This window comes from Equus quagga, chromosome 14, assembly GCF_021613505.1.
Source record: "Equus quagga isolate Etosha38 chromosome 14, UCLA_HA_Equagga_1.0, whole genome shotgun sequence".
Taxonomy (NCBI): domain Eukaryota; kingdom Metazoa; phylum Chordata; class Mammalia; order Perissodactyla; family Equidae; genus Equus; species Equus quagga.
The window spans coordinates 23,676,606-23,745,254 of record NC_060280.1 but is presented as its reverse complement, the minus strand read 5'-3'; the positions used below and the strand labels follow the sequence as shown (position 1 = coordinate 23,745,254).

The following is a 68,649-nucleotide window of genomic DNA, read 5'->3' as shown; positions in this document are numbered from 1 at the left end:
CCACATCTTTGTCATCTTCTCAGGTATTCCTCTACCTCATATTGGGTATAATTCCTTTATAGCACAAAATGTCTTGGTTCTCTTACTCTATCCAGGTCACCTCAGCATATCTATTTACTCTATCTTCAGACAAGAAAAATTTCTATTTTTAACCCGGAAATATTTCTAATGTCAGGCCTTTTTTATTAATCATCCTTGTTACTGTCTTTTAAAGACCATCTAGTTACATCACCTACAGGTTTGCTTTGTCCTTTGTATTTTTCAAACCAAATTGCCCGATAGCATAATTTTGAAGACATTGTAATACACTGCTCAAGAATATTCAATGCCTTTTCCTCAATTTGAGGGTAGGACTCAATTTTATTGGCATGGCTTTCAATAAGGTAAAACTTAGGTCTTATCTTCTCTTTTCTCTTTTCTTTTCTCCCATTCCCTAAGCCTCCAAAAGTATCTTGGTTTGGGCGATAAATTATATGACCACTGTATACTAGCATTTCATGATTAAACGTTGCTAGACTACTTGCCAAGCCTGAAATACTACATATACTTCAAGCCTATGTTGACTTTGCTTAATTTCTTTCCCATATTTGAAAATTTCTCTGTCATATATTTACCTTGAAAAGCCTTCTTTGAACCCTGAGATAGAATGCCACTTCTTTTACAGAGGATTGTGTATTCCAATGTCCAGGGTAAGCTATTGTCACTAAATTCCCTGAGCCAGGTACAGGATGTTTACTTTGCTTGCCCAAAACTATTAGTGATTAATTTCCAGTGAAATCAAGGTTTTTCTAGTTCAAACTTCATATCTGTTCCAGTAAATCAATTCCTTTATAAAGGCTTACTAACAGTGGATCAGTGATTTATTTCTCATTTATTCTTTTCTGTGTTTGCTTGTTTTCTCTGGAGGAATACAACGCTTCACGTTTTTAACTTGGGACCTCTGCACTTCCTGCTTCTTATAATTTCTGCTTGCTCAGCACTCTAGCCATCTTCCCAGTAAAGAGCAAGAGGATTGTGTGGGATGATTCTACTTTCTCTTTCAAAGGGGAGGGTAATTTGGTTACAAATCGCATTCAGACTTACCCTGAAACTCCCTCCACTTCCCTATTTTTGCCTGTATTTCTGGGAAAGTAAAAAGTAAACAGAATATCAGAGTGAATTAGAAGTACAATATAACAAAAGCACAAGAAGAAAAGTGCACCTCAAGATCTTGCTTCCATCTTGCATCAGCCTTTATCAGTGAAAGAGACAGAGCAACACAATGAACTACAAAAGGCGTACCACATCAAGATGTGCTGCACCATACCTCTTCATATCAATCATAACTTCTCTTCCCTTCTTGATGTCAGCAGGTCCCATTACCTGATCCAGGTGTCTAAGCCTCCAGGATCTGATGGAAAGTACTCTGATTGATGCTATCATTGCAGCTTCTGCTGTTTCCTCATCCCACGTTGGGGAGCCATTTGACACAAAGCGCCTGGAGCATCCATTTGCCTCTGACTCTTTAAAACAAAAAACAGTCTCCTTTAGATTATCACTTAACTTCAGCTCCAGAAAAGTCAGGATGAATTAGGTACTGCTCAGAGTTTAGGAAGGCAAAGGAGGCTTCCTTTTTCTCATCTTTCTCACTTCCATGCTATGCTTCTCTAGAGATGGCCTAGGGTAGCATTTGTTTAGAGGAATTTAGGATCTGGGACATAGAATAAAATTATATCAGCCACCTGAAGAAGCTTCTCCCTGATCCTCTAAAGAGGAATGTCAGGAAAAAACTGGATCAAGAAAAGAGAGTTGTAGATTCTCTGAGACTATTTCAGCTTTTTTTGCTAGCGTTATTCTTAAGTGTTTTTCCTGAAACGTCAAATCCAATTTCTTAGTGACACATAATGTCATAACTGAGACCGAATATTTCAAAAATGTAAATTACATTAAATGATTTCACTTGATAGATTTTTTAAAATTCCATTAAGTATCCACTATGTGCCAGGCAACAAACCTTTCTGCACTTAGCATAAGGCCTTTCTCTGCCTCTTGTCCGGTTATTTTAGGTTCATCTTGTGTACAAAAAGCCAATTTGCATACCAACACAAATATTTATCCATATCCCTTCAGAAAAAACAGCGGGAGTACTATTTGATTGTCTATATTTACTTATTTAAATATATTTACCTATTTGTTATTTAAATTAATGAATGAATTTCATTACATTCCTATAATGAGTCTACCAATTCAATATCATCATAGCCATTTTATCTAACCAAGATTCAATATGTTAAATAGCTTGCGGAAAGATACCTAATTATGTGCTCTCTATGCGAAATGCTGATGAAACACATCCTCTTCTCTCTTAAGTCAAACCAAGTCCTCTACTTGAAAGTTACCTTTCTCCCTTTCTGCTACTCTCATATTTTCTCCATTTTTCATGATGATGATAGCCTGGGGAACTGTGTGAGAACTATTTGTATATTTATCCTATTCCTTTACTCACCTGTGAGCTGGTTTAATATACAGACTGAATATTTCACCTATTTGACCCCTATTTGAATGAGGACAGCACCTAGATTAAAAAAGAAGTGAATTGGAGTTAGATTGGCAGACTGCAAGTTGTCAGACTGAACTGAAGAAAGGAAAGGGGGTGCAGAAGGGTAAGCTAGTGACTTCTGTGGAAAAGGATCTATCTGTTTATCTTTCCTTGATCTAAGGCATCATAGGGTTATTATTATCTAATTCTCTGTCTCTGTCATTATACCACATATTTATAAAAATGAATAAATATAAAGAGAAGAATTCTCTATACTCTAAAGGAGGTTTTGAGAGCATCCAGCTTCTCTCTTGCCCAAATAAGAGCACATATCCCTTCCTAGTACCATCTCTGCTTTGAATGTGGAATGACCATGTTCTTAGTTCTTCCCAGAATAACAAATCACCGACAACACCATCTGTACAGCAAGGCCCTTGATTTCTGTGATGATTTGTGTTGATTTCTGTGACACAGGCAGACTGGAACAAGACTAGGCTTTGTCATAAAATAAGCCCAGGACTGAAATAGTTGGAAGGCATTATCTTACCCAAAACGCAGCTCCAGACAAGAAGGGATGTGTAAGTTGCTCATGCCAGGGAGAGGATCCAGGAATGTATATGATGGCAGCACCCTGGTTTCATCTTATAGATCTTAGATCAGAAGTGCTTAGTTTAGCTGACTTCCCTCAGGAAACAGGCATAATCTCATATTCTCAGGACACCCAAGTCTCACTGTGAAACAGGGCTTAAGCACCCCGAGAGACCACAGAGCCCTAAGTGAAAACATAATGCAAAGCTTCATATATTCGGAAAAAAATAACACTCCCAACCATAGCTGGTCCACAAACTAGGGCAGTCCAGGAAGTAATTCTCATAGTACAGGTAGCCCACCATTAGGATTAGAAGTTGGAAATTCTTAACTAAGGCAATTAAAATTCAAACAAAATGTACACGTGTGTGTGATTTTATAATGTGGTTTTTTTGTTTAATCTGAATTCTAAAAGATTATTCTCATTAATTTAAAAAGAAAAATGTAGCAATAAAAACATTTTTTAAATAACACAAACTTCTGACACTAAAAAATGACTACTATTAAGATTTTGTATATCATTATTTGCAGTTATATGTAATGAAAAAAATCAGGACCATAGTTTGCAGGCTGCATATTTCCTTCACTGATGCTTCTTTTTACATTTACATACAATGGAATATTATTCGGCCATGAGAAAGAAGGAACTCTTGCCCTTTGTGACAATGAAGATGGACCCTGAGGGTATTATGTTATGTGAAATAGGTCAGATAGGGAAAGAGAAATACTGTGTGATATCTCTTATGTTGTAATATAAAAAAGCCAAACTAATAAAAAGTGAGATAAGAATGAAGGTTACCAGAGACCACAGGGTGGGGAAATTGGACATATGTTCTTTAGAGGTACAAACTTGAAACTATTAGATAAATAAATCCTTGAGATTTAACGCACAGCATAGTTATTATAGACAGACAGCAATACTATATTATAAACTTAAAAGCTGTAAAGAGACTAGATCTTAATTGATCCCACCATAAAAAGAAATGGTAATTATGTGACTTAATAGAGACGTTAGCTATGGTGGTAATCAAAATGCAGTATATGAATGCCTCAAATCAATACAGATAGTATTCCATAAACATATACATGTTATGTGTCATTTGTGTCTCATAAAAATAAGTTTTTAAAAAAGGACAAATAAATCTTCAGTGACTTACACAATAATTTAAATGAATTTATTTAAATCACTTTCATTAGTTATTTATACAAGACAATGCCTATTGAGAAAATGGAAATAAAGAAACAGTTATGAGTTAAAATAAAGGAGAGTTCTGTATTCCTTCTGGCATTAAAAAGTAACAAATTGCAAAAAGACACATAACCACAAAGTACAGTTAAGAAGAGTAGTAAAGGGAAGTGATTAGCAGTGAATGAAGGATGTCAACAAATTCTCAGAAGAAATAAGATAAGATGGTTTTAATGAGAGAAAGATGAAATCAACAGAGTGAAAAGTCAAGCTACAGAATGTGAGATGATATTTGCAAACCATAATCTTATAAAGGTTAATATCCAAAATATATAAGGAACTCCTACAAGTCAATTGCCAAAAAAACTAAGCCAATTAAAAAATTAGCTGAGGACTTTTATAGACATTTTACAAAGATGGCATACAAATGGTCATCAGATATATGATAAGATATTCAACATTACTAATCATGAGCAAATGCAAACCCAACCATAATGAGATGTCACCTGACATCTATCAGGATGGCTATTATTGAAAAAAAGAAAGCAAGACAACAAGTGTTGACAAGAATGTGGAGAAATTGGAACACTTGTACGCTGTTGATGGGAATACAAAAAGTTGCAGCAACTATGAAAAACAACATAGAGGTTCCTCAAAAATTTTTAAATAGAACTACACATGATCCAGAAATCCCATTTCTTGGTATTTGTCCAAAAGAATTGAAATCGGGATCTTTAGGAGATATCTGCACTCCCATGTTCATTGCAGCATTATTCATAAGAAAGAAAGTATATAGAAATCTTTCTCAGAATACACTCTCAAGAGGAGCTGCAAAGATCTTTGGAATTTATCTACTTAAACCACCCTCAAGAGAGGTTGTGGCAATAATCTTAAGAGTTGCTGGTAACGGTAATAAAGAGAAAACAGATGAACACAATTGTAATAATTGAAAGTTGGCCTATAAGAAACTGTCTCTATCTTCAATCGCCTTCTTCCTGAGCTGTGGATATTCTTTTTTCCCTTTCCTAGACTGAATCCACTAACTCTTGAATCTCATATATAAGCATATTTTTGCTTTATTCTCTCATTTTTCTGGAGTGCATCTTCACAGATCTTTCTAAGAAAACTGGTTATGCAGATATACTCTCTTCATTTTTGTCATATCCGAGATAACTTTACTGTTCATATATTTGACCATTGGGTTGAGTACAGAATTGTAGTTTAATAATTATTTCTTTTCGTAAGTAAAAATACTGCTTCATTATCTTTTAGCATCAATATTTGCTATTAGGTAGTCTTTTCATTTCTGTAAATGTGAATTGATATTTTTGAAATTGTGATGTTTGTTTTCTACTCGAAAATTTGGGGAGTCTTTTCATTATCTTTATGTTCTTTAATTTCACTGTAGTGTGTCCAGGTTTGAATCTTTTATAAACACTTTTATGGATATTTTGGAGTTTCTTGATATTCCCTAAAATACAAATTTTGAATTTTGTTATAAGAAATATTATTTTACAGTTGTTTGGATAAATTCTCCTTTTGCCTTAACACTTTTCTCTCTCAATGTAAATCTTAAAAGTAAATCCAGACTTTTGCCCTCTGGGAAAGAAGTTCTATATCTCTTTACTTTTCTATCATGTTCTACATTGTCTTGACTTTTTCTTTCCTTTCTGTAAGATTTTGCAAATTTATTTTCCTTTCCTTGGATATTTTTGACATCATTCATTTTTTTTCTGTTATTTTCTAATTGTCAACTTTGTCCTTTTCCATAGAAATCCTTTCATTGTTTTATGAATGGTCTATGTTATCTGATATCTCTGAAAAATATTGATGCTATAAACATCCATCTGAAAAAATAATAAGGATGGTGATGTTACACCAACAAAGAAGGAGATATAGTCCTGACTTGGTTGTAAAGGAATATATATCCATACTCAATATTCATATCAATATTCACACAATTATAGTAACTCAAAGAATGTTTATTAGTTTTCAATTACTACAATCAAATTATAAATAAATCCTAGAAAATTTCCAGAATCATAACAAGTAGTAAATATTTTAAGAACAGAAAATTAATGACATAACTGATTAACACTGGGTTTGGAAGTGGTAGGGAGAAAAGAAAACTACACACACAAACAAATGTTTAATATGTATGTTTAATTTATAATATTATTACATTTTAATATAATATGTAATATTTAATACATGGCTTGTGCTTTTTATATATGTGTGTATGCAAATATATACACATATATTCATACATACGTACATATATATGTGTATATACACTACACACACACATATATAAAAAAACACGCAAGTGACAAATATTATAATTAAGTTAAAATCCTTGTCTGTAACAGAGTAGTTGGTAATTCAGTTAAAGTTCAAACATGCTTTGGAGTAAAACAATTAATCACAATAAAGAACAGAAAAAACACACATACACACAAAATATATATAAATATAATTTTTTTAAAGATTGACACCTGAGCTAAAAACTGTTGCCACTCTTTTACTTTTTCTGCTTTTTCTCCCCAAATCCCCCCAGTACATAGTTGTATGTATTTTTTTTTAGTTGTGGGTGCTTCTAGTTGTGGCATGTTGGACGCCACCTCAGCATGGCCTGACTAGCCGTGCCATGTCCCCACCCAGGAATGGAACCAGTGAAACCCTAGGCTGCTGAAGCAGAGCACGCGAACTTAACCACTCAGCCACGGGGCTGGCCCCACAAAATATTTTTAAGAAGCTATTTCTGTCAAGGAAGTAAGTGGAAGAGATTTTCAAGGTGAAGGTTTTGATTTTCTTTATTTTTTGAGGAAGATTAGCCTTGAGGTAACTGTTGCCAATCCTCCTCTTATTGCTGAGGAAGACTGGCCCTGAGCTAACATCCATGCCCACCTTCCTCTGCTTTATATGTGGGACGCCTACCACAGCATGGCGTGCCAAGCAGTGCCATGTCCACATCCGGGATCCCGGCCGGTGAACCCCAGGCCGCCGAAGGGGAAGGTGCAAACTTCACCACTGCGCCACCAGACCGGCCTGGGTTTTGATTTTTTAAATGAGTATCTTGTCTGTGTTGTTTGATTATAATTTACACAAATGCACATATTATTTACACTAAATGTAACATACTTCTAAAAGAAAAGAAAGTATATGCACTTTGTAAGCCATAGACAGATAGCATAGAAGTCAAAGAAGAAAATGTTTTACAGTTTAGGTAAGTCATAGAGTGTGCTTAAGACATATTATTTCAAATGAATATTTTACTGAAGTGTAGTATGCATGCAATTAATGCATCATAAGTGTACAGCTTTATGAAATATTGCCAAGTGGACACACTCTGTAATTATCATTCAGGTCAAGAATTAAATCATTGACAGCACCTCTGAAGCTCCTCTCATGCCCTGTACAATCATTACCTGGACTCTCATTCTCAAAGTTAAACATCATCCTAACTTCTAACACCATAAATTAGTAGTTAGTTTTGTCTGCTTATGAGCCTTCTGTAAATGAAATTATACAATACATATTATTTTGTCTCTTTCACTTGACATTATATTTAAATAGACCACAAGTATTTACTTATTCAGTTTGATGGTGATGGACATGGCTTCTGGGTATTGTGAATACACTGCAACGTACATCTTTTACAAGTTTTCTGTTGAACACATGTATGCATTGCTGGATATATGGCATACAAACTTGAGAAAGAAAGTAGGAGATACGAACTTGGGAAAGAAGAAGAAACACCAAATGGTTTTGGAAATTGAAGGCCAAGATAAATAAATTAGCACAGAGACTGATCACCATGGCTCATGTTTTGCCAGGGATCTAAAATCTAAAAAAAAATTAACTTCAGTCGTAGTGACCCAGCCACCATGACACAAGGTTGTGTAGATTGTCATTCAGGAGAGAAATATCGGTCTATGAAGATTAAATGCATTGAACTTGGTAGTCCCCTATGAGGAAAGAGGCTTTGAAGAACAGGGAATTTCAAAAGATAGGGTCTTTGTCTACATGAGCGCAGTGACACTCTTTCAAAATAGGTAGAAGAATTAAAGTCACATAAAAATATTTCCTATAGCCAGATATCTGCTTTCATTTGGATGGTTTCATATTGACTTGGTGATCTCAACCTGGCAAAAAGTGACCTTTCTACTACCCTCATATTTTCATTTTTCATGATGATGATAGCCTGCTATTTTTATTTTGGCTAGTTATGTTATTATTACTGAATTGAAAATATTTAATATGTATTATGAATAAACGTCATTATTAGGATTTTTTTCCAAGGTTTTTTTTTCAGGTTCTAATTTGACCTTTTTTTTTCCTGCTTTATCTCCCCAACTCCCCCCGACACATAGTTGTATATCTTAGTTGCAGGTCCTTCTAGTTGTGGCATTGACTTCTTATATTTATATTATTAATAGAGTCTTTCAAAGAGGAGTTTTTAATTTTGATGATGTACATCTTATCAAATTTTCGTGTTTTATACTTTGTTTCTTTGTTAAGAAATATTGCCTAGCCCAAGTTCATTAAGACATCTCAAGTCTTTGCCTAGAGCTTCTGTAATTTTAGCTTCTAGTTTAATTATGTGCTCCATGTTGAGGTAATTTTTGTGCATGCAGTAAGGTAAGGGCAATGATTCTTTTGTCCCTAAGGACACACCAGCACCCCTTGGAAAAATTATTCATCCCATTATATATTTTGATCCCTTTGTTGAAAATTGATTGACCGTATACGTATGAATCTATTTCTTGATTCTCTTTTCGATTTCATTTATTTTTATTTCTATCCTTAGATTATCACTACAGTACCATGATTACTGTTGCCTCATACATCTTTAAATTAGTTAGTGTAAGCCCTCTATGTTTATTCCTTCTTTTTAAAGATTACTTTATATTTTCTTCATCCTTTCCATTGCCATAGATCTTTTAGATGAACTTGTTATATCTACAACAGTATTTCTTGGATTTTTATGAGGATGACATTGAACTTATAGGTGAATTTGAGAAAAATGGGTGTTTTAACACCCTCAAGTCTTCTAGTCCTTGAAAATATTAAATTTATTTCTTTAGATCTTCTTTTACATCTCTTAGTAACTTTCTGTAGTGCAGTGTAAAGATCTTGCAAATGTTTTACTAAATGAATACCTGTTTTATCAATTCTAAGCCTATAAATCACATTGATTTTTTAGACTTTCAATTTCGTATGGTCTATGGTTGTTAAATAAAAACAAAGTTAGTTTGAGTCTTATTATTTGCTTCACTTATTTTGTGTTTTAGTCAACCTTCTTTTTCTCTAAATTATAAGGAAAATTTCAGACAACTGATTTTAAATATTATAATAAGTATTTAAACCTGCTAATTTCTCTCTAAGCAATGCTTTTCTGTTTCCCTCAAATTTTGATAGGCTGAAGTATGCTTGCTAGTTTTCCTTAGGAGTTTTTCTTTGACCCATATTTATACAGATGTTTAATTTCACAAATCTTAGAAGCATTTGGTACTTTATTGTTATTGATTACTAATTTAATTATTTTTAGTTAAAGAACCTATTCTCTATGATTTCTACACTTTTAAATTTATTCTCCCGTGTTTTATGAACCATATGCATTTGAAAAGAATGTGTATTCTGCTGTTTTGGGCATAAAAACAAGCAGGAACTGACCATCACCTCTGTCTGTCTTTCACCACGTTTATCCATGACGACCTTCACAGAGCAATGGCTGCTGCTTCACTTCTACCTTCCAAATCTCATGAAAATTCCTTTTTTGGCCAACACTAACCCAAAAACATGGAAGAAGAAGATTCTTGGAAGCGTCATTTCATCTTCACCAATTTGATAATGTACAAATCACCACTGGGTTATTTTCTCTGCTAACAAAACAAATAGGGTTAAAAAGTCATTTCACCATGGGGAAGAACTCAAGTTGTAATTATTTCTTACCAAAAGACAGGGTTGTGTGATTATGAAGTCACAAGGAAAAGAAGAGAAAGGATTCATTTTTAGATTCATATGAGTCTACATCCAAGAAACTGACTGAAAAGAATATGTCTTCTTCAGGAAAAGATCTTTTGTAAAAGCTTTCTGCATTTGTTACTACCTTGATAGAAATTTAGTTTAATTTTTCTCCATATATTGATATTTTATTTAAATTGTGAGTTAAAACGTTTGCATTGCTTGTTTATATTTTATAAAGAGAATTCTTATGAGAGTAACGATTTTCTATCTCTGACTCTCTATAAGGTGTTTTTATTCTACGTTTGCATTTCGATTTTTGAGAGCATCATTTTTACAAAGTAGAAATGCACAATAAATTTGACAAGGTAGATGAAATAGACAAATTCTTTGAAGTATACAGTTGCCAAAACTGACAGAAGATAGAAAAAAATCTAAAGAAGACTATATCTATTAGAGAAATAGAATCTATAATTTAATCCTTTCCATAAAAAAAATCTTTCAGCCCAGGTGAAATGGTCAGTCTTTCAAAATATTCAAATATGAAAGAAACTCTTTCAGGGAATAGAGAAACATGTAACACTTCCAAACTTGTTTAATGAATCTTCACAACCTCAATACCAAAATCTTACAAAGACAATATAAGAAAGAAAAATTACAGGCCAATGTATCTTATAAATGCAGATGTAAAAACTCTCAAACAAAATATTATTACTGAGAATTGAATCTATTAATACATGAAAAAAGACAATAACTCACAACCAATTGGAGTTGATCCCAGAAACACAAGGTTAAATTAACATTTAAACCTCAATCAATGTTGTTTTTGATATTAACAGAATAAAAGAGACAAGCCATATGATCATCTTTAGATGAATTATCTCATTTAAAACTTGAAACATTGCTTTGAGCTAGATATTATTGTTACAATCTTATAGAGATTAAAATGATGTAGTACCAATAGAAGTCTGGAGATGATAACAAACAACACAATTCATGCAGCTGCTTAATGGTATAGGAGGACTCAAGTTCAGGTCTATTATTCACCAAGGACGGTTGTTCACAACTACATTGTACTGACTATTATGCAACAGCTTTCTGCCTGCTGTTATGTTCTAATACTGAACCCTAGTATCAATCCCTCAAGTTATGGTCTTAGGAATCTCATCAGGAAACTTTTGGCTACCAGAGACTCTCTAGGTAATTTGACATGTGTTGGGCAGTAAGTGAGGCCAAGCTTGACTCAGGGAGACTTTCTCAAAGAAAGTAATGTTAACATAAATTTCTGAGCCCTGTCATATCCATTTTATCTCATTTACCTAATACTAAACTTGTTTTCAGTTATATGGCAGGAAAAAGCAAAGAACTTTCTAATTTCCTCTTATCAATTGGAACTTTTGTGCATTTCTTCCCTTCAATAAACCCATCCATGAACATAGAGGAACGGTCTTTTTTTTTTTTTTTTTTTTAAGACTGGCCCTGAGCTAACATCTGTTGCCAATCTTCACCATTTTTTTTCTCCCCAAAGTCCCAGTACATACTTGTATATCCTAGTTTCAGGTAATTCTAGTTCTTCTATGTGGGATGCCACCACAGCATGGCTTGATGACTGGTTCATAGGTACATGCCCAGAATCTGAACAGGTGAACCCCTGGCTGCAGAAGTGGAATGTGCAAACTTAACACTGGGCCACGGGGCTAGCCCCAGAAATGGTCTTTACTAGACGTTTTGGCATGTATGTCACACACTCCCAAATAATGTACACATTATAAACACATATAGATAAGCAGAATTTGTTAACCTTTCACACCCATGATTATTTATATCGTAATAATATAATATCTGCATAATATTTATAAGCATGCGTGTTTGATTAATATAGTTTTTAATTAGGAAAACAGACAGCTACTAAAAAGATTTTAAACAAGTGTGTTTTCACTCAAAGTTTTTCTACTTGAGGAACCCTAAAAGAGCTTAAGACTTGGAGCATGTCTGTCATCTGATAATTTATTATTTATTTTATTTAAATGTTATTATGCCTAATAATATTAATATTATAGCAACATATTTCAAGAAGTCTTGCCTCTAGGCTTTTCAATTATTGTAATGGTCTGTTTTGGAATGAAGCTATAACTCACCAAATTTCTAATTATTGAAGATTCTCATTTTGGGCTGAAGCTCTGAAGTATGGAGCTTGTTTGTTTTGTTTTATGTGCCTTGGTGAGTAGGTTTGTTCACTACAAAAGAAAAATCTAGATTTGCTAGGTTTGTGCCAATTGTAGCTAGCTGTTCTAGAAGAAAGATGTACCATTACACTAGATTTCTTCATACTATTTTCACCTTCCAATAGCCTGCACTCACTTCTACAAACCGAAAGGATGATATTAAATTGTGGTCATTATGTTCTGGCTTCCTTCTCCAAAATCTTCACTGCTGGGAGAATTTCAATCCAGTGTTTTATGTTTCCTTAGATTTGACCAAATTTTGCTAAATGGAATTACAACTTAAAAGAATTCTGTGTTTCTACCATGGTAGAGGGGATCAAGAATGAAGAAATGATGCATTTTACAGTGCAATGTTTCAAGTGAACATACAACCAGGCTTTATTGTATAAAATATATTTTGATGAGTCTCTAGCAAGGAAGATTATGAAATTGTTTACTCAATATTTTTGAGGAAGCTTTTAGATCCATACAAGCCAAATAGATAAAGCTATGATAAAAATTATGAGGCTGGAATTAAAGCACTCTAGGAAGTCAGGTATAATTCCAGGTTTATACTGTAATGGATACAAGATGGTTCATAAGTCCCATCTGAGGAAAGTTGTTAAAATTTGAGGGTAATTATTAAGGAGTTTTTTCCTTGTTCAGATACATTCTAAATATAGATCTAATTTCAACAAACCTAAATTTACCTCCTCCCTCTTCAGAGGATATCTGTGGGACATCTATCTGTGAAGCTCCAAACACATTTTCTCCTTGTGTTTGAAAATCCCCAGAGAAGCCACTAAGTGTCACTATATAGGATTCGAAACCAATGCTGTGCAATTTTTCTGAACCATATCAGTCATGAATGGGGATTTAAGAACATCTGACATCAGGTTGAGTTTGGGTGATTCAGAAGCAAAAATATATAATATACACAGAAAATTTGCAACTGAATGGGAGAGATTTGACTCAGAGGGTGGTTGAAATAATAAACATTGAATTATCTGACTCTTTAGACTTCTGAAACCAAACGGATTTGCAAACTGCCTTGAAGAGGGACAAGGAAAAGTGGGGGAAAATTAAATGTAGTTTAGGCACTGGAAGAAGGAGATTCCATGGTACTGATCTCAGCAGGACCAAAGGGACAATGTTATAGGTAAGCAAATTTCTGTATAACAATATCAAAACTTCTCTGCTATCCATAGATGGAGGAGTCTTCTGTAGGAAGTGGTAAGACCTCTACCAAGAAAATGAATTAGTGCAAGACTTAAACAGAATTCCAGTGACGACTGTGCAGCCCAGCATCCTGACAACAACATTCATGACACGTCTTTCTCCTTTGCTTGAATACATTTGATGACAGTAATCTTGTTATCTTACTAGAGGTCTCTATCTGCATGAATGAACAGCATTACTTAAACCCAAGTCTACTTTCCTATAACTTGCTCTCTTCATCATATATATGACCTTAGAGCGTGCAAAATAATACAAAAGGCAATTACATACATCCATTCCATGTACTAGTCCCAATTATAAATATCTCCAATTTCATTTGCCTTCCTCCATATACACTTTACTTTTCAATATGCACACTAATTTAAGGTATTTATATACAATCATAAATGCCTTAAGAAGAAGAACCAAAAAGGATTTTTTGAAATTCATTCATTAATTCATTATAGAACTTTTTTCTTGTGCCAGTTACTATTTTATGTACAAGAGCTATAGCAGTGAACAAAATAGACAGACATCCCTGTGTATATAGATCCGTCATTATAGTGAGGGACCAAGGACAATACTGATTGCCATGGAGTAAGGGAAAGCTGGAAGGAAGATATTATACCAAGATCAGCCGTCGTCTGGGGTGGCAATTTTAAATTGAGAAGTAAGGAAAGGGCTTACTTTGGGTTTGACACTCAGTGGAGATCTGAAACTATTGAAGGTTTGTGCCATGATATTATCCGGGGAATAATAAAACAGGCACTGACAGTGGCAAGTGGAAATGCCCTGAACTCTGCACCCGTTTCATGAGTATGAGAATCCTCTACTAGGTGGTTCAGAGTTGGAGCAGTGGGATACACATTCAGAGATTTAAAAGTGTCCTAACTGTAGGATGTTGTAAACAAATATAAGGGTGTTGGCTTTTGTTCTGAGTGAAAGGTAAGGAAGGATATTGGAGGTTTAAGGCATGGCTAAAAATGGTTTTACTTACATTTATTTTATAAAGCATAATAATGGTAGTAATGCTAACAATAACTATGATAGTACTATACATTTTGCTTATTGTGTTCCAAGTTGTGGTGAAATTCTCCATGTTTACTCTTCTTAACATTAAAAGGCATTTACAGTTGAGCAAATTGTTTTAAAAAGTCATCATGTCTAATCTATTCCTATTTTCTAGAAAAGTTTGCTTTTATCTTTTTTATATATTGACACTGTTTATATAGCATCATTTGAAATGTTTTCAACTGGTTAAAAACAATGGTTAAAAAAATACTTATACGGAAAACCCTACGCTAAATCTCACAAAAAAATATAAATGGAGAGAGAGAAACTAAAAGCAATCAAAATGAGAACTTTGGAAAAGACTGTCATCTGGAACAGATTAAAATATAACAGAAGAATATATTAAACGATTTTTGAAAATACAATAAATATACAAATATAATGCTGTGGGAAGACAAATAACTCAAGTTGGTAATCTCAAATGAAAAAGAACTAAGAAAGAGCTTTTAAAAATACAAGATAAACAAATAAATTAAAAAATAAAAAATAAAATAAAATAAATAATAATAAAAATAAAAATAAATATATAACTACAAGATAGAGAAGAAATTTCTCAAAAATAAAAAAGATCTAGAGTCTTATGATTTTCATCAGGAAGATTTCAGGCTAGATCCATGTCCCAGAATATAGAAGATAAGTGGAAAGCTGTTTTCAAAAAATAATTAATAAGTTATTCCACCTATCCAAAATAAATATTATAGTTATTTAGGAACTTAAAGTAATATAACAAAAGGAGACATATAAATTGTGATTATTCACAGCTATATACCATGCTTATCTACACAGAAATTTGAGAGAATCAATAAAAATTATGAGAATTAATTAAAGCTTGAAATGTCATTGGTTAAGTGCAAATGCTTAAAACTTTCATGTTTACTAGCAAGAAATAATTAGAGATATAATGCAAAATGCACATGGTCATGTTTTGTAAGTTGTAGCTTATTATATAACTTTTTGGCCTGTCAAATCTTCTGTGCTGATGGTTCTGACTTGGAAAATCCAGATTTTCAGGTTTAGACTTTTACATAGATCATGTTTAGCCCCTAATACCTGTGTGCAATAAGCAGGTACTCACATAATTTAATTGAGTATAATCTAGTGGACATCTGAAAGGACTTCTTGGAAGAAAGGAACATATGTGAGGAGTTAGGAGCATCAGTGTTATTTAAATAGGGTTCATAATTTGAAATTGGTCAAGGGGGCAAGAATAAGCATGAGTGACTGGTCTGGGAATGTAAGCAGGCATATACAGAGGTTACAGCAATTTTACTATGTAAGACCAGGGCTTTGCTACTATGTTTACACTATATTTGCATTCTTGTGATTTACTAACAGGCCCAGGACCACTAAGCAGGATCAAAGAACACAGTTTTGGCACAAAAAAGATGATTTTTCTCCTAAAATTATTATTTATATTGTGCAAAATACTTGTTCATATTTTTTATCTAGCTGAAAATAATATCACTACTATCTTCTCGTATAGGACATCTTTACTGGTATAAAAAGTAACATGCTTTGCAATTGACCATCATGCATGGAGCCAACAGCTCCAGCCTGACACCAAGGTACTTCATTCTTAATGGGATTCCTGGGCTCGAAGCCACACACATGTGGATTTCCCTGCCATTCACCGTCATGTACATCATTGCTGTTGTCGGGAACTGTGGGCTTATTTACCTCATCAGCCATGAGGAGACCCTGCATCGGCCCATGTATTACTTCCTAGCCTTGTTGTCCCTTACAGATTTTAGTGGGTGCACTTCATTTGTCCCCAATATGTTATGTATCTTTTGGTTCAGTCTCAAAGAGATCGACTTTAATGCCTGCCTTGTGCAGATGTTTTTCATCCACATGCTGATGGCCATGGAGTCTGGAGTGCTCATGCTTATGGCTCTGGATCGCTATGTGGCCATTTGCTACCCTCTTCGCTATGAAACCATCCTCACCAACACTGTAATTATCAAGATTAGTCTTGCCACCTTCATTCGAAGTGTGTCGCTCACGATCCCGTTTACTTTCCTGCTCAAGCATCTTCCCTACTGCAGGGGCAACCTTGTCCACCATACCTATTGTGATCATATGTCTGTGGCCAAATTATCCTGTGGCAACATCAAGATTAATGTTATCTATGGTCTCATAGCTGTCATATTCATTGCAGGATTTGATATGTTCTGTATCTCCATGTCTTACACCACTATTATCCGTGCTGTAGTCAATCTGTCATCTGCAGATGCTCGCCAGAATGCCTTCAGCACCTGTACGTCACACATATGTGCAATTGTCATCACCTATGTCCCAGCCTTCTTCAACTTCTTCACTCATCGCTTTGGGGAACGCACTATACCTCACCACGTCCACATTTTTATAGCCAACCTCTACCTGTTGCTGCCTCCCACCTTGAACCCAATTGTCTATGGAGTGAAGACCAAGCAGATCCGTGAAGGAATGATCAGATTGTTTTTTAAAGAGAAAAGTATTTTGAATATTTGATAAGTTTATGATATAGAATTCTTCATTTATAATAAAGATCAAAGTAAAAGTTATAGAGGAAGAGAGTAAATGCAAAATTCAACAACCATAAGGTCAGGAGAAAATACCTGTCAATATTCTGCAGTAAAAATTATGAAATAATCACAAAACTTTTAACCTGAGCTCTCCAACTTAAAGAAAAAAATAAAATAGGAAATAATTATATTTCTCACTTAGTTTTACTTTAGTTAGATCTTGTGGTATGGATGCAAAGAATGGGTTATTTAGGATATCCAACTTCTTCAAGTAAACTCTTGAGGACTAATGCACTTTGGTCTAGCACTGTGGGGAATATATAGGAGAGAATCAAGAAAATCAGACAGCCTAGTGAAACTCTAGAAGATTTGGGAAGGAACATATGCAAAACCTCCCATGTGTTACAGGGAAGCAAGAAACACTTCCCAAGAACATCCACGCTGAATTCCAGAGGTCCTGTCATCCTTCTCATTCCACATTTATGTAAAACTTGTATAACTTAGAAAAAAATTATTGTCTTCTCATTTATCTCTGGCATTCTGCTACCTAGGTAATTATTTGGATTCCCAAGAATGTGCAAGTGTACATACAAAGGAATAAATGTGATTACTGGAAGGAGTAAATATGATTACTGGAGTTCGTCATAATCTGGCAAGTGCTACTTGGAGTTAATATGGAGCAGAATTTTGAAAGACAGAATGGATACCATTTGGTATCCAATAATGGTGGATTGACAGCTGTTTGAGGAAAGGATCTGTGAGTAGAGGAAAGGAGACTTGGAGGAAATCTGTGTACTTTGAGAATCAAGGATACCTGGGCTTGACTGCTTTACTTGACTTTAGTATAGAGGGAGATACTGAGTGATCAGGGAAAATGGAGAAAGGAGTACGTTATTTACATTCATGAAAAGAACAGAAAAAACAGAAATGAAGTGGAATGATAAATGTGGTATTCAGAAATAGGAAGACTGAATGAAAAATGAGAAAGAATGAGAACATAAACCAAGAGGAAATTGAGTGATAGAATGCCGTCAGGAAAGGGATACAAATAGATAAGTAGGTAGAGATATTAATTATATTGATTAAGATTATATTCTTATCTGCTAATATGAAGAAGATATTTTAATCTCATGTTACATATAGTCAAATGATTGTGGAATATAATAAAACGCGCCATGTATTTTTTCTCAATATAATCTTCACACGTTTGGAATAAAAATCTGTGTTTAAAAAAATACTAACATTATAAAAGTGCATCTATGGATGTAAATTACAAACTTATAATTAGTAAAGTTGCTATTTATTGTAATCATGTTTCTGAATTTGGTAAACTTTGTTCATCAGGTATTCTCATTTAAACCACATCAAAACACCAGCAAACATATGAAGAAATTACTTTTCCTAAACTGCCATTTTTAAACATATATATTTTGTCAGGTATTATAATAATGATGCATATATACTATGTTGTTGAAATTTTACTTCCAAACTATGGTGTAGCTATAATTATCCCCATTTAATAGATGAAGAATATGAGCTACAGAAAGAGCAAGCCTGGATGAATCTCAGAACATTACGATTAAAATGTAAATACAATATGTTCATAGACCTATGCTTTAGGAACGGGGTATAGGAGACAACCACAGCAACAAAGTAAAACTAGAACATAAAATTAAAAATCTGGAGAAATAAAATGAAATAGATAAGATTTATTTGAGAAACCTAAGTAACAATCTTCAATTAATTTATGTCATCTTCCCCATTACAAACTCAAAAGTGGGTTTCATGGGAAAAAATATAAAACTCTAAGAACTAAGATTCCACTGAATTAGAACCTGAAGGCCAGAATCATTGAGAAATTTAAAAATAATTATAAGATAGATGGTGATGGATGAAAACCCTATGCAGTATTCATGGGGAGAGAGAGAGAGTGAAGAGCAGAGGGAAGAAAAGGAGAGGAGGGTGAAGACTGGAAAAAATGGTGGAAGACACCTCATTTCAAATTCCATCTCCCACCCTAGAGACCAAGGCAGAGCTCAGTGGGCCCAACACTCCCATGTTAACCTGGCGCAGTTTGATTAGATCTAGAACCAAGGTATTAGGTGCAAAGAACTCACACCCAGATTTCCTTTCAAACAATGAGATAATATTCTCAAAGGAAAGGAAGTGGAAGGAAACTACAAGGTGATACCAAGGTTAGTGAAAGTTATCTTGCTCCTGCAGAATCTCCAGAACTACGTGTCCAAACTTTTCAGGCTGATCATATGTGTAGATGTACAGAGATAAATAAAATGGAACAACAAATCAAAAGAGTACAAATGCAAGGACACAAGGTACAGTGAGCATTCTCCATGACTCTTTCACAAGCCCCTACTAACAGTTGTGTTTTGTGTTTTACTCAACTGGTGCTATAAACCAAAAACATAACTGGAATCTTACCTTACTCTTTCCATGAGTTCTCTCTCTCAGTATCAATGAATGACATATTTACTTTCTCTTGAATTGAAAAATGCCATAGACATAGCATGTCTTTCAAAATAATTTAAAGCTATTACCAAGGCAGTTTTACAGAAAATTTGGAAAATGAACAAGATTGTGCAAGGATGGATTCCTTGATTCCTTTGGAGCAATAAATATCTGTAGAAATTGGACAATTGTGCATATCTATCTATCCACTGGGTACTTTTATGTTAGGTGATCAAGGCACAGATTTCATTCCCCTACCAATTCCATCTTCATGCACCCAACACACCTTAAACTCCAGATAACAATGTGGCAAAGGGATTTGTAAGCAAATGTACATGAGGTTAAGGGTGCAAAGTGGTACTGCAGATGCTGTGGGGGAAGAATTGTGTATATGGAGGAGTTTTTTACTAAGTATAGCTCCCATGGGTAAAGTACTGCAACCCAGGGTAGTGATAAGAACTCTGGGTGCTGTTAAAGCTGGGAGTTTTGGGATCATAAAAGAACAAAATCCAGAAGAAAGAAGAGAAGGAGAAAGAACAGTAGAAAGAAAAGAAAAAAGGTGAGGGGAAGAAAGTTCAGGAGAGGTTGTCACAATCTGCATATTATAAAAGAAAACATTGTATGATGAGAAAGAACAAACAGCAATAATTTTCTGGAAAGGAAGAGAGAAGATTTGGCGGACAGGTACAATTATTCTCCACTTCATCTTATTTCAAGTTAGACCAGCATTCCTAAGTTTCTGTCCTGATTCTCATTCCTCTGAACAGGAAAAGCTTCAGTTTTGGGTCTCAGTTGTGCGTGAGTTACACATTGAGCCCTGAATGCTCATACTAATCAATCTCTCTGTCTAAACAGACCATGCATTCTGATCTGTCCACACTGGCATGGTCAGTGTCCAACCCCTCCCAAAGAGGCTTGAATTCATCTATCTAGAGAACAGATGAGCAAGCCTGCCTAAATTGAGGATAAAATATGAACAAGCCCTTTTGACTGAAGATCTAAAGCCAGATGTATATCATAAAATTGTTGACATTTTGATGTGAACTTCCTTGCCTCCAATTTGTCAGTTAACTCTGAACTGGGTAGGAAAAGATGGGGTTGTTATGAACAGGCCCTAAAAAAGCTCAAGTTTTAGTTAAAATTAGGACAAGACGGAAAAATAAATGAATAAGATAGAAGAAAAATCAAATAAAGCAAAAACACAACTGCATAGTTAAAGGTTTTAGGTACAATAAAGATGTATCTTAGCACAAATCACAAATATGGTAAAATGTTTCCAGAAGAAATTAGTGTTTAAGCTGATACTGAGGGATAAACTGGTGTTAATTAGGTGGGAAGAGGATGGGAGATAAAAATTATTCCACGAAAAGTAAATGGCCTGCAGGGAGGTCTAGAGGAAAGAAAAACAATAATCAAGGGACTGAAAATGAGAATAAGTGGGCTCAAACCAGAGGCCAATTTTTTCTGAGTTTATAGTATATAACCATTAAAAAAAATCAAGTGTATTACCTTTTTCTTGATTTATTATTGTTGTTTTTTTGTTTCACACAAAACAGAGCCATATGTTTATGAAGTCAAATGACTTCATGGAGTCATTTTCGAACTCTACGGTTTGAAAAAGAAAGAGAATGGAAAGTTTTAAACAGATGAATGATGGAAGCTTTCTATTTTGGAACAGCAGTTTTTTCTGTAGTGCAGAAAGTTGAGAAAATAATTTTCAAAATAAACTATTGGCAAAAGTGGCTAAATATGCAGGTATGTGTTAAAATATTCATAATATATAATATAAATATAAGTTAAATCTTGCCTTCATATCTTATACTTCTTATATATGTAATTAAATATAAAAATGAAATTCAGAAAATTTTGAAGTAAAAAATAACTTTAGCAACAATAGTTACTACTTCTGTCAATGCCTCAACTTAGCACAAATATTTATGAACATTATAGAATACCCTGTTAGATCTCTTTTGAAAATCTCCCTAGGAGATCTCAATGCAGTTGAGCACAACCAGTTTGGGGACCATGGTTTTCATGTTAAAAACCCCTGCTCTAAATTTAACTAATGTCTCATACCAGTTCTTATTTATTAAATTTTAAATCTAAAAGTAAAGGATTTATACTGAGACTCATATGTAATTGTTTAATATAGTTGTGTTGATTTAAATTTTATGAAAATTATTTCATGTGTATTCTATTGTTTTTTAACAAGACCAAACGTTTTTATTTAAATGAAAGCTGTCTTTCCAAGTAGTCAACTTGAGAGTCTCTGTATGCTTTTCTGGTAATATTACTAATGCAAAAGCTAAACAAAATAACAACAAAGATGTCATATTAAAATTTTATTAAATGCTTATATAAGAAACCTCTGAAATAGATACACCAGAATATAGGCTTTAATAGCATTTACATTTGAGAGGTTAGGTGACAGGTGAGTTTGCAGCGGTAGTATAACTGTATATCATTTCCCACAAAAGTGTTGAGGTATAGAAAGATTTTTCTTTTAGTGATTTCTTTCTTTAATAGAAGAGACATAAAGTAAAAAAATGCAATATCTGTTCACTATAAAATAAAATTTAAAGAAAAATACTACCTTGGAAAATGTTTGTAAACCACGAGAAAAAATGGGTTCATATTTTTGTATTGAAAGTGTCTAGCAAGCAATAAAATAAAAACTAATACCTCCACTGAAGATGAATCAGCAGGCAAATGAGTAATCAATTATGAGAAAAACAATTGACCAAAACCACTTGAAAAAAATGTGCATAATCACTACTAGTGGAGTTAATTTTAATTCAAGCTAAAATAGCAAAGAGATTGTATTCTCACAGGTCCAGCTGGGGAAAAGAGAACATATAGTAATCAGTACTTATAGAGGTACAGCCCACTAACTGCATATGGAAGTGAAAATCAACACAAATTTTATGGAGAAGACTTTTTCCAACATTTATCAACATAATTAAAATTGCCCCTGCCTTTCTATCCCACAAGCTTCAATCCTATTTCTAATTATCTTAGAGTAAAAATCATTAATACAGAGAGTGGATTAAGACATGTATAGAAGAATCACTTTTGATAGAAAGGATGATAAATGATTAAAATATTCAAGAGTAATAAAATGCTTAATTAAATTTGGTGCAGCAATTGGGTGGAAAGAAGGTTTAACTATTGAAAATTTTTATTTCAAAGCATACAGAATGACATGAGAAATGTTCAACACACAATATTAGGTAGAGAAAAAAACAGTGTACAAAACTCCGTATAGCCTGAAACATATACAAAAACAGAATATTATACATAAGAATTATTAAATGACTAAATGAAGTACAGAAAAAATTTGAGAGTGGTTATTCCTCTGTGTTAGATTTACAAATGATTTTCCAACTTTTTACATGCTTTTCTATAGTTTTCAGATTTTCTTCAATAAGGATGTATTTCTTTTTTAGTAAGAGAAAAACACTTTTTTTTAAAGATGATGTTCATCTCCACCAGGCTTGGTGGTCACTTTTCCTACTTGGGAAAAGGCATTAAACTTTAATGCATGTTTTGTTGTTGTTTCTTTTTCTACTCAAAAGCTTCTAAACACAGATATTTCACCACCGGACCCAAAATTCATTCTCTTTCAAAAAGATCCCTCTGAGACATCTAATTGTTGAGAGCCAGTCATCCTGGGAGATCTTGCTTGAGATTCTCCAGGGAAACTAAAAATTCTATATAAGAAGATGTCATCCCAGATTTTGAAGAACTCCTAAGGATTCTCAGCTATGCATACAGATTTGATTGTACCTAGCACTGAGGTGAGTTTGAATGATTCTCAAAAATACCTACTTTAGGAAAAGTAAAAACACTGTTTGCTAAGAATACAAGGACTTGGAATATGGAGACAGTCGACAGAAGGCAATATTAGCAAGAGGCAATGTATTTCTCTTTCCCTTTCACTTCTTAAGAGGTAATGGCTCCTTTTCTTTCTGAGTGGCTTCCACTGGACTTAGTCTCATTTTCCATTCATCTCATTCACTTCATCATGGTGTACACATAAAAGATGATGGACACTGGAGATTTTAATCTTTACGTTTCTGTAGTCTAAGACTATGAAATGATGGTTTCTCCATGTGATGCCATTTCTGGAGAGGTCTTAGAAGAACTCTCTTATAGAAAGAGATCATTTACATGAGATTCAGTCAGCTTAGGAACCAGAGACCATGAGCCTCTGAAACTTGTAGTTCCTACTTTATTTTCTTCTTGCCATGGTGGCTCCTATGCACTCTGCCCAGTAGGAGTGGACATAATAGTGATTTCCAGAACATATAAGTGACAGGAATCCATGTTTGTGGCTTCACAGTCATGGAATACATGTCATCACATTGCAACTATTTAGTTCTGCTGGATGGTGGTGATAAATGGCATTGACTTTGCCACCTGAGAGGCTCAGGTTTACTCAAGAGCTAAGGTACCATTTTATTTTTTCAAGTAAAAGAAATATTTTAACCATTTAGAAGGTTCAACTTTCCTTAAACATCCCTGAATCTGTAAATTCCTGAAAGTATCATCCAATATTTTCCACTGCCTCTACGAGAAATAGCAATCCAAAGATATGGTATTATCTTTTGTACTGATTACCTGTCCAGTTATAACAAAAGAAATGTTATTTAAATTAAAATAGTACATACCGTCAGTAATTCTTAGAACTGCAAAGGCTTCCTGAGCATAAATCTTGTATTGAGAATGGATAGGGCAATGAAAAGAGAAAAAAAAGGAAAAAAGAAACAAAAGAAAAGGATCTTTTATCTGACTGAATTCAAATATTTAATAATTCCTTTACTAAAAACTCCATAAAACATGCTAATGATCTATAAGTGTGAATACTTTTTTTTTTCTTCTCAAGAACTTCCTTTGTGAAGGAAGAAATTCCCTTGTTCTTCTAGTGTGAAAAAGCATGATATTGACAGTTCGAGTACCAGGCATACCAAATCCTTTCTAATTCAAATGCTCATTCATGTTCATATATTTTATTGAGCATCTACAATGTATTATCTTAAGCAAATTATATGGAGCATCACTGGAAAATTTTACATGATGTATTAGTTTACTTCATAATTTCCAAGGCAGGACAAAAATCCTGCTGATGAGGACTGGTCAGATTACGGTGATCTTCTAAATATGCCCACATGATTTTAGTGATAAGACTCAGGTACAACTAGCATAGAAGAATCTGAGAGGAGAGAATAGAAATGGCTTATTGGAATGAAGAAAACAATTATAGCCCAGTTCACTGATTTTTATTGAAATGTGGTGGCATGCAAGAAGTGTGCTGGGGAGAGGTTTAGAAAGTGAGGGCAGTTACATAAAGTGTTCAATGGGACATTAGGTAGCGTAGAACTGTATTGTTTAATTATTGCTACAAACCACAGTTCCAAGGCTTTCATTTGCTTTTTTTTTTTTTTTTTTTTTTTGATGAGGAATGCGGGCCCTGAGCTAACATCTGAGCCAATCTTCCTCTACTTTGCATATGGGACACTGCCACAGCGTGGCTTGATGAGAGGTGTGTAGGTCAAAGCTGGGGATCTGAACCTACAAACTCTAGGGTGCTGAAGTGAAGTGTGGGAACTTAACCACAATGCAGCAGGCTGGCACCTCAAAGACTTTCTTGCTAGAGCTGGGGAAGGAAAAACTATCCTGATTATCATAACAAGGTGAATGTTCATGGTATTTGTGGGTATTTGTATTATTGTTCAAACCACTCCCTCTTATCTGGTGTCTAATCCCACCTCTTTCTCTTCTATGCAGAAAGCAACTGCTGATAAAGAGTGTAAAATGCCCCTCTCCTGTCAGCCATTATGTCTGGGGTCAACAGCTCCAGCCTGATCCCAGGATTCTTTATCTTGAATGGTGTTCCTGGACTGGAAGCTGCACACATCTGGATCTCCCTGCCATTCTGCTTCATGTACATCATTGCTGTGGTGGGGAACTGTGGGCTCATCTACCTCATCAGCCATGAGGAGGCACTGCACCGGCCAATGTACTACTTCCTGGCCCTGCTCTCCTTCACAGATGTCACCCTGTGTACCACCACTGTACCCAATATGCTGTGCATATTCTGGTTCAACCTCAAGGAGATTGACTTTAATGCCTGCCTGGCTCAGATGTTTTTTGTCCACATGCTGACTGGGATGGAATCTGGAGTACTCATGCTCATGGCCTTGGACCGCTATGTGGCCATCTGCTACCCCTTACGCTATGCCACCATCCTCACCAGCTCTGTTATCACCAAGACTGGTCTTGCCACTTTCCTGAGGAGTGTGATGCTCATCATCCCATTCACTTTCCTCACCAAGCGCCTACCCTATTGCAGAGGGAACTTCGTTCCCCACACTTACTGTGACCACATGTCTGTGGCCAAAGTGTCCTGTGGCAAAGTCAAGGTCAACGCTATCTATGGTCTCTTGGCAGCACTCCTGATTGGGGGCTTTGATATCTTCTGTATTTCTGTGTCTTACACAATGATCTTACGGGCAGTTATGAGCCTGTCATCCGCAGATGCTCGTCACAAAGCCTTCAGCACCTGTACATCCCACATATGTGCTATTGTCATCACATATGTTCCAGCCTTATTCACCATTTTTACTCACCGTTTTGGAGGACAAAGCATTCCCCACCATGTCCATATCATTATCGCTAATCTCTATTTGATGTTGCCTCCTACCTTGAACCCCATTATTTATGGAGTCAAGACCAAGCAGATCCAGGAAGGAGTGATCAAGTTACTTTATAAGGAGAAACATATTTTAGCTATGAAATAGATTTATGAATTAATATCTAAAAGCAAGGAAACATAAAGAATATTTTGGAGGAGATTTTAAGTGTAAATTTAAAACCACTAGTCTCATTGCAGAAAGCAATATTCATTGACTATGTATAATATCTATATTATTAACTGAATTCTTTTTTTAGTAGAATTAATCAATAATAGAAATTAATTAAATAAGTAAGAAACATATGTCCAGAATTTTAAGATTTTTTTTCTTAAAAGGATTTCCACATTAGCATAATTTCAAGGCTCTTTGGAAATTATTACATTGCTTAGATTCTAATGTATTTTCCGTGTTGAAAAAATCTGAAATGGGAGTCACACCGGACAAATAATAAAAGGTTTCTTTATTCTATATTGGGGATTCACCCGTTTTGGGGTGAAATCCATAAAAAAAGAAGTCTCAGAGTTTGTTTCATAAGGCCCTTCACACATGTTTTAGTGACTTCATTCACTCCCACTATTTCTTTCACCATGCAGTCTTGTGTAGATTGGATCAGTTATGCAAACTGTGTCATGTCTGTCTAAGTTGTGTTGAATTTTCACTATCAAAGAGAATAATATTCATATACTTGTAGCAATATGATCTAATGAAGGATGGGAAGATAAGCAAGGGACTAGAGATGCAAAAACTTAGAACAAATAATTTCTTAAAGATTATTGGGAGATTTTTGAAGAAGACATAGAAGAAGTCTTAGAAATAGTTGTGGAGTTGTAGTAGAAAATAGAGGAGATTCATAAGAAAAATCTATAAACATTTGGGTTTGGCTGACTTCACAGAATTTTTGTTCCAAATTTAGCCACCACAGTCGAAAATCCTCTCCTATGATTTGACTCCAAAGTTAGTTGATCATTCAAATAAAGTTTACATAATGATTAAGTCATTCACAGACATTGGCCTGTCTTATGTAACCAGGTCCTGTTCCCATGAAGCAAAATATGGAGAGGTAAGAAGCTGCATCTGGGTGATTGCAGGACACTTAACAAATCTGAAGATGCTTTGCACACTGATTCCTGTTCTCTATATCCTTCTATAACACTAAGGAAATCTAATCTCAATGAACACTTTCTGAGTTTTGTAAATTTTAAAGCCAATTCAAACTTTATACCAGTACTTTTAGTTTTGAATGCACATTTACTAATATTGAAGTGCACTATTAAAAGTAATTAGAGAGGCTGGCCTGGTGGTGCAGCGGTTATGTTCACATCTTCTGCTTTGGCGGCCTGGGGCTCGCTGGTTTGGATCCCAGGTGTGGACCTACATACGGCTTGGCAAGCCATCCTGGGGCAGGTATCCCACATATAAAGTAGAGGAAGATGGGTGCAGATGTTATTTCAGGGCCACTCTTCCTCAGCAAAAAAAGAGGAGGATTGGCAGCAGATGTTAGCTCAGAGCTAATCTTCCCCCCCAAAAAAAAAGAAAAAGAAAAAAAATTTTTAAAATGTAATTAGAAAAAGTATGATATTCTTCTGCTAGAAATTTTGAATACTATGATATGTAATATATAGAGCATTTTCTGAAGATATATTGCACCAAAAATAGTAGTATTAGTCTCATTAAAAAATGCTAAGTTGATATTTAGAGAGTTTCCAGCCAGGGTGGCAGTTTGAATGTAAACAGAAATGTACAATTCCCCCAACACTCCAAACACATAGAAATACTGGATTAAGTATATTTCTGAAATTATGGAGAGTAAAACTAAAAGCAAAAAAATCAATATTTTATACACAAAAATGGGAATCAAAGAGGCAAGCAGGAGATGAGAATTCACAGCTTATACAAAGACTTTACTTAAATGACTTCAGTGTTGGGAATCTATTGCCTATGTGTAGACGTCAGACAAGGCATGAAGCCTAGAATCTGGAATCACTACACAATCTCGAATGGGAACTAAAACACCTTTGCCTGCCAGCCCAAAGACACATTAAATTGTTACTACAATAATTTGAGGAAGCATCAATGCAACACACATCACTACAGAAGGATCCAAAAAGATGCAAACATATAAAGGCATATTCTGGAAATAGTCCTTCTCTATACAGCCAATTATTTTCTCTGTGTAGTAGTAAGAGTACTGAACACACATCCTGACATTTTATGCCTACCCCCACACAGAAAAGCATGCACACCCATTTTCAACATACTGGGGGAAATTGCAAATATGGAAAGCAATTAGACAGGAAGTAGCAATGGAAAGGGAAGGATAAATATATAAGGGTGCATACTAACACATTTAGTCCACAAGTATTTACTAATAATTACCCTAGGTGGGGATATGGGTAGGATGAACCTTGATTTAAGTAACTTCTGGGAATTCTACACTGTACACTAGCAGCCACTGTAAGAGAAGAACGCTGGTTCCCTCAGGAGTAGAGAGAAACTGATCAAATTTTGCTCGAAACTGCCAATTGTTGTAGGAACCCATATATTATTCTGCCTTCCATGTCTAAGTATGAGAAGGATGACAGAGAAAGGAAACAAAGATCTTTGTCCTCCATGTTTGCGCACAGAATAGACAAATCTAACTCTTATTGAAGATTAATAAAATGGAAAAGCAACACCCCACAGAAAATAATTATATTGAGACTATAATAATGTCATGATAAAGAAGAAAAAAATAGCATGCAGAAAAATGAAAAGATTATCACAGATGTATAAAATGTTCACTGTTGGAGTAAAACTATTATTTAAAGAATGTTTCAAAAATGGGCACAATTTCATACAATCTCTGAAAAAGTTGAATAAATCATAAGGACAGAAATACCTCGGACAGCCAGGTTAGAGAATGAGATGATAACATAACAGAATGAGACCAAAAAATGATAAATGAGTAAAAGAAAGTTTAATTAGGAAAGTTAAAAGTGTGATATACAATTAAAATCTATGATTAAAGAGTAAATAAAAGAAGTTATGCTTTTAAATTAGTAATTGTTATAAAGTAGTAATTAGAAAATATTAGAAGCTGCTATAGATTGCAGTGGATAAAGGCAATGAGGTAAAAATGTTGACAGAAAGGACAGAATGAAGAGGCAACATAAATATCCTGGGTGCTAATAAAGCAGAGCTCAGACTGAGTGGAACACAAGTGATATTCAAACTCATAAAGAAAATAATGGATTTAAAGTTAATATTGATGCATGCATGCAAATTTAAAGAGTGTACACCATACAAAGAAAAAAACACTTCAAGAGACTCATTATAATAGACAGTTTAAAAATATTTGAACTAACATAATGATAAAAAAAGAAATACAGTTCACATGTAAACAGGAAATAGGTTACATCTAACGAAAATAAAAGAAAAGATCAGAATGGTAAAAGAGAAATAAGAAGTGAGGAGAGGAGAGCGGGGAGAAGGGAAAGAAAGAGGAGGAGACAGAATAAACAAATGTGGATTTATATACTGCAACGCCAAATTTCTGAAGAGTCGGGTGATTTGTTCCAAACTTTAAAAAAGGCATGGTTACATTTAAATTTATTCATGCTGTGTGAAGCATGTTTGATCACTTTCATTCCAATATAATATTCCAATTTATGAATATACAACAATTTACTTATTTATACATTCTTGAAGGTCATTTTTTGGTGAGTTACTTTGAATATTGCTACTATGAATATCTTGTATATGTCTTTTGAAGCATATACTTGCACACTTCTCTGGTTTAATACCCAAGAGGATGATTTCTCTGTTGTGCAGTATTTTTAGGTTCATTTTTGTTGTATAATATCAATTGTAGTCCAAGGTGGTTGTGCCAATTTAAACTCGCACTAAAAGTTTGAGAATGCTAGTTAATATTCATCCTTCTCAACTCACGGTATCGTCAGAGTTGTGGCGTCTCAATACGGTTTTAATTTGCATTTGCCTGATGATGAAGTAGATGGAATACACTTTCATAAATTCTTGGCTATTTGAATATCTTCTCTTTTTGTGTGATAGCTAAAGACTTTCATCCATTTCTCTTTAGAAATTTCATTTTTGATTTATAAGATTTCTTTATATATTTTGGATAAGACCCCTTTGTTGGTTACAAACATTGGCACATATGTTCTTCCTATCTATGATTTCCATTTCTATTATCTTAAAATGTTGTATTTTGATGAACAAAATTTCTAATTGTATTGTAGTCTGATTTTTGTTTGTTGTTAACCCTTTGATATTACCAAAAAAAAATAAAACTCTTCTGTTAGGAACATTCCTGTAAATATTTCTGGTTAACTTAAACAGATATTCTTCTATGGTACAGAGCCAGAAGAATTGGTACACTAGGTAGCATGGATATGTTCAAGATTACATGATGTTTTTCAAATATTTAAACCAACTTAATGTAAAAACAAAGAAAGGTTTTTTTAAAAAAAATACCTTTTAGGCATTCTCCGCTTTTGTGTGATTTTCAAGGAAAGTTCTAGGATATGAGTCTTGAATATACTAGCATACGTTATTCTGAAAATACTGTTTTATGATTCTAATTGGAAGCTACAATACAGTTTTTAAAAATTTTATTTGGCTCTTCTTTACTTTTTTCTCAGTTTTGCTAAAAGTTTGTAAATTTTATCTTTAAACAAAATTAGCTCCTAGTTTCACTGATCTTTTTTCTAGTCTCTAGTGGGTTTTTTGGGGTTTTTTTTTTTCTGTTTTTTGGAAGATTAGCCCTGAGCTAACGTCTGCCACCAATCTTTCTCTTTTTGCTGAGGAAGACTGGTCCTGAGCTAACAGCCGTGACCATCTTCCTCTACTTTATATGTTGGACACCTACCACAGCATGGCTTGCCAAGCTGTGCCATATCCTCACCCAGGATCCGAACCAGTGAACCCTGGGCCGCTGAAGCAGGACGTATGCACTTAACCGCTGCGCCACCTGACCGGCCCTCTAGTTTATTTTATTTCTTCTCTAATCTTTGTTATCTCCTTCCTTCTGTTAATTTTGGGTTTAATTTATTCTTCTTTTTCTAGTTCCTTGAGTTGTAAAGTTAGGAAGTTTATTTAAGATCTTTCTCTTTTCTTAATGTACGCATTTATCTCTATAAACTTCCCTCTCAGAGCCATTTTTGCTGTATCCCGTATATTTTGGTATGCTATGTTTCCATTTCTGTTTGGTTCCAGGTATGTTTTGGTTTCTTATTTGACTCATTGGTTATTAAGGAGTGTGTTGCTTAATTTCCACCAGTGTGTGAATTTTCTAGCTTTAACTCATTATTGATATCTAGTTTCATACAATTGTGGTGAGAAATAATACTTGATATAATTTCAATTTTCTTAACTTTGTTAAGACTTGTTTTGTGGCCTAACATATGCTCTCTCCTGGAGAATGTTCCATGTGTGTTTGAGGAGAATGTGTATTCCGCTGTTGTTGGATAAAATATTCTGTATTTGTCCATTAAGTCCATTTGGCCTAAAGTGTTGTTCAAGTCCAATGTTTCCTGATTGATTTTCTGTCTGGAGGATTTATCCATTATTGAAAGTGGGATATTGAAGTTTCCTACTATTTTTGTATTGCTGTCTGTTTCTGCCTTCAGATTTGTTCACCTTTGTTTAACATTTAGGTGCTCCAGTGTTGGGTGCGTACATATTTACAATTGTTTTCTTGATGAATTGACCCATTTCTCATTATATGACGACCTTATTGGTCTTTTGTCAAAGTTTTTACTTAACATGTATTTAAAGTATAGCTACTCTTGCTCTCTTTTGATTTCCTTTTTCATGGAATATCTTTTTCCATTCCTTCACTTTCAGCCTATATGCTTCCTTAAAGCTGAAGTGATTCTCTTGTGGGCAAGCATATATTTAGATCTTGGGGGTTTTTTGGTCATTTTTATTATTGTTGTGTATCCATTAGTCAATGGATAAAATCAAATGGATCAATCAAAGATGCTATGTCTTTTGATTGGGGAATTTAACCCATTTACATCTGAAGCAACTATTGATAGGTAAGGACTTAACAATGCCGGCTTGTTGTTTTCTTGTTATTTTGTAGTTCTTTTGTTCTTTTCTTTCTCTCTTGCTGTCTTCCTTTATGACTTGATGTTTCTCCACAATTGAATATTTGTTTTCTCTCTTTATCTTTTGTGTATGTACAATAGGTTTTTGCTTTGTGATTACCATGAAGATTACATAAAACATCTTATAATTATAGCAGTCTATTTTAAGCTGATAACTTTACTGACTGATTTCAGGAAGAAAAGGAAGAAAAAAACTTCACCAGTTAATCTGGCTGAGAATTTTGTGACTTTCTCAGATCTTTTCTTTGCATGTATCCCCTGTACACTTGTTGTTCCCTCTCCGGGGTAATCCTTACCATTGTAATCCAGAGATTGCGGGATCTCTGGATCCTGCAAATCCAGACCAGGTACTTAGATTGTTTGGTTTTTTTTCCCAGGGCTGTTTCTCTGAAACCCTCAGGCCATGAACCTTCTCCTAATCCTGCAGAGTTGGGCCAGTCTTCTGTGCATGCTTGCTAGTCACTTGCATTTGCTATCTTGGGGATCATGAACCGGAAGCCAGACACTGTGGGTACAGGGATGTGGTTCACCAAGCTTTGGGAGTTCCCATGGGCCAGTTCTGAGGGTTCTCAGTTGAAGCATTCCTAGAGGCTCATGGCTAGGATTTCTGATGGAGTCTAGGAAGCACTTAGTAGGATAAACTCTGAAGTGGTTAGTAGGATGAGTGTAAAGTGATTAGTCGCATCTCTTTGATGAGTTCTGAGCCCTGGTTGCTGTACTCCCAACCTCTCCCCAGACCCTCAGCCATGCATATCATGTCAGTATTCTGGATAGGGCCTCTTGGGCAGATCCCAAGCATCTAGGGAAGCCAGGAGCTCACTTAGACACTCTCACTTTCTCCCATGGAAGAAATTGAGGACTGAGGAGGTCTCGCTTGGCACTGAGCTGTGCCACCTTGGCAAGGAGTGATGTGGGTAAAGCAAAATTCTTCTTAACTTCTTCAACATGTATAGACTTGAGTTCTTTGCCCCAGTGATGTGCTGGAACTTCATCGTACCTCCGAACTCCCACAAAGTTACTCTCGTCCCTGGGTGATTGTCAAAACCATGTTCCATGTGGGGATGATGGTGGTAAACGCTACTTGCTATTTTGCTAAACTCACACTTTTCAACTTATTTTTAAAAAACAAAATAAGTAATAATTGCTGGAGATTGACATTGCATTAAATTTATAAATCACTTTGAGATTAAGCTACCTCTGTACCACGTTTAATCTTTTAATTCCTGAGCATAGTTATAGTTCTCAGTGGAGATTTTCATATAATGGTTAAATTAAATTCTAGGTCTTTGAAACTGTTGTAAAAGATATCATCTTTTGATTTTTATTTTCTAAAGTGTTACTAGATTATTAGTACAAGTTATTTTTGTTTACTGACCCTGCTTCCAGTGATATTCTTAAATTAATGTAATAATAGAAGTAATGCATCTGTAGATTCAGGTAGTTTTCCTGTATGCATAATCATTTTGCAATAATTACAGTTTTCATCATTTATGTTCATTTCTTAGCAATTTGCGCCTTATTTCACTAGATGGAACTTCAGCTCAATGTTGAATAAAATTTGTGGTATTTTTTTGTGGTGTTTTTTGCTCTTAAAGTATAATTCACATACAATAAAGTGCACAGCACCTAAATGTTCAGTTTGATATGTTTTAACAGTAGTATACAGCTATGTAATGGCACCCAGAACAAGATAAAGAAATTTCCCTGGGAATTTTCCTTTGCTCCTATGAGTCATTATCCTTCCTCAGAGGATGCCACTTTTTCATTTCTATCATCTTAGATTGGTATTTCCTGGTTTTGGACTGCATATAAATGGGATCATATAGTATATTTTTTTGTGTCTGGGTTCATTGTCTCAGTATAATGTTTTTGAAATTTATTTATGTTGTTATATGCAAAAAGAGTTTGTTCCTTAGTATTTCTGTGTTACACACTATTGTATGAATATACTGCACATTATTGTTCCATTCATTAATATTTGGGTTATGTGTACATTCACACACAAATCTTTTGGTGGACATATATTTTTATTTATCTTCAGTAAAAACCTAAGGATGGAATTGCTGAATCATAGAGTTAGTACATGTATAACCTAGTAAGAAACTGCTGAACTGGTCTACGAAGTAGTCATACAATTTTACATTTTCCTCAAAAATATGCTAGAGTTGCAGTATCGGGAGATTTTTGTGAAACACTTTCAATGACTTTCTTAAAGACCCTTTCAGCATTTGCTCTGAGTTTAGCAGGAATCCTTATACATTCACCATCTGGAATGGCAAAAAGCATTTCAATTTATTTTTTCAATGCTTTCAGCATCAGTCTTCTTCACAATAAAATATCAAGGGTGAGAGGTAACAAAATATATGTAAAACATATGCAAAACTATTTTGCTATAATCCCCCCGAAACAAATATACATCTAAGTGCATGTGCACATGTGTGAGTTCTTGTATTCATTAATTTATCCAACACACTCAGGACAAACCCATAAACTAGACACAAAACTGTTCAGTTATTCTTGTATGATACATGTTATTCTATGTCTCTTTGTTTCTGTCTCTCTCTGTATCTGTCAATGTCATTTTCTCTGTTTCTCTATATATGCGTATATATAGTTTTATGAAATTTATTACATGTAAAAATATAGTTTCATACAATTCATCACACTAAATATATATACATATAGTTCCATGAAACTATATATGTGTGTGTGTGTATAATATGCATGTGTAATATATGTATACATAAATATACACACACAATGAACATATATATATATATATTCAGGGTGAGGGGATGGTAAGATTGATATTGTAGGTATTTTAACGCATTTTTGGAATTTCATGATTACGTACTTAGACTATTATTTCATCAAGATAAATGAAAAACAAGTAATTCTTATGACTATTAGAAGTTTTGGTCAGAATTCATGCCTCTGGGAAAATATTTAACTTTAATACTTTTATTGTTTTGTATTTTACTCTTACTTAAAAGGCTGAAAAATATAGAAATAATTTCAAAAGTCCCAAAGGGTCTATACTTTCACCAGAGTCCTCTGCAGCATCAAGTGTGGAGATCCAATTAGGTGTAGACACTCAAGTCTGGAGAATCCTCAGAGGGTACAGAAATGCTATGTAGAGGTGGAATCTGGTTGTTGCAGAACTCTTTGATACCCAGGAGCCTCAGTCATGCCCATGAATCTGGTCTTTGCTGACGTTGAGGTGAGTATGGATGATTCTCAAAGACTTGTGCTTTCCCAAAATGTAAAGCTTGCAGTACAAGAAATACAAGTGTTTGAGATGTGGTGATTGGAAATTCAGTATTTCTTCTTGACTCCAACTCGAATAGATGACCATTTGTTTGGGGACTAAAAAGAGAAGCAACATTCCTCTAATTATGAAATAAATTTAAAACCACCTCATAATTCATTGAAGGTAGAGAAGTGCAGATGTACTTGGCTCCAGTGGGAAGAAAACAATAGTTTTGCGTTAACTAATGAATATCTGTATTCAGAACCGCTTCCAGTGGAAATGGTCTTTATGGGCAAGTGGAAAGTAACAGAAAACTAGACTTGAATCCTAGAAGGCACTGACAGGAATTCCTGGAAGGGGCTTCTCTACAGAAATCTTCCCATGCAATTCCCCTTCCAGGTGCCATACAGTATCTATGTGAACAAGTCCAGGAATACAAATGTGGCTATCACACAGATAGGGTCTCTATCACAGATGGTTTCTCTCTGTGTAGAGAGCTCCCTTAGCTAAAAACAGATTTTCTGTAGCATAATGCATTTGTTCTACGTGGGGGGTTCTATTCCCCACCACATTATCATGAATAAGCTTTCTCTTATGTCATCACGACTTGTTTAAGCTAAGTATGCTAACTTTGCAATTATTTCTCAGAAATAGAATCAGTAAGTTAGGAAAACAGATATAGATTTATTAAATACGTGGTTTCAAAGTCAAACAAACTTGGATTTTAATCTTAGCTCTACAAGTTTTAATATTTGTAGACTTAAACATTTTATTGACTCAATCTACACGTAGATTCCCTCATATATAAATGAGGATAATCATACATGTCCATAGCATTATTATAAGTTTGAATAGAAGATTCATCACCCATTCAAATGTTAGCTCCATGACTGGAGAGGATTTTGTCTGTTTAGTTCCCTAATGTGTTCCTAGAAACTAGAATGATAACTGGTATGTGAATACAGTCAATAAATATATGTTAAATACATATGTTTTAGCACATAATCTGACAATTATTATCTATTATTATAATAGGTAACATACATTGATTACTTACTAGACGTCACTAGGCACAGCTTGGAGGATTAACTCTCACTTCACTCTTCTAACACCTCTATAATATATACTATATCACCTCTCTCCTTAAAAGTCATGGAAATTATAAAAAGAAAGGTTTGAGACTCATTCTAGTCCATCTGGCTAGTTAGTACAGGAAACTCATAGAGTCTGAGTGTCCACCTCTCTATAAGTAAGCATGCAATAAAACTCTGCTCTCACATTTTCAGAGAACAGGGGCTCATCCATATAGATTTCATTCTTTTTAATATTTTATAAGTTTAAAAATAGCTTACCCAATAGCAAAATTCATGTGCATCTTTGAGAATCATCTACAAGGCGCGTGTAAAGAGAAATCTTGTACTGAGGAGAGGGAAAAAAAACTGACATTGAGTTTATCTGTTAGTCTGACTGTTTGCTTGGCTACGATTTAATGAGTGTGGATTGATTGTTTAGTTATATGTTGCTGATGCTTGGAAGAGCCTGAGAGTTTCCCTTGATGGGTGAGCAGTTTTAGTTTACAAGCCAGATGTGCAGAGCTGAATATTCCTCCACCTCCGGTATCCTAATATCCTAGTCTTTTCTTCTCAGTTTTGTGGCTCTAGTACCTTCTGGCTATCTTAGGATGAGGCAGACATCAGAGGTGGCAACTCATGCACAGCAGTTCTCTTTGCAGAAGTTCCAGTGGCCACATGCTTAGTTACCTAGTGTTAGCAGGAATCTTGCAGGAATTTAGCTGGATGAGATGTCCTTAGCTTTCATTCCACAGTTGAAACATTTATAATTCTTTTTCTAAATTGTGAGAATATATTTTGGAGACCCCAGTAACTACCGTTTGCTTTCTAAAGTTCACTTCTCCATCAACCAATACAATTGAGGACTTCCAAATCTCATGTACTTTTCCCACCCTAAAGAGCACAGAGGCACTTGAGTTATAGCACGGCTGACTAGTTCCGTTTGAATTTACATATATTAATTACAGTAAGTTTGATAGGATGGGATGCTTTCTACGGAGGTAGGAAATGATAATAACAATGATATTACTGCTAATATTTATTGAGTATTCACTATGTGCTATGCACAGTCTTAGCATATTATATAAATTGTCTTATTGAATAATCCTGACAGCTTTCTGAGCTTGGCACAGTTATTGTCCTGAATTTATATTGAGAAAACTAAGACACAAAATGGCTAAACAACTTGTCAATATCACATACTAGTTAAGAATCAGGATGGAATATGAAGCTAGACAATGTGACTCCAGGGGAATTTAAGCACCACTTCTCATTCCAAAAATCATCTCTTTTTTTTCCCTGCTTTATCTCCGCAAATACCCCCAGGACATAGTCGTATATTTTAGTTGCAGGTCCTTCTAGTTGTGGCATGTGGGACACCGCCTCAATGTGGCCTGACAAGCGGTGCCACATCTGTGCCCAGGATCCGAACTGCAAAACCCTGGGCCGCCGCCGCAGTGATGCACATGAATTTAACCACTCGGCCACGGGGCAGGCCCCTCAAAAATCATCTTTTGACATTGTTGTTTTACATTTGGATTCCAAGCCCTCTACTAACTTTTGGGTCATTTTCTTGTCCAGGAAACTACCACTTTTAAAGACTATAATATGCCCTCCTCCTGTCAGCCGTTATGTCTAGGGTCAACAGCTCCGGCCTGACCCCGGTATTCTTTATCTTGAATGGTGTTCCTGGACTGGAAGCTGCACACATCTGGATCTCCCTGCCATTCTGCTTCATGTACATCATTGCTGTGGTGGGGAACTGTGGCCTTATCTACCTCATCAGCCATGAGGAGGCCCTGCACCAGCCAATGTACTACTTCCTGGCCCTGCTCTCCTTCACAGATGTCACCCTGTGCACGACTACTATACCCAATATGCTGTGCATATTCTGGTTCAACCTCAAGGAGATTGACTTTAATGCTTGCCTGGCTCAGATGTTTTTTGTCCACATGCTGACTGGGATGGAGTCTGGAGTACTCATGCTCATGGCCTTGGACCGCTATGTGGGCATCTGCTACCCCTTACGCTATGCCACCATCCTCACCAGCTCTGTTATCGCCAAGGCCGGTCTTGTCACCTTCCTGAGGGGTGTGATGCTCATCATCCCATTCACTTTCCTCACCAAGCGCCTGCCCTATTGCCGGGGCAACTGCATTCCCCATACCTACTGTGACCACATGTCTGTGGCCAAGGTGTCCTGTGGCAATTTTAAGGTCAATGCTATTTATGACTTGATGGTTGCTCTCCTTATTGGTGTGTTTGACATCTGCTGTATTTCCATGTCTTACACCATGATATTGCGAGCTGTAGTGAGCCTGTCATCCACAGATGCTCGTCACAAAGCCTTCAGCACCTGTACATCTCACATCTGTGCCATTGTGATGACCTATGTCCCAGCTTTTTTCACTTTTTTCACCCACCGTTTTGGAGGACATACTATCCCTCACCACATACACATCATTGTGGCCAACCTTTATCTGCTACTGCCACCTACAATAAACCCAATTGTTTATGGAGTTAAGACCAAACAGATTCGAGAAGGTGTGATCAAATTTCTACTAGGAGACAAGGTTGTCTTTACTCAAGACAACTAAATAATAAAATAGGCACATTGCTTGGGAGAGGTTAAAAAAGAGTAGGGAATAAGATGTAAAAATGTGAGTGAAATTGTATTAAAAATATGTCATCTAATACACAAATTTTCTGAAGCCTTTGCAAGTATGCAATATTGCGTCTGTGTAAAAATCTCCAAAGAATAGTATGAATAAAAAACAAGGAACATACCCATTCTTTATAGATTTTATTTTCTACATAAAGATGTATGTCTAGTGAAACAGGTAATAAAATGAGGGATGCAGTGCTAGTGTCAATATATGTACTGTGTGCAAGAAGAAGAGGTTTTGATGATGTAGGACAAGCACATCCTCTCCATAAAGGACAAAATCTACTCAAATCAAGTACATTGTTGCCATGGGGTAATTTGGGCCCAATGTTGCAATATTTTCCAGTATTTTTAAAGACAAGCTAGTTTTAGATGTTTTGTGAAATGTCCTAATTTTAATTATTGGCTAAATGTTGAGTTTTTTTTTAATATTCTATATTTCATTCAAGACACATCTAAGAGTTCTATTTTTCCCATTTCATCAGTTTTGGACCTCCATTTCAAACGCACCTAAAAAATATAATTGTGACATTGTCAGCAAAGCAGGTGAAAGCACTGATTAAATTACTAGTATGCATTATAATTCATTTACTCATTGACTCATTCATTCAGTTTTTGAGATACTTGTTTGGGTCATATTATAGGTCATACCTTGAGTTTAAGGAGAGAGAGACAGAGTTGAATATAATAAAGTCCCTGGCACCAGGTGCTCAGAATCTAGACTGCGTACCGGAATACACGAGAGGAAACATAAATGAAACAAAGCAGAGAAATGATAAAAATGTATGCAGTATGGCGGTAGCAAAAGTAGGAAAGAGTTGGGGGGCACATGAGATTTAAATTCAGACAGTTCCAAAATGTAAATCTTGTGTCTTAATTTCTAGGCACTAGACTTTGACAGATTATTTAGTTTTTCTAAATTTCAGATTCCAAACTTTTTATCAAATGTGGGAAAAACTTACCACAAAGATTTATTTGGCTGATTAAATCCTCTAATGCTAAAAAAAAAAGCAATTAGCATAATTTCTGATATATGTTAACCACTTAATAAATCGTGTCTGATTTTCTTATTAATACATGTAAGTTTCAGCTCTCTTTCATTCTCAATATCATAATTTGAGGAGAAATCTTTCCAATTGCACAGGCAATAGTAAATCCATTTTAGATGGGCAAAGTTTCACTAGGTTCTCACAAACATGTCATCAATACATCAATATCAGCCAGCAAGACTTCTCTGGATACATTCACTGTGCCTGATTCCACGTTGTGCACTGAAAAATATAAACAATTACAAAACAACTAATGAATTTCTAGTCTAGTAGAGCATATACGATGCAATGGAATCATTATTATAAAATAATAACAAGGCAATAGTACAAAAATATTATTACAAAGTTCCTGAAAACTGAATGATTATCAATACCTATTGGAGGTGGTAAGTAAAGATTTTAGAGAGAAGGTAGTATATGAGATGAATCTTGATATGTGTATAAGAGTTTTAAGAAAAAGAACAGATGGGAATTATTATTTTTAAAAAGAAACATTTGCAAAATATTGAGGCTATACAAATAGCAAATTTGGACCTACAAATGTTTTAGGATGATTGGAGGTAAAAGGGAAAGGAGGAGGAGAAAAAGACATGGCTAGACAGACAGATAGAGGCCCTATCCAGAAGTGCCTTGTCTGTGAGTTTCCACACGACCTTCAGGCATGCCCAACCACTGCTCTTTAACTTTGGGTGAAACCAAGTGCCTTAGATTTACTATTGGCTCTAAAGCAGTTGCAGCTCCATTTATCCCTTTTCCTGGACTGCTCACATCTCCAGCATAATATCTGGCTCTTAAGTCCTGCTCTTTCTCCTTTTTCCTCCTGCAACTTTCTTCTCTCTTGCGTGCAAACTCCGTTTTCTCAGTTTCTACTCACTTCTTTAGTCCCCTACCTCAGCTTCTCAGCAATCAAGTCATTCCTGTATAGTGAAGATTCCTTATGTCTTCCTCCATAGTTACTTTCTTTTGAAGGTTGACTGCTTTTCTCCACAGAAAATGGTTTTCAGGAAAAAAAATTAATAACAACAACAACAACAAGCACAGACAAAAATAGCATTTATTTTCCAGATTCTTTTCCAAGAATTGTGAACTCACTTGATCCTAAAAACAGCTATGAGAATGGTCCTATTTTATGTCCAGTTTAAAAACAAGCAAACTGAGGCACCGAAAGGTTAATTACTTAATGAAAGTCACAAAGCTAGCAAATGACAGATTGTGGGTTTAAGCACAGGCCATCTAGTTCCAAAGTCTTTGATTTTAATGTTTATAATGTACTGCACTGTGTCCCCAAGCAAATGCAAACTTGAGGGTTTGGAGCACACTCTTTATGACTGGGATGGTGAAAAGTCCCCTGATGAAGACTCTGGACTACCTCAAGTGATGTGTGTTTGTTTGTTTCACAAAATGGCTTAATAAAATACAGATGGCTGACATCAAATTCTTAAAGGTGCCACAGAGTATTTCACAAGTGCACATAGTCACATGACCAAACACTGTTACTGCTTCTTTTCTAATTCACCCCATCAGATGACTACTACAAACAGCCTAAAGACAAAAATTAGCAGTTAGTACTTTCTATTGTAACTTCTGGATTTGCTGCCACTGTGAATAGAAATATCAATTTCTTGCTCAAATATAACCACATCAAAGATATCAACCCTAACCACCATTTTTTAAAGTGCACTCAACTTCTCCCAATTTTCTTTAGCCTGCTCTCATTTTTTCCATGGGACGTATTCCTTTCTATTTTATAATAAATTTTACATATTTATTTCATTTATTATTTATTGGATGTCCTCCTCATCTGTAATCTTTAGGATCTTAGCGTTATGAAAACAGAGTTTTACCTGGTTTGTTCACTGATGTGTCTCAAACTGTGGGATAAAAGCCTGCCACATGGTAGATACAATGAAAGCATTTCACCAGGGAGCTAATCTAGACAAGGAGAGGAGGAGACTTGTTGAGATAGGGACATTTAAATTGTCACCTGAAAGTAGAGAAAGAGCCAACTATGCAAAGAGAAATAAAAAGGACCATATCTGATTCATGTTTGTAATATGTTAACACTGTACACTTTTATAGCTCTTATTTTATTTCATAACATGTGATGAACATTTTTGATGCCAGTAAATTTACTGACAACTTATAATTTTTGTTTTAGATAGTGATTATATATTTTGTCTTGTAGGGAATGAAAAAGCTTTCCTGAACACTCTTAGGATCTCTGGCGGGGTCTGCAAATTAAACTGACAAATATTAACAGGAGAATAGCATACAAATTTTATTGAAGTTTTACATGTACATGGGAGACTTCACAAAAGAAGACCAGAAGAAGAGACTAGAGCAGGAAGCTTTTATACTTTTTAGACAAGGGAACAATATATTTGTGAAGAATTGACAAGACAAAGTGGTTTGTGCTAGGGGAAGTAAGTGGTAAAGAAGTAACTAAGGAGATAACAATTTAACAAGATTTGTTTGCAGATTCCTCTGGTGCCATTACTGGGCTGATAAGTCTGTCTCCAGTAAAAGGGAGCATTTATTTACTGCCTCTAGGCACAAAAATGAGGGGCTTTTTCTGTGCTTACTGCTTCTCAGTCGCCTTCAACTCAAAATAATTTTTATGTCAAAGGGGCATTTTCGGGGGAGACATATTCTGGTTTCCTTCAGTTTTACAAATATTGGTCATATATGTAAAAAGTTCAATATTCCAAATTACCAAATGCAGATAGTGAAATAAAATCTCCCACAACCCAATATTCCTTGCAGGAGGCAACCACCATCATCAAGTCTTGTATGTTCTTTCAGAAACTTCCATGTATACATGCTCTTTAAAATATAAATGGTAGCATACTCAATATTTCATTCTTTTCATTTAATTATATATCTTGTTATTCCCATATCCCATCTCTACAAATGGAACGTCTTTCATCTTTGTGTGGTCATTTTCCTCTTTTACATTTGGAGTGTATCTAAGCAATGTTGAGATGCATAAACCTTAGAAACCTCATTTTTTCCATTCGGAAGCTTAAAATTAATTCTAGAAGGAATTGCTTTGTCACAGGGCATCATTCATTTCTTCAGAGAGGTGATACCAATTGACACCTCAATGAGTAAATTACAAGATCAATTTTTCCCCTATATTCATTAAATAACGTTTTAACAATTTTTTAAATATTTGCCATTTGGAGAGATAAAATAATACATCTTTTTAATTTACGTATTTTTAAAAATCAAACATACTTCCATATGTTTGTCATTGATTCAGTTTTGTTTTTGTGTGAACTACCTATTTTGATTCTTCCCTGATGATTTATTAGACATTTAGAAAGGATTTGTTAGAGCTCTTTACTTACTTAGGTATTTATTTCTTTGCACATCATGTGAGTCACATCCCTCCATGCCCTCAGGTCTCTCTTGATGTTGTTTATGGCTATTTTTTTCATAAGGAAATTTTTTACACAGTCAAATGTACTGATCTTTCCTTTGATGACTATTAAGTTTTATTTCAAGTCTGTGATGTTTTTTGCTCATGTGAAATGATTAAAGTAAAAATGTTCTTCTATATCGTTTCTTTTATTCTAACCTTTGGGACTTTTTTCAAATAAATGAAATATAACGTGTACACAAAACAGTGCAAAAAGCTCAATAAATTGTCAACATTTGTGTAACCACAATATAGGTCAAGAAGTAGAACATTGTAAGATCCCAGAAGCCACTATCATGGCTATTTCACTTGCCATAGCCTCTCATGAATGAGTACTTAGGTTACTTTCAGGTTCAGGTCATTATGAATAATATTCTTGCACAAGTTTCTTCATGCTCTTGTGCATGTAATTCCCTTGAACCAAGTTGATCTATCTGCCATTACTGCTGAATGTCCAACCTTCCAGAAGCAAAGACCAATGTTGGAACTTCTGATATGAGACCCTTTCCTGGGGAAAGTGGCCCACCAATTTTTGGTAGATTCAATCATGATGGTAGTAGTAGCAGGAGTGGCATTTTCTATGTGAGTAGATACAAATGTCAAATACAAATTTGTCTTTACTGTCTTCAACACTACTCATAGAATCATTATCTATGACTTACAGAATGCCTTATTTGTCACATTGTTCCATATCGCTGATGTTCCATATAATATTATTCTGAGACCAACTAACTCATTTTTCAAATAAAAGATGTAAGAGTGTAATCACATCCATAGAATTCATGGGTTTTACTATGTTCTCCTTCACCCCAGAGCAAATGCGCTGGCAGAATAATGGGATAGACTATATAGAATAAGTAACGCAGGCAGCTGGAAAAAAAAATGGCAAAACCAGAGGTGATGTCCTACAGATTGTGGTGCATACTTCGATAAGGACAGATTATGGTGCCATCTCCTCTCTAGTCAGATTACTAAATCCAGAACCAAGAAATGGAGGTGGGAGTAACCTCTCTGACTATTACATATCATAACCAACTTCCATAATGTTTTTCTCTGCTTTCATAACATTGCATTAGGCAAGTTGAAAGTCCTAGTTCCCAAAAGAAATATACTTCTACTAGAATATTCCCAGCATCCTGGGGGTAGTAGATGTAAACAGGAAAACTTAGTAGTGGCTACCATGACCAGGAAGTAGAATACGCTGGTGGAAGCTTCACTCAATCTGGATCAGATATAGGATAAAGATATTCCCCACAAAGACAATCAATATAAAGAACAAAAAGGAAAGCCAATCCAAATGTACATTGCTTCCAACCCTGAAACTCTAATAGAAAAAAAAGGAATTGTGAACCTGAGTGTCATCCACAAGAGACATCTTAGCTTTCCTCTTTTGGAATCTGCATGCCAGCGTTGAGGGGGTCGGTGTCAATGACAAATATAAATAATCAAAAACGATAGCCATTAAGAGTTATGAATCAATTAAATATTTAAAGAGACCATATGCCAGCCTATGTATAGTTTAGATCCATTCAACTTCAACAAATAATTGTTGAGTACCTACAAATCTAGGAAGTAATTTGGAGTTAGTAATATTTCAGTGGTCCAGGCAAGAGATTTGAGAGCCTAAAACATGCAAAAAGAAAAGACGGATCATAACATTTTTAAAAGTTAAATCAATATGGTTTATTTTCTTATTTGAATCTATGAGATGTCACGTTCAGAAGATAGTTCTATTATTTCCAGAATGAAAATATTTAATTTTGTTATTTTTTTTTTCCTTCTGAAATGAGAATCCAGCCCTAATGTTCCTTTTGGCTTATCTTTTCATTTATTTAAAATTCCACTCTTAAATCTTCATATTCCTTGGATTTTAACTGGGTAATATGAGTTAAAGTTTTATTTTTTAACGCCTCCTCTCACATTTCAAATGCCATCACCCAAATGGAAGTAACTCATTGGCTCTTCATGCTTTGAGGGACAAAATGAATGGGGACTTGTTTTGTATCAATTTTCTCACTACTTAGCATGATGACAGAGATACCTCTCCCAGTGATGCTTGAAGGACATCATTATAATTGTGTAACCTTTTGTCTGGATTCCTTGGAATACAATACACCAGTCCTGTGTATTATGCTGCCAGGAAACTTTGAGCCCAGTCACTTTTATATTAATTGCTCCTCAGTTTCACTTGTTTGTAATGTTGAGTATATTCTCCACCATTTCCTTTGGAAGACATATTGAATGAAAAAAAAAAAATAGAAGACAGATTACAGACATCAATCTCTTGGAAAAGGAGCAACTTTTAGTAGCATGTGCAATGACCAAGATCATTTTTATCTCCTTAATTCTTCCCTGCCTCCTAAGTTTGTGGTGTAATAAAGTGAGACTAGGGTATCTTATACTTTGAAGTTGGCCTGGGCCACACAAAGTGAAATGAGACCCTACAGATAGGGTGGCAGTGAGAAGGAATTATGGAATATCTTGTTTTGCAGTGCTTCTGCTTTAAACATTGGGGAAAGTGGTTTAAAATTGGAGTATACTGAAAGTCTGAATATCATCTATCTCATTTAACAAAGTAGAAGATTCAATATGGGCTTAATTCCTATTTAGGGAGGGAAAAGACTGCATATGTAATTAGAGTGTCCCCTAAAACTTACACCCTTCATGTAAAGAAAAAAGATGTACTTGAACAGGTACACCGACTCCACGGAGGGGATTCAAATGATACCTATCATTGTACTTTTGATATACAGGCCAAATTCCTCCATTCCTATATCAAAAGCTACAACTTATTCCAGGGAGAGTTTGAAGGTTGGGAGTTTAGCTCTTGGCTACCTGAGTCCAGGTGCCTTGTGCCCAGGACCTTCCATGAGCCTTAGCATTAACTCGTGGCTCTTGTCAGGATCCCACTGATGCTACTTTACCCCTTTTGAGTGTGTTCTATTTGAAATCCCTATGTAAGATCATTTATACCTGTGCTGCAACTCGCTTCAAATTCTCTTCTAAGAGGATAATGATCAATATGGATCTTGCATTCCTAGAATCTAGAAAGTCTCTAATGCTGGAAGGAAAGGTGGTCAATCCATCTGTGACCACCATTGCCTTTCTGGGTCAGGGAACTACCATTCTTCATTACTAGTTTCCGCTCTTTTTTTTCCACAGATGCTACCTGTTAGCTTCAATTATGGCTCCACTAGAATTAATCTCTTAAAAGATGTTGGGTTTGAATTCTGACCACAAAGAAAGAGAATTTCACTGAAATGCATATGTAAGAGCCTTGCTATACTAAAAATGGAGGATGCACTAGATTACAAAGTCAAACTCACAGTAAACTCATTTTCAAATTCTATAACTGAGGAAACAGAATAAAAGAATAAGATATCTCCAAGGTCTTGTAATATAGTAATATCAAATAGTATGTGAATATATTTCTCAAGATTTCCTAAACAGCCCACTTTATCTCCCTGATCAATAATGCATTCTAACTCTTTTTTTCTCTTATTATTTTCAAGTGCTTCTCAATTATGATAATTCTATACATATTTTGTGAACTTGGAATTATTCACCTATTCAGTCAAACATTTATTCGTTCTGAAGGGGGAATTTTTCCTCTATCCTTCTAGGTTATTCTGGCAGGTCTAAGAATTAAATCAACGTGAGATAGATGAACAGGAGAAAAACAAATTTAATTTCGTATATATTGGAACCATATTAAAAAGTGTTGTGACTAGTCACTTCTTCCTAACCAAGTGATATCACTCAACATCTATTATAAGCATGGGTGAGGATGTTAATTCTGCCACACTATGATTAAAGGAAATGCATTTCCCCCAAACTCATCTCATGTGCATTCATGTTCTTCAGGGTCACAAAATGTGATTTTGCTGTGACAAGATTTGTGGATTTTAGGTCCTAATTTAACTCTCATTTCTCCTGCTTAGTGATATGAATTTCAAAAATAAGGACCTTTTTATGCCCCAGATTAACCATCCAGCTTTCTACATATCAAGCTTAGACAGCAATGCTAGCTTTCATATATAACTCCTTTTACACTAAGTCACTGTTCTAAAACCTAGAACTAACTGACTTGCATTGAGTTGAAGATTACATATTCCTCACGGATTCCATGTGGTCATATAACTTGGATTCATTGGAGGAAATGATGTAATCAGATGTGAACTGGAGTCCCTGGAGTTATAAACATAAAGAGTCTGAAATGCTGAAATGCTATTGGTCCTACAGATTTGCCTCTGAAGAACTAGAATAGAAACATTAGCCCTGGAAAGTGTAAAAACAGATGTATGTGGCAATGAAACATCAGATAGGAATTACTTTTGCTTGGAGAGAGAAGCTGAAAACTGGTAAGTAATTTCATGGTTAAGCTGAGAAAACAAAGAAAAAAACTGCTGGCAACATAGTTGGGCCCGAGAAAAGGAAATTGAAATGACTATTTAATTAGCTTTTCCACATATAATTCTAAGAAAATTCCCTACTCCTTCTACTTTGAATTTTATGCCATCTGTGGTGGAAGGGAGAAAAAGAACACTTTTGAGGTTGTAACAGTAAAATGGGATGGTCAATATCCCTGATACCTTAACCCAAATTCTCAGAAGCAGTGTTTCCTGGCAGTCTGAAATTAGTATGCTTAACTAAGGTGGTGTAAGGAAGAGAGAGGAGGGAGAACATTGACAGGTAATTTCTGAATGGCATATTCATCACAACATTCACCCAGTAATTTTTGGATGGCGTAGTGTCATTAGATTCCTAGGCCAGTGTCCTTGCTTTATACTAATGGTGTGCCAATAAATATAACAGATCTATTGAAGCAGCTTTTTCAATTGGAGACTCTTTCTTCAAAGTCAGGAATTGTTACACTGTCCATGAAGAGAAGAATCAAATATATATGCAGATAGAGAAGGATAAGAGAAATGGGTGTTGAAATTTTCAATTCACTCAAAGGGTAATTAGCGAGTAACACTTTGACTCAATAATAAGTCTTGGGCTAGATCTAAAGAATTTAACCATATTCAGTTTCTTTAACAAGATTAGGAAGCCAACGTGAAGCTGGAGAGGAAGGTAAGGAGGTGAACAGAGTCCTGAAAAAGTGATGTGGCTGTATCGATTTGCCAGCACCAGATGTGGTACCGGTGAATTTATGCTGAAGGTTTAGGTCCACTTATTAGTCATGTAAAGACAGTAAAGCTTCGCCTTAATTAATGAGTCAATTTTTTAGTATCCACTGATGATCAGACTCTCTAGATTTTAGGGAGGAGAATAATCAAGAATATAATTGACAGTGTTTTGAAATCTTTTGTCTCATAAGCTGAAGAATAGTTGATACTCACTCTGGTCAGCAAATCTCCTTACCCATATACATATTCAGAAATAGGAAAACCCTTATAACTCACTCAAAAGTTTGCTAGTAAAAAGACTTTTAACCCTCCTCTTGATCAATAATGATAGGTTCTCACTGATGAAAGAATGCACTAGTGCTTAGTAGGGCTATAGAGTTTGAAAGCTTAATGGGACTTAGTGTGGAAAAGCTTATATCTATCTATCTACCTGTTTCTTCATGATAAGAAACCAAGGATCCTGGCTTCAAGATTTAAAGTCAAAGATACTTCATTAATATCAATTCTTCATCTATAATATAATAATAACACTTATTTCATGTGGTAATTAAGATAATTGAGAGGACTTATGCAAAAATGTTAGAATAATAGCTAATACATTGTAAGCAATCAAGTATACATTTGCCTAAATCTTTCTTTTCAGAAAAGCATCAAAGTGGAAGAATGTGGCATACCCTCTAACTGGTCATCATGCATGATTATAACTGTACTAGACTGACTCCAGCATCATTCATATTGAATGGAGTCCCTGGGCTAGAAGGTGCACATATCTGGCTCTCCCTGCCTTTTTGCTCCATGTACCTCATTACTGTACTGGGGAATTGTGGGCTCCTCTGTCTCATCTATCTGGAGGAGTCCTTGCACCGGCCCATGTATTATTTCTTGGCCTTACTCTCCTTCACTGACGTTGTTCAGTGTACAAGTATTGTACCCAAAATGCTGTGTATCTTCTGGTTTGATCTCAAAGAGATAAGCTTCAATGCTGTCTGGTCCAGATGTTCTTTCTCCACACTTCCACAGGAATGGAGTCTGGGGTGCTCATGCTCATGGCCCTGGACCGCTTTGTGGCCATCTGCTGTCCTCTTCGTTATGCCACCATCCTCACCAATTCCACAATTGGCAAGGCTGCATTTCTCACCTTCTTTCGAGGTGTGATACTCATTATTCCCTTTACTTTACTCACCAAACGCCTGCCCTATTGCAAGGGCATTATAATTTCTCATACCTACTGCGACCACATGTCTGTGGCCAAGTTGTCCTGTGGCAATGTCAAGGTCAATGCCATCTATGGTCTGATGGTTGCCCTGTTGATTGGAGTCTTTGACATCCTGTGCATCACAGTCTCATACATCATGATCCTCCGTGCAGTGATCAGCCTTTCATCAGCAGAGGCTCGGCAGAAGGCCTTCAGCACCTGCACTGCCCACATCTCTGCTATAGTCATCACCTATGTCCCAGCCTTTTTCACTTTTTTCACCCATCGTTTTGGGGGTCATACAATCCCCCATAGCGTTCCCATTTTTTTGGCTAACCTATACCTGCTTCTGCCACCTACCTTGAATCCTATCGTCTACAGGATAAAGACTAAACAAATACAGGAAGGAGTGTTCAAATTTTTCCTTAGCAAAAGACCACTGAAGAAAGACATAAAGGTAAATCCCAAGATAATGAGAGGAAAATATTTTCATAGATGAAGAGAATGTCTGCACCAGACAATGTATATATGATTGACAGTGTCTAACCATTTTCCTCTTAGACTATTAATGGAGCATTCCTATAATTTTCTAGGAACTGGCATATAAACTTGAAAATATTTCTTCAAAAAAGACTCAAAAATCAATTTAATTAAATCCAATATAAACATTGCCAATGCCTTTTTAGTTTTTGCCTGGTACTGAATTTGTTGCTATTTGACAGGAATATATAAGACAGAGTTTTGTCCCTGAGGAATTTCCCTATTAGCAAATAAAACTGAGGAAAAGAGACAAGACCAGTTGATAAAAACATTGATAGTTTCTGCTAGAAGCACTGTCTCTGGAACTTTGTAGATTTTCATTAAACTAGAAAAGGTATTATCCATCAAGGGATAAACATTTAATGCAGCCCATTCATTTAGTTATTCATACATAACACAAACATTTTTCAGTACCTACTCTCTTAGGAATTTGTAGTAAAAAGACTCATAAAAATGCGGCATTGGTACATACATATGCACACATGAAAATAGCACTACAATCAAACTAATTAACATATTCATCACCTTCAAAATTTCCTTGTACACCTTTGTAAATGATCCATTGCCTAAGCCTGACACCACTGATGTGCTATCACTATAAATTAGTGCTATAAAATTCTGAAATTTTATATAAATAAAATCTTACTGAACGTAGTCTTTTTAGTCTGGCTTCTTTTACTTAGCACAGTCATTTTGAGTTTCATCAAGTTACTGTTTGTGTTAATTATGCACACATTTTTCTTACTAAGTAATATTCCATTTTATGCATATTCTAAAATCTATGTATCCATTTATCTGTTGTTAGACATTTGGTTTGTTTCCAGTTTTGGAATATTACAAACAAACTGCTGTGAGTATTCACGTGCAAGTCTTTGATCAGGCATATGCTTCATCTCCCCTGAGCAATTAACTAGCAGTAAAATAGGAGATACACATGGGTCTTTTTAAGAAACTGCCAAATCATCTCCAGGATAATTGTATTTTAAGTTCTCACCAGTAGTGTATGACAGTTCTACTTGTTCTGTATCCTCACAAGTATCTGATATGGTCAACCTTTTTAATTTTAGTCATTTTAGTGAGAGTGTATTGGTATCCAACTGCATTTTTAATTTATTTTTTGCTTACCGACTAAAGATGATGAGTATGTCACTTCTTTCTTTTCTTTTTATGTATTTATTTTTTTTTGTGAAGAATATTGGCCCTGAGCTAACATCTGTTGCCAATCTTCCTCTTTTTGCTTGAGGAAGATTGTCCCTGAGCTAACATCGGTGCCCGTCTTCCTCTATTTTGTATGTGGGTCACCGCCACAGCATGGCTTGATGAATGGTATAGGTCCACACCCAGCATCTGAACTGGGGAACCCTGAGCCACAGAAGAAGAATGTGTGAACTTAACCACTAAGCCACCAGTCCAGGCTGGTGTGTCACTCCTGAGATTATATTGTAAGAGGGTACTATGGTTTCCAACTCTTTCTCTGTCTCTCTGTCTCTCTTGGGGTTCATTCAGTTTTTGAGAAACCATGTCATGTGCAGATCTAAGGAGAGGCTTACTGGATAAGGAACTGAATCTTCCTGCTAATGGCCACAAGAGTGAGCCTGGAAGCACATCCTCCAGTCCCAGTCAAGTCCTCAGAGACTGCAGGCAGAATCAACAGCTGGGTTATGGTATCAGCATTATTTGGAATCCCGTCCTCTAATCGCTCTAATTATTTTTTCCCCAAGTGGTGAATGTGAGATAGTGGAATAAAGTTAGAAGCCAATTTTTTATCCCTTCTTATTGTCTGGGATCCCAGTCTCTGTTTATCTCAGGGAAGACATTGGTGATTTAATATAATTTAAAGCCCCACTGCTCAAGGTTCAGAATTCTCATAGAGTCTGATATCTGGCTCCACAAAATATCTGGTAATACCCAAGAATACAATTGACAAGTAAATATCTGCACTATTGCTACTGTTTCCTTCTCCATAAGTGTCTTCTAATAAAGTTTCTTCTTAAAGGCCTAGTCAGTGTACAGTCTGTCACAATTAGCTCAGTGAGCTAAGCATCTGTCAGTCAACTGTGTGCTTTCTATAAGTGAACTACATGAGTAAAGATCAAAGAGTCACTATGGAGGTAAGGACAGTATGCTTGAAGTGACAGTAACAGTCAAAGTTAAGGACTGAAATTGGGAAGATGGTCAACAAATATATATGGTGACTAGTTTTCCAATGCTTTGGATTTCCCAGTGGTGAATCTCTTATAAACAGAGATAATATTCCAAGGTTTGTTTTGTTGTTTTCTTGATGACCTTGGAGGGAATTGACCAAGAAGTCACAACTTCACTGAGGGATATGCTAAACTACCATCTAGATGTCGAAGAAGATGAACTCTGCTGTGCAAAAGAAAATACAATTTAAAATCCAAATGCATGAAAGAGAATCCTGAAGAAATTCCCCTATATCTCTATGCCATAGCAAGGTGACACAAGCAAGTGAATTCCCTGACTCTCATCCTGAGACTGAGAGGGTCACTCTTAGATAGAACACCATTGATGGGATGCTATTTGCCATTTTTAAATGGGAACAAGGAGAGGGAGGCTTACAGTATATGGTACCTGGGACCACTTGACTGTGATTTCCAAGTCTTTCCCCCACCATCATGAAGTTGATAACTGTAGGAGGAACCAAGTAAGTTCACTGAACTAACAGGTGCACTCAGCCTTATCATAAAAGAGCAATCATCACTACTTTCAGTTCATGCTCCACAGGGTTAAAAGAGTATCTCTTCTAGAATTCAAGTTGAAGTGTCATCGCATGTCTTAAACATATTTAATTTTTAAGCTAAATTATTTAAGCTAAATCATCCCCATATTGCATTCATATATCTGCTTAAATATCACTTAGTTAGAGAAGACTTCCCTCATAATAAACTTAAAATGACACCAGCTTTATCATTATCCAATTGTCATGCTTCATTTCTCTTTAAAGCACTTACATCTCTTATATATCTATCCTATATATATATTTACACACATACACATGTACATATTTTTTGTTTATTTAGTTGCTGTCTCATCTCCAAAATAAGAATATTATCAAATCAGAGATTTTGACTGATTTTTTCATCACACTTAGCAGAACTGTTTATGTATATATATATATATACACATATATATATACATGTATATAATTTTTTTTGAGAAAGATTGCCCTGAGCTTACATCCACCACCGATTCTCTTTTTTGCTGAGGAAGATTGGCCCTGAGCTAACATCCGTGCCCATCTTCCTCTACTTTATATGTGGGACACCTGCCACAGCATGGCTTGATAAGTGGTAAGTAGGCCGGCAAATGGGATCCACCGGTGAACCCCAGGGTATTGAAGCAGAGCACACAAACTTGACTGCTTTGCCACTGGGCTGGCACTGAACTATTAATATTTTTGAATGTCTGAATAAACTATACTTTAAAGACCGACATATAACCTCCTTCACAATTTCCTGCTGATTCCTGCTCCAAATTTATTATATTTTTTTATTTGATGCCATTTGATTTCTTAAATTGTTTGATTGTTTTCTCTGTGATTCCAAAAGAACAGAGAGAGGATGTTCACCTCAAAGGACACCAACTTCCACCCTTCTCTTTCCTCCTGCTGGAAGTTCTGTGTCTTAAAGAGATGCACATTTGGATTGGGTTTCCTTTTTGTTCTGTATATTTGATTGCCCTTGTGGGGAACATCACTATCCTGTTCGTGATCAAGAAGGAACACAGTCTTCATCAGCCAGTGTTTTACTTCTTGCCTATGTTAGCCTCCATTGATTGGGCCTGTCCACATCCACTATCCCCAAGATGTTGGGCATATTCTTGTTTGATTTAAGGGAAATTAGCTTCAGGGGTTCCATCACCCAGATGTTCTTCATTCATATATTTGCTGCTATGGAGACCATTGTGTTGGTTGCCACAGCCTTTGATCGCCACCTTGCCATCTGCCACCCTCTGCAGTACAGTCTGAGTCTCATTAACAGAACTATTAGTCTCATCCTTGTTGTGGTGTTTGCATCAATTTCATTTTGGTTATCTCTCTGGTGTTTCTCATCTTGAGGCTTCCCTTCTGTGGACACTGAATAATCCCCCACACATATTTTGAACACATGCGAATTGCTCGGCTGGCCTGTGCCAACATAAAGGCAAACATGATATTTGGATTAATTCTTGTATCCATGGTGTTTGTTGATGTGGTTCTGATTGTCATCTCCTATGTGAGAATACTTCGACTTGTCTTCTACCTTCCTTCTCGAGATGCTAGACTCAAAGCACTTATTACATGTGGCTCCTATATCTGTGTTATCTTAGCCTTCTTCACTCCATCTTTTTTCTCTTTCATGACCCGCCTGTTTTCCAGGAATGTTCATATACACATTCTTATTCTTCTGGCCAATTTATATGTTGTTGTTCCACCTGCCCTTAATCCTGTCATCTATGGAGTGAGGACTAAGCAGATTAGGGAGCAGGTTTCAAGCAGCTTTTTGGGGAAAGATTGACATAAACTTTCTCAAAGATACTAATTTTAATCTAGGAAAAAGAGAATGTGTTTCTCAACTACAGAATTTTGTACTAGAAAAAAGACTCTGACCTTATTATTATTTCATTCATAATTTATTTAGATATTTCACATAGAATATATAATGTGATTAAAGTCAAAATAATCACCATGAAAATTTATAAAATACCTGAAAGTTTTGGACAACTGAGTTGCAAGGTTTTATTAGGATTCCTTTCCTGAATAATCTCTACAGAGCAGGTCTTGTAGATAGGATCATGTGGAATAAAATGCTTCTTTTCATTTGCAGATACTTAACTGTTGGCCACATTACCAAATTCATATATATCCCTACATCAAGGACTACACATTTTTAATACATGTAACAGATTTTTTCATTCCTTTCTTAGTTGTTTAATCATTTTTTATCCATAATTTTATTGATACATTATTATATGCCAGAAACTGACAAGTCATAGAAATATAAAAATAAAAATATGCATGACATTTTAAGGTTCTTAATAAGATGAAGAATTTGGAGCATTTTCTCTGTGACTATGACTCTGTGTGGAATCTTCCTGGGCTCATCATATCTATGTAGTTCTCCCCATAAGTAACTTATTGTTCAAAGTGAACTGATCTGTCTGTAGATATGTGCATAGCAATACTGCAAAGCATATATAAGTATAAATATATTTATATCTCTATCTCTCTATCGAGGGGGGGGACCTCATAGAAGCATCGATATGGCAGGGAATTTAAGATGCTCAGGAATGAACAGCTCTAAATGGATGAATTCCTATACACATTAATTCCATTCTCAAAGGTCAAATTTAATGCAATAAATAGTAATTACTCTCAGATTCTCAAGCTTTAGTTACTCATTCATACACCATTTATTGAGCACCTTGCAATACCCAGCCCTTTTCAACTTGCACTTCTTCCCTGTGGCTTAACAGATGAGCATTAACATCTTACCCATGTTTTATAATTTTTGACCAATGATATGTATTTCTTAATGATTACCTCATGGTGCTTTGTTACTCACATAGTAGGTGCTTAAATTGATTTTTTTTTTTACCTAAAAACTTCTTTTCCAAAGAAGACATAAAGATGGCCAACATATAGATGAAAAGGTACTCAACATCACTAATCGTCAGGGGAATGCAAACCAAAACCACAGGGAGATATCACCTCATACTTGTTGGAATGACTATTATCAAAAAGATGAGAAATAACAAGTGTTGGTGAGGTTGTGAGGAAAATTGAATCTTGTGCACTGTTGGTAGGAGTGTAAATTGGTGCAGCGACTGTGGAAAACAGTAGGGATATTCCTCAAAAGATTAAAAATAGAACTACCATATGATTCAGCAATTCCACTTCTGGGTATTTATCTCAGGAAATGAAAACACTAATTCAAAAAGATAAATGCACCCCCATGTTAATTGCAGCCTCATTTATAATAGCCAAGACATGGAAGTAAACTAAATGTCTGTGGATGGATGAATGGATAAAGAAGATGTAAATGGGATCTTATTCAGCCATAAAAAAGAAGGAAATCTTGCCATTTGCAACAACATGAATGGATCTTGAGGTTATTATGTTAAATGAAATAAGCTAAACCGAGAAAGACAAATACTGTGATCTCTCTTTCATGTGGAATATAAAAACCAAAAAGCAAATGAAAAACTGAACGCACAGATATAGAGAAAAGATTGGTGTTTGCCAGAGGTTAGGGGTAGGGAGTGGGTGAAATGGGTGAAGGGGCTCAGTTGTGGGAACCATTTCACAAAATATACAAGTATTGAATCATTATGTTGCACACTTGAATTTAACATAATGTCAATTATATCTCAATTTTAAAAAAGTTAACCCCTCAAAATATTAATTATAGTATATATATAGTAAAATGAAAGAATCTTACACATACCACTTGAAGGCTTTTTATGAATGTACAAACTATGTCTCATCCTGTACTTTGGAACTCCCTTCTTTAAAGTTTCTAAGTCCCTTTCCAGTAGCTGGAACTAGCCACCCTTCCCCAAGTTCAAGTTACCCCACTTGGGCGCCATCCCTGTTTCTCCACTTTGGGACATTCCCCTTTGGGACATTACTTAACTCAATACCCTGCATTCATGATGTTGAACAGATGCTCATAGAGCTCAGGGATAATCCCTATTGAGTTGCCCAAGCCCTTGTGAACAGTCTCAATTCTAGAGCAGTGTCCTGGAGAACAGCTTGCTCCAAAGGGTCCTGCAGTATTTATTCCATGGTATTGCTAGAGGTCAGTCTACCAGAATGGTGCTAGCATGCTGATTTGGGGTGATTCGAATTGTTTACATACTCAAAGTCCCCACAGAAAGCATTTTCCTGAGTAGCACACCTTATGGGCAACTCAAAACCTATGTAACCATAGCTCAGATCAAAATATGTGGCGCTACAGCCTGCCAGAAGAGGACTTCACACCTCTATCAGTCAATAACTTCCACAGTTCATCATTTTTAAGTATCTAATCTAATGGCTTAGATAGTTTATGGTTTTGATATAAATTAAATTATATAAAATTAATCTTTTATCATAGCTTATTTCACTGAAAATTATGACTATGAGATTAATTCATTTGATTGCAGACAGATGTAGCTTGTCACTTTTTATTGTTGTATAGTATTCCATTTTGTGAATGTACCAAATATAACTAATCATTCTAGATGGGCATTTGCATTTTATCCCATTTTTAACTATTTTGGATAAAGTGGTTATGAATATTTCTCCACGTGTTTTTTGGGAGACATTTACAGTCGATTATAACTTCTAAGAGTATGATTGCTGGGTGATTGGGAGAGTATGTTTTTAGCTTTAGCAAAATGTTCCAGCTTTCCAAAATTATACATCATTTTACAATTTTTAGCAGTTATGTATAAACCAATTGCTGCACATTCTGACCAGCACTATTAGTTTTGTATGTGTGTTTCTGTGTGGGTGGATATGTGTAGTTGTTTGTTGCCATTATGTGAAATATGTAACACTATTGTGCTGTGGCTTTAATATATATTTCCCTTGTCATTAATGATATAAAAACTATAGCTGTTGGGTATTTGTATATTCTCTTTAGTGGAAACCATTTTAAAATCCATGCCCATTTCTTTAGAATAGGGTTATCTTTTTCTCACGAAGTTGTAAAAGTTATTTTTATAGCAGTTCTGCAAGGTAGAAACTTTGTCCCCAATTCTGTTCCGTCATCTCAGCATTCAAAGTTGAAGGACCCTCAGATGGGCAGGGATGTTAGCTCAGGGCCAGTCTTCCTCAGTAAAAAGAGGAGGATTGGTGGCAGATGTTAGCTCAGGGGTAATCTTCCTCAAAAAGACCCAAAAAACAAAGTTGAAGGATCCTCATCCTCTCTCCCACTCTGAGGTCCATACACTTTGCTTACAATTTATATGACATGATACATCAGTGGCTTGATGCACCAGCTCATCTTTTTACCAAAACAAATTACCTTCAACATTCAGCTGTATCCAACTTTGAGGGAACTGGGCAGGAAGCCAACTCCATTTCTAGGCAGCCAGCCTACAAGGAATCAGCCAAATTACCCCTCCCTCCTACTCACAATATATTTGAAGAGATTTCTCACGCTTCCCTTAGGAACTTACTTTAGAATTCATAATGCAACCAAATTGTCCTTTATTACCTTTATAATTTCAATCTGTACCACATATTTCATACACTAGCACTCAGCCATCCATCCTCCCATCCATCCAATTAAATGTGTCAAGCAGAGTCCAGGAACAGAACAACTGATTGTCCTACCCTTGTGGATTGCTTGTTATAGAGCAGGTTCTGTGCTAGGTCCTGAAATACCTGTACTCAGTGACTCTTAAATGTCCACTTAATGACATGAAATTACCTCTTTGAACCTAGATGCCTTTTAATTTTGTCACTTTTATTAGCAAAAGCCAGACATAACTTAGAAAATTAGACATTGGGAAAATTTTAACAGTATATCATGTCAAAATACAGTGATAAATGTAATGATAGCTATGGAAGGACAAAGAAATATGCTTAAATAGCTCTAAATGAAATAAAACTAGTAGCATAGCAGGTCTCTGAGAAGAGGAAACAGAAGTCTGTGAGGTGAGGGAGACTTTTTTGCTATAAACTCTTCAGCGAGCACTGATAAAAATGATGCCCCCACATGTGAAAAATAACAATAATAATCTAGGCATAGACCTTATACCCCTCACAAAAATTAACTCAAAATATATCACAAACACAAAACTATAAAACTCCTAGAAGATAACATAGGAGAAAATCTAGATGACCTTGGATATGGTAATGGCTTTTTAAAATCTACATCAAAGACACAATCCGTGAAAGAAAGAATTTATAAGCTGGGCTTCACTAAAATTTAAAACTTCTGATCTGAAAAAGACAATCTCAAGAGAATGAGAAGACAAGCAACAAAGTGGGACAAAATATTTGCAAAAGATGCATTTCATAAAGGACTGTTATCCAAAGTATACAAAGAACTCAACACTCAATAATAAGAAAACAAACAACCCAATTAAAAAATGGGCAAAAAACCTGAAAGGGCACCTCACCAAAATAGACATAAAGATGGCAAATAAACCTATGAAAAGAGGTTGCATATCACATGTTATTAGAAAAATGCAAATTAAAATAACAATGAGATATCACTACAAAGCTATCAGAATGGCAAAAATCCCAAACACTGACAACACCAAATTCTGATAAGGATGTGGAGCAAAAGGAAATCTCATTCATTACTGGTGAGAATGCAAAATGATACAAGCACTTTGGAAAACTGTTGGCAGTTTCTTACAAAGCTAACCATACTCTTACCATATCATCCAGCAATCACACTCCTTGGTATTTACCCAAAGGAGTTGAAAACTTATGTCCATACAAAAACCAGCACAAGGAGATTTATAGCAGGTTTATTCACAATTGTCAAAACTTAGAAGCAACCAAGATGTCCTTCAGTAAGTGAATAGATAAGAAAGCCATGATACATCCACACAATGAAATATTGTTCAGCGCTAAAAAGCAGTGATCTATCAAACCATGGAAAGACATGGAGGAAACTTAAATGCATGTTACTAAGTGAAAGAAACCAACATGAAAAGCCTACAGGCTTTATAATTCCAAGTATATGACATCTTGGAGACAGTAAAATTATGGCAATAGTAAAAAGATCTGTGGTTCCCAGGGGTTGAGAGATGAATAGCAGAGGAGCATAGAAGAATTTTAGGGCAGTGACATGACTCTGTATGATACTGCAATGGTAGATATATGTCATTTTACATTTGTCCAACCCCATAAAGTGTATAGTATCAAGAGTGAATCCCAAAGTAAGCTATGCAGTCTAGATGATAATGATGTGTCAACATAGATTCATCAATAGTAACTAACGTATCAGTCTGGTGAGTGATGCTGATAATGATGGAGGTTATGCACATGTTGGTGCAAAGGGTATAGGGGAAATCTCTGCACCTTCCATTCAATTTTTCTGTGAATCTAAAACTTCTCTAAAAAATAAAGTCCATTAAAATTATGCATTGTCATTTTAAAATTGTTAAAATATGATAGCATTTAAATAAATATTAATTAGTCTTTTCTATTTCCTCCAAGTGAATAATAAAGTTTATTTTTTTATTTCTTCTGGTTTCTTTTATTTTTTGTCTCTTTTGTTTTAGATAATCCTACAAAAAGGAGACAGCAAAGCAAATACACATTGTAAAACCTGATTTCCAAGCACGACTAGTAAGGCTGTAAAAATTGTATTAATGACCAATGACCTAGAATACAGTATTGTAGCAGAGCTCTCCAAATACCTACAAAGGCACATGTTCACAGGTTAACTATAAAGCCTCTAGGCATGTTCGTGGATAGATTTATATGGAAATATTTTTTAGATTATAACATTCAACATGCATATATAGAATATTTTAGGAGTTATATCCAATGGTCTAGCAATATTTATGATGGTTGTATTACTTAAATGAGATTATTCAAATTTTTTTACTTAGTGCTCACTAATTTTGACCATCTTTTGTTCTTACTTTTAGCTCATTTCTTGATAACTAGTTATCTCAGAACACGTATGTATTACAATGGATGAAGTGTTGCATATGAAAAGGTTTTGTGCCCTGTGTGGTTGTGCTAAAAAATTAAGATCATGTAGGTTCTTCAGTTTGTTTCCAGTTCAGGATTATTACAAATAAAGCTGCTATGAATATTTGTGTACAAGTCTTTGTATGGACAGTTGTGGGTTTTTAAAAAATTTCTTTTGGGTAAATATTTAGGAGTATATTGGTTGTGTCATATATAGGTGTATGTGAAACATTATTTTTAAAATTGCAAAACTGTTTTCTAAAAACTTTCTTCCATTTTGCACACAACTAGCAGTGTATGAGAGATCCGGTTGCTCCACATCGTTGCTGAAATTTGATATGCATAATCTTTAATTTTAGCAATTTTTGTAATGGCATTTCATGTGGTTTCAATTTGCATTTCCCTAATGACCAGTGACAGTGAGCATCTTTTCATGTGCTTATTGATCTTTTGCATATCTTTTTGTGAAATAATTATTAAAATTTTATCTTCATCTTTTTAAACTGGGTTGTTGATCTTTTTATTATTGACCTTGTAGAAGTTCTTCACAGAGTCTGCATACAAATCCGTTATCTGATATATGGGTTGCAAGTATTTTCTATCAGTTCTGGGGCTTGCATTTTTCACTTTGTCAGCAGTATATTTTGAAAAGAAATACATATTTTTTTATTTTGATAAAGTCTATAAAGTCAGAGTAGGGACTTTTGGAGGCCAGGTGATCAATGAAGTTTCAGCTCAAGTCCATCTCACAGGGGCCTAGTGGGTCCCTGAAATCATCCTGTGGTTATTTCCTCAGTTCCAGAATGAATAATTGGAATAGATATATTCAGCAAATGGCCAAACTCGCTCTTGCTCCAGGAAGGTCAGTCTTTTGTTCTATTCAGACCTTCAACTGATTGGATGAGGCCCACTCATATTATGGAGGTCCCAGATTTTTCTATGTAACCAGTTAGCTTTAAAGACCCTCAGTTAACTTGCTCCTTGGCTTGGGTGAAGCAGAGGTGTCTTTGTACATTTTTTGATGGTTAACAGCAATGATGAAGTTCATCCTATGCAACTAAGAAAAGGTCTCAGAAGTTGTGGCTGAAATTTTTTGATCTCTCTATGCCTGCTGCATCTATTTCTTCCTTCTGCTGTGCTTTACTTCGACCTTACTTAAAGCCTGTGAAGTGTTCTGGGTCCTTTCAGACATTTGACTCTATGTAGTTGCTGCAGTTGCTATTTCAAAATTTACAAAATGGAGTACAAAATGATGCCTGTAGTGTCTTTGATTATTTTCTTTCCTGTGGTTACATGATTAAGGAGGCCAACTCTGCCATGGAAGAAATAAGATGTGTGTTTGATTTCTTTGACTAGTACTCCTGGAGTTCACATCCTGCAGCATTGTGTAGTCAGTCCCATTACAGCTGTGATAGTCCCGGGCACCATAACTATTCTCTGCTGTAATCAATGAATTCTGTATGAACAGACTATTTAACAGTATTTGAGTTGCATTAAGACTTTATCCTCAAATCCTGATTTTAATATTTGTTATAGAAATAAATGACGCCTTTTTATTTAAAAATAAAATTTATATTTAGTTTAGGGACAAAAATTTCATTATCTAAACTTATCTCTAATTTGATACGGCACATTAGTGGGGAAACATTGCGTTTAATATCCTATTCTGTAAGGTATTTATTCTACAAAAGCTTAAGGATACTTTCCTTTGTAAGGATGGAAAGGAGAAAGATTTCAAGATTATTTCCAAATCAAGTGCTCCAAAGAGTCAAACTTACTTAAAAAGGAAAATCGTTACCACTCGATCTCGGATCTGCTTGGTTCTCACCCCATAAATAATGGGGTTAAGAGCAGGGGGGATGATCACATATAAATTAGCCAGGAGGATGTGGATGTAACGTGGAATATCGTGGCCAAATCGATGTGTCATAAAGGAGAAAAACGCTGGAGTGAAGAAAACTAAGATGACACACACATGGGAACCGCAGGTATTAAGAGCTTTGAGTCTGGCCTCCCAGGATGGAAGTCTGAAGACAGCATGTAGAATCTTCACATAGGTGAAAGCAATCAAAATAACATCCAGAAGTATCATAGAGATAAGGATTAATCCAAATAACATATTGACCTTTATGCTGACACAGGCCAGGCGGGCAATGCCCATGTGCTCACAGTAGGTATGAGGTATAATATTATGTCCACAGAATGAAAGCCTTAGAAGGAGAAATACAAGTGGGAAAACCAAAACAAAATTTTTCAACATTCCTACCCCAGCAATAATACAAATAGTTCTGTTGGTGAGAATTGTGTTGTATTGAAAAGGGTGGCAAATGGCAATGTAACGATCAAAAGTCATGGCTACAAGCATGAATGTTTCATAACCTGTAAACAGGTGTATGAAGAACATTTGAGCTAAGCAACCCCCAAAGTCAATCTCACTGAGACCAAACCAGAAGATGCTCAGCATTTTGGGAATGGTGGCCGTGGACAAGCCCAGGTCAGTGAGAGCCAACATGGCCAATAAGCAGAACATGGGCTGGTGAAGACTGTGCTCAGTCTGGATCACAAAAAGGATGATGACATTCCCCAGAAGGGCAATTAGATACACTGTAGCAAATGGGAAGCCAAGCCAGAGCTGCATATTTTCCAATCCTGGGATTCCCAACAGCAGGAAGGATGAGGGATGAATACATGAGATATTGGCTGGAGACATGCTGGCAAGGGCTTCTGATGGTCACACTCCACTCAACTGAAGAAATATTTAGTTCTGTAAAAGCTTCCCAATACCTCACCAATACTGTTCATACTGAATAGGAATGAAAAAGACGTAATTAATACATTTTTTCTGGAAATACAGAAGAAGGGGGGCTGGCCCGGTGGCACAGTGGTTAAGTTCTCATGTTCCGCTTCAGTGGCCCGGTGTTCGCCAGTTCAGATCCTCGGTGTGGACACCACTTAGCAAGCCATGCTGTGGCAGGTGTCCCACATATAAAGTAGAGGAAGATGGGCATGGATGTTAGCTCAGAGCCAGTCTTCCTCAGGAAAAAGGGGAGGATTGATGGCAGATGTTAGCTCAGGGCTAATCTTCCTCAAAAAAAATAAAATAAAACAAATTAAAAACAAATACAGAAGAAAGACCATGTTTTCCCTCGACTTCTCTTCCTGTCATTTACTTTTATTGACATATATGACAAGTGAAGAAGAAAATTCCTTAGGAAATGAATAGATATTTGGACATTCGACGAGATATCTAAATTAATTTTGGTGAGAATGTAGACAAAGCCAGTTGATATAAGATTCTATATAAAGTCTAACTTTTTGAAATACTTAATAACACATTGGGCAAAGATACACATATTAATATCCCACTGATAAATTATTAAAACCTGTAAGCATTGACAATATTGTAGATTTCAAAAGCATCCTTTAAGATTATTTGTTTAACTAGAAATATGAGTCCCTTATATGCCTCTGGTCATTTCTGCTTATAACCAATGGACCTTATTCCTCCTATTTAAAATGGCCTATCTTTCTTCTCAATATGCTTATAAACAACTTTCATCAAAATCTAAGTGTATTTTTTGCTGCTTCTAAATTTGTTTTGTTACTTTCTACTCTAGTCATCAATCAGTGAAGACATAAACTTTGTTTTTTTGAAAAAAAGACCTTGCCTTATGAGGCCACTGATTTCACAAAATTCGATGCAGCATAATTAATCTTAGATATACAACCACCAGTTTTTAGAGAGATTGACTCAAGCTTAAAGCATTAACTGAATACTTTAGGCTTCCCATTTATTTCCCCTATTCCTTGGAGCAGACAATTTGGGCTGACTTCATTTCTAACTAATGCATTTCATTTCCAACTCTGTTACTAAATGGGTATTCACGGATATCATCATCATCATCATCATCATCATCATCATTATTGTATTACTATTAGAAGGAAGAGAACAATTATAAAAGTAATAGTATTAAGCATTTAACATCATTTATTTTGATTCCAAAAGGAAATTTCAGACAAATTATATCACTTGCTATTCACATCATCCACACAGGGAAACTAGGTCAGATTCTGGCTCCTGATAAGTGGATTTCTTTTATGTCTGTATCACAGGTGCATGTCTCCATTCTGAAAACAAAGCTGCTTTGTTACAGCCAACCAGCTCTCTGACCTCCTGGTATTCATAGTGTTCTGCCCAAATGTATTTATTCAATGGACTTTCATTAAGTCTCAGGCATTTAGCCCTTTATTCAGTTTCTTAAGGTACATTGCCCATCACGATCAGTACCCTCAGTTTCTCCCAAATTTTCTCTTCTTCATTCTCTACTACCTCTTGCATATTTGACTAACATAACTGGTATAAATTACATTTCTAAAGAAGAGAGAACCAAAGATGACTGTGTTCTTAATTGTAATTCATAAAGAATAGCCCTTGAAGACGATGAAATAGTATTAATGATGGAAGACATGACCTCTTCCTAGAAGCCAAGGAAGTTAGGATGTTGTACAATACACTATGCACTTGAGATTTTAGTAAATCCAGGTAGAAGATTTTAAGAATATAAGATAGAAAAGAAAGAAAGACGAAAGTTGTAATATGGAAATGTACCCCTGGAGAGATCCCCAAGACAGATGCTAGGAAAAGAGAAGAGGAAACAGCATCATCCTCCCATTAGTCCTCCATATCTGCACCTAAGTTACTCATTCTCAGAAAGGCCTTTATTGAACTCAGTATGCTGGCTTATAATGTTCACTCCTAGGACCCTCTTCTTCTATTACGTATCTCTCTGTATGTTTATTTAATCAATGTCTGAGTTTCCACGTATTTGTAAGATTCATGCAGTATTGTAGAGGGGACCTGGGAACGGTTTTGTTCATCATTATTTCTCTAGCACAACATTTGGCAGTTAGCTGCCACTCAAAATAGTTGTTAATGAATGACTGTATAATCAGGTACTTACTAATTTTAAGTCCTGGTCAAAAGGCTTCATATTAGAAGGTTGGGAACAGAAATCTCATAGCATATCTGGCAGTTAAGGATGGAGAAATGAGAAGGAAAACCATAATCCTCATAAGATATAAAGAAGATAACTCTGATCAGAGGCTTTCCTGATAATGGGGGCTATCAATGGGCCTGTGATGTAATAAAAGGAGAATACCAGACAGACATTCCAGGGAGAGTTTAGTAAAACCAGGTGATCATGACAATCAGAAATGGGAAGTAAAATATGATTGATAGATTTATTTATGTATAACTTATTCTTCTCCTGGAAACTCCTGACAATTGTTCAGCTCTACGACATCAATGAAACATCAATAAAATAGTTGCATAGTGGTGCATTTTCCAAAATTGCATTATTCAGTCCTTTACAGTGCCAACTTATTTTCAGCATAAAATCATTATTTACTCTGTATAACAGAATTGTACAAAAGGCAAACAGATGATACCAGAGACTTGTGAAATCTGTAACCAAAGCCTGTAGACTTGCTAGACTTGTAAGGGAATTCAGGAAGCCTCCCTGTAGGAGAGAAATAGACAAGGAGAGAAAATAGGAGAAGAATAACTGAAAAACAGTTTCATTCTGCACGACTCTGTCTAGGAGATCCTTATTCCCTGTATCTGGGTGATCTTTATCACTGCACAGAATAACAACAGCTCAAGAACTGTGTTAAGACCAGAAACATGTTCCATCAGGCATTTTGCAGGGCTGGGTAAAGGAAGACTTCTCCCTGAGATCAAAATTGTTCCTCTGCATGACACTGAGCAGGCCTAGTTCAGAAGCAACTGTATAAGCCAGATACGCATCAACTCAAATAAGATCTATTCTCCAACCCCATACCAAATAGACAGAGAGTTGGATAGCTAAACAAATAAATATATGTTCATGATGTGTGAGAGAGAAAGAGGATCATCTTACTTTTTCCAAACTAGACCTTCTTTAGAAAAATAGTAAAAGATGGGTGGACTGGAAGAGTCAGTGGGTAATAAGTGAGTGACTTCTGCCAATATCTAGATTTATAAGAAAGGAAGATAGATGTCATTTAAAAAACTCACTATTGTTCTGCCTGGGCAGCAGACAAAACTCTCGGTCTGCTATTAGCGGAGGGGCCACACCCAGCATCCACAACACTGGGAGGGTCCCGGAGAGGAGAATATCAGGCAGGGCAGCAGCTGACCAGCTACCACTGAAATTGGGATGTCCGGCTATCCTCCAGACAGGGCAAAGGGCTCCCCAAGTTCCTGGGGAACAGGACTGGGGCTGGGTGGAGTTCCAGCGACCCAGCTCCGTAGCCTAGGGGGAAATCCTACAGGCTCACAGCAACCTCAGGGAAAGCCTCTGCACATCACTAGTAGAGAGCACCCAACTGGCAGCCACAAGGCTGGAAGACCCCGGGACAAAAGTAGCATAGCTAGGTGAGCTAACCACAGACTGTAGAAGATGCCAAAAGCTCTGCTGCAACCCATAGTGGACAAGTGAGATTTTGTGGGTGCCGACAGTGACGGAGTAGCAAATATAAGTGATCCTACCCCTGGCCGCTGGAAAAGCCCATAACACCATTGCAGACCCCAAGGAGGGAGCACATCTAGGTGGGCTGTAACAGTAGGCACCAGCAGCCTGAAGCCCCCCCGTGATGGCCCCCATGGCAGAAGAGGGAATCCAAAGGACCACTGTGACTACAAGGAGGGGCCCAGGCCTGGTTAGCAACTGCAGATAGAGTTCCTGGTTGGTACAGTATAAACAGCTGCTCCCCCACCACAGCAGCAGAAACAAGTGGAAGGAGCAACTAAACTCTATCTCTATGCAGAGGCACAAATCAACAACATCAAGCAATATGAAAAAATACATTCAATCTCCAGAACAGAAGGAAAATAACAAATACACAGAAAACAATCCCAAAGAAAATGAGATATATAACCTAAATGATGATGACTTCAAAACAGCCATCATTAAAATACTCAATGAATTAAGAGAGAATTCAGATAGACAACTCAACAAGTTCAGGAGCTATGTCACAAAAGAGTTTGATACAATAAAGAAGAACCAAACAGAAATACTGGAAATGAAGAACACAATAGAGGAGATTAAGAAAAATCTAGATGCACTGAACAGTAGGGCCGATAATATGGAGGAAAGAATTAGCAATTTGGAA

The 68,649-nt window shown here is 35.7% G+C and overlaps 5 protein-coding genes and 1 pseudogene across 5 annotated transcripts; 5 read left to right on the top strand and 1 right to left on the bottom strand.

Annotated features, from left to right (window-relative positions):
* Nucleotides 1–16,282: 16,282 nt before the first annotated feature.
* LOC124252267 (olfactory receptor 52N2-like) lies at nt 16,283–17,242 on the top strand. Its single transcript, XM_046685550.1, has one exon. It carries the CDS (start codon nt 16,283–16,285, stop codon nt 17,240–17,242), a length of 960 nt encoding a protein of 319 aa, XP_046541506.1.
* Nucleotides 17,243–25,559: 8,317 nt separating this feature from the next.
* Nucleotides 25,560–26,522, top strand: LOC124251819 (olfactory receptor 52N2-like). The gene has a single exon (XM_046684717.1). The coding sequence runs from the start codon at nt 25,560–25,562 to the stop codon at nt 26,520–26,522; it is 963 nt and encodes a 320-aa protein (XP_046540673.1).
* Nucleotides 26,523–38,478: 11,956 nt separating this feature from the next.
* Nucleotides 38,479–39,444, top strand: LOC124252266 (olfactory receptor 52N2). Its single transcript, XM_046685548.1, has one exon. The coding sequence runs from the start codon at nt 38,479–38,481 to the stop codon at nt 39,442–39,444; it is 966 nt and encodes a 321-aa protein (XP_046541504.1).
* Nucleotides 39,445–49,795: 10,351 nt separating this feature from the next.
* Nucleotides 49,796–50,808, top strand: LOC124252265 (olfactory receptor 52N2-like; the record flags this gene model as incomplete). The annotated part of the gene is given in 2 exon segments (XM_046685547.1): nt 49,796–50,093; nt 50,096–50,808. Coding segments are annotated over 2 exon segments (1,011 nt in total), but the record flags the coding sequence as incomplete, so codon positions are not given.
* Nucleotides 50,809–54,430: 3,622 nt separating this feature from the next.
* LOC124251820 (olfactory receptor 52E4-like) lies at nt 54,431–55,366 on the top strand (annotated as a pseudogene).
* Nucleotides 55,367–63,271: 7,905 nt separating this feature from the next.
* LOC124251821 (olfactory receptor 52E8-like) lies at nt 63,272–64,207 on the bottom strand. Its single transcript, XM_046684718.1, has one exon. It carries the CDS (start codon nt 64,205–64,207, stop codon nt 63,272–63,274), a length of 936 nt encoding a protein of 311 aa, XP_046540674.1.
* Nucleotides 64,208–68,649: the final 4,442 nt, after the last annotated feature.

Excerpts from the sequence above, each read along its gene's own strand:
- LOC124252267 (XM_046685550.1), top strand. The coding sequence starts at position 16,283 with ATGCATGGAGCCAACAGCTCCAGCCTGACACCAAGGTACTTCATTCTT.
- LOC124251819 (XM_046684717.1), top strand. The coding sequence starts at position 25,560 with ATGTCTGGGGTCAACAGCTCCAGCCTGATCCCAGGATTCTTTATCTTG.
- LOC124252266 (XM_046685548.1), top strand. The coding sequence starts at position 38,479 with ATGTCTAGGGTCAACAGCTCCGGCCTGACCCCGGTATTCTTTATCTTG.
- LOC124251821 (XM_046684718.1), bottom strand. The coding sequence starts at position 64,207 with ATGTCTCCAGCCAATATCTCATGTATTCATCCCTCATCCTTCCTGCTG.